Source organism: Doryrhamphus excisus, chromosome 10 (assembly GCF_030265055.1).
Source record: "Doryrhamphus excisus isolate RoL2022-K1 chromosome 10, RoL_Dexc_1.0, whole genome shotgun sequence".
Taxonomy (NCBI): Eukaryota; Metazoa; Chordata; class Actinopteri; order Syngnathiformes; family Syngnathidae; genus Doryrhamphus; species Doryrhamphus excisus.
The window spans coordinates 960,001-1,016,886 of NC_080475.1; the positions used below are offsets into that span (position 1 = coordinate 960,001).

General features: G+C 39.5%; 1 protein-coding gene across 1 annotated transcript; it reads left to right on the plus strand.

Moving 5' to 3' along the window:
* The first annotated feature begins 44,815 nt into the window (after positions 1–44,815).
* Positions 44,816–52,760, plus strand: oprd1b (opioid receptor, delta 1b). The gene is made up of 4 exons (XM_058084806.1): positions 44,816–44,888; positions 44,966–45,197; positions 47,376–47,731; positions 51,246–52,760. Exons 2-4 carry the CDS (start codon positions 44,968–44,970, stop codon positions 51,773–51,775), a joined length of 1,116 nt encoding a protein of 371 aa, XP_057940789.1. The 5' UTR covers positions 44,816–44,888; positions 44,966–44,967; the 3' UTR covers positions 51,776–52,760.
* Positions 52,761–56,886: the final 4,126 nt, after the last annotated feature.

The following is a 56,886-nucleotide window of genomic DNA, read 5'->3' on the forward strand; positions in this document are numbered from 1 at the left end:
TTCATATATGTATTTGTTTATTCATTATATATTATTTATTATATTTTATACATAAAAATATATATTATATATATTATTATTAATATATATATTATATTGTATATAATATATATTTTTTTTGCGGAAAATCAGTTCAGTGTCAGGATTTTATTATATTCATAAGATTTTATACATATTTATATTATATATAGTTTTTTGTGGGAAAATCAGTTCAGTCTCAGGATTTTATTTTGAGCAATTGTGAACGATAAATCGTGTTCAGCGAAGAAAGAGCAAGCATGTTTCTTCAAATCACAAACACGATCGGTCTGAACCACAAAATACTAAAATATCATAGTGAACATGAGCCCCCCCACACTTAACCCCCCCACTAACTTAAAGGTCCCAAATACCACCCAGAAGTCCATCCAATTCTACACAAGTTCCCAAGCCTTACTTACTTCACCATTTAAAGCCAATGTGAACGTTACACTGTCAACAGCCTTAACGTTAGCGAGCTAATGCTAACAGAGGCAACAGGAGAATGCAGAATAATCAAATAATTACTGATAGTTGAAAACAGCATATGAAACCCAGTTAAGGTGAAAGGTCGTATGTTTACAAAGCAAAATACGGATGCAACTAAGTTCAGCCTCCTCCTCCGCTGCAGTGACTTGTGAGGGGCGGGCAGACTGCTCTGGCTCCACCCCCGACTGCTGAACACCAGTCACTCATTGGCTGATCCGGGCATGACGAAGAAACGCAGCTTTCCGATACGTTTTAAAAGTTCCCGGATACAAAGTATTTGTTTGAATTATTCGGAAAAAAGTCATTATTCGTGCCGTTCCGAATACTGAATTTGAACACAGCACACAAAAACATACACCCTTCACTTGTCTTGAACGCAGCATAATCTCTCAAAAGCCTCTCTCTGCACTGTTCTCCAAAAACCAAAATCATGGAATTGATCAACTGGTCTCTGCACGAAATTGACACAATCTTCTGGATGAGAAGCTCATGTTCGGGGGAATCTGCCTGCCCTTATGAAACGTACTTCGCCGGGTACGTGATGGCCAGTTGGGGAAAGTGGAAGGTCATGTGCCTTCATGTGGAGGACATCGAAGACGTCTAGCTATTTCGGATCCATGATAACAAGTCTGTTGCTGATTGGATTGGACACTTTCCTGGTGTATCGCAGAATTCGTATGATGAAGGCAGCGGAATCAAGTTGGCCCACAGCTGCCCATCGTGAATGATTGGTGGGCAAAAACGTCCACACTCTGACTGTGACTGCCAATCACAACAAGGATGCCATCTTGGTGAAGCAGTTGGATCAATGGGGAGACCAGAACGGACATTCTATTGGAATGTGGCTATCCCGAACTAACCCAAACAATATTCTTAATCTGGATTTCGCCCCCCCCCCCCACCACGGCTAACCAAGGTCGTGTTGTGAAAACAACTTCTCCCAGGAGATTACTGCAGCGGGACGCTCTGACCCTCCGTTATTTCTTCACGAACACCAGTTGTTTCTCTTCTCTGGGCCCACCATGGACTTCTCCATGGCAACTGCTGTGTATCGCAATAACAGCCTGCGAACTGAGCTCCAGGTTTGGGCGCCTGACGGGGGAAGCGTCACAGGCCACGCACTCATGCATCCAAAGACACACATACGTATTGCACTCACCCCATCCTCCTCATTAGATTTTAGACCGGGGGTTCTCAAACACGCGGCCCGCGGGCCAAATGTGGCCTGCAGGACACTAGTTTGAGGCCCCCGCCTTGATATGAAAGTTTAATGTTAGTGCGGCCCGTGCAAGTTTGATATGGATGCTGTATGGTATCATGTACCCAGAAAAAATTATTACGTTTGATTAATGTTCATGTTAAAGGTTAAATAACTGTTAATAGTTATCCTCCCTATCCGTGTGGAAGTGGTAAGTTTTTGGCTATTTAAGTTTAAAGGAAATAACTTGAAGGCTACCGTTTAGGTCGCTAGCTCTCTAGTTTGCGAGTTAGCATGTGTCTCAAGACCCTGCAGTTGCGCAATATGTTGTAAATAAAAAGAGTATAAATGTGACTATAGTCGTGTTTTGTCATGTCTACAGGGCTCTAATAATGCTTTGTTCATTTTAATCTGAAAAAAATAATTTGTCTACCCACCAACTATATGTGGTTTCTTAAGTTTTTATTATTTGCTGTTTTATTGTTATTATTATTATATTTATTTATTACTGATTGATTGATTTTCTGAATCAATCAGATTTTCTATTCTTGATTTGTTTATTTGTTTTTCATCTTATTTTGTGTAGAAAAATAAGATATTTGAGAACAGTGGAATGTTTTATCAGAGCTTTTCTTGTAGAAAATCATAACCAAAGCAAAGTTTATTCATTTTTCCGTTTTTTGTTGTTTTTTTGGAAAACCTGATGCGGCCCAGTCTCACCCAGACCCTAGCTCCAATGGCCCACAGGTAAATTGAGTTTGAGACCCCTGGTCTAGAGACAGTGCCACTGAGGAAAAGACAGGAAGCAGAACTGGAGATAGCAGAGATGAAGATGCTGAGCTTCACATTGGGAGTGACCAGGATGGATAGGATCAGCTGTCAACACAGCCAATACACTGATGTGCGAGAGTCAATAAATCGCCTTATTGGCCACCAAAATCTACAGTAAATTGTGACGAGGAAATCATTGTTCCACAGTCACCACAGGGACAGACTGATTTATGAATGATTTATGTAAATTAAAATAATGACACTAAAATAAAATATAATCAAAGACCCACAGGACACATTCCATGCATGTTAATGTCTCAACTAGGAATGTCTTCAAATGGGAGTGACCAGGATGGATAGGATCAGGAATGAGTACATCAGAGGGACATTACATGTTCGAGGCCTTGGAGATAAAGTCCTTTAGGCCAGACTGAGATGGTTGGGACATGTCCAGAGGAGAGATAGTGAATATATTGGTAGAAGGATGCTGCGTTTAGAGCTGCCAGGTAGGAGGCGTAGATGATGCAGAAGACAGGGTTGGATGGAGGAGATTGATTTGCTGTGGCGACCCCTGAAGGGAAAAGCCCAAAGAGAAAGAAGAAGAAGTCATATCATATGGAAAAGTCACTTTGAAACATGAGGCAACAGTTTTTGGGAAAGAGGCAAGTAAACTATACTAGTGTTGGACTGAACTGTAAGACAAATTATTTTATTCATTCATGAATGCGGTGTACACCCCGGACTGGTCGCTAGCCAATAGCACATTCATTCATTCATTTTCTACCGCTTTTTCCTCACGAGGGTCGCGGGGGATGCTGGAGCCTATCCCAGCTGTCTTCGGGCAAGAGGTGGGGTACACCCTGGACTGGTCGCCAGCCAATCACAGGGCACATATAGACAAACAACCATTCACACTCACATTCATACCTATGGACAATTTGGAGTCGCCAATTAACCTAGCATGTTTTTGGAATGTGGGAGGAAACCGGAGTACCTGGAGAAAACCCACGCATGCACGGGGAGAACATGCAAACTCCACACAGAGATGGCCGAGGGTGGAACTGAACCCTGGTCTCCTAGCAGTGAGGTCTGCACGCTAACCACTCGACCGCCGTGCCGCCCAAATGATTTTAAAGTTTTCAAAATATAATTTGTGTTTCAAGAAATAAAAAATCTGTAATAAAGACAATACTCAAAAGACATTATTTGTCCTGTCATTGTACACGCAAAACAGATTTTTTTTTTTTTATTTAAAAACTGCACTCTGAATAATAAATAACTGTGTTCTTATGTAGCAGCAACAGTAATATGGTTTCTATGAAAAGGCCATGTTACACTGCTACACCCTTACAGCAGATGGCAACAAAGCATCACGCTTCTTGCACAAAGGCAGCAGCTATTCCCATTCTGGAATATTTTTCACCACCACAAGAAAACAAATTAGGTGCCGGCTTGTTAGTGCTGGTCAGAAAAGCTGCTAAAGCTGTTGATGCTGGAATGACAAGATAAAACCCGTTCGTTTAGACAAGACAAACTACTAGGTACATGTGCACAATTTAAATAGGAAATCTTGACGTGTGTCAAAAATGGTATCTTGTTGAAGCGTTTATACCAGGGGTCTCAAACTCAAGGGTCTGGGCGAGACTGGGCCGCATCAAGTTTTCAAAAAAACCCCCCAAAAAAACGCATTTATTAAAAACAGAAAAATGAATAAACTTTGCTTTGATTCCGATTTTCTACAAGAAAAGCTCTGATAAAACATTAAACTGTTCTCAAATATCTTACTTTTTATTTTTATGCACAAAATAAGATGAAAAGTAAATAAACAAATCAAGAATAAAGAAAATCAATCAATCAGTAATAAATAAATATAATAATAATAATAATAATAAAACGGCAAATAATAAAAACTTAAGAAACCACATACAGTTGGTGGGTAGACAAATTATTTTTTCAGATTAAAATGAACAAAGCATTATTAGAGCCCTGTAGACATGACAAAACACGACTATAGTCACATTTATACTCTTTTTATTTACAACATATTGCGCAACTGCAGGGTCTTGTGACACATGCTAACTCGCAAACTAGAGAGCTAGCGACCTAAACGGTAGCCTTCAAGTTATTTCCTTTAAACTTAAATAGCCAAAAACTTACCACTTCCACACGGATAGTGAGGATGACTATTAACAGTTATTTAACCTTTAACATGAACATGAATCAAACGTAATAATTTTTTCTGGGTACATGATACCATACAGCATCCATATCAAACTTGCGCGGGCCGCACTAACATTAAACTTTCATATCAAGGCGGGGGGCCTCAAACTAGCGTCCTGCGGGCCACATTTGGCCCTGCGGGCTGTGTGTTTGAGACCCCTGGTTTATACACACTCTCACAAACACACACAGGATGTTTGAAGGATTGAGTGTACATTTTTGCTGAAACCGACGCAGTGCAGATTAATTTTACATCTGCCAAAAAAAAGACATCAAATTTGTATCTAATTATTTTAAACAGTGCATGCTCAAATGAATAAACCGCTGCAGTTTGTTGTTGCATGTCTTTTGATTAAGAGCTACTTTTCCTATGTATTATTTACACTTTCATCAGCATATTCAGCACAGTTGGCCAATTATTTTTCCTTGCCAAAAGAGGCCCATTTTTCTCTACTGCCGTGGTTTATTTTTATCTTCATATTTCAGCATCCATTTTTGACTTTAAAATTTAAACAACTACACGTATAATTGAATTTTTATAAGTGGTCATTTGAATAGAATAGGATATGTTGGCATTAGTGCTGTCTTCAAATGAGGATTTTCATAGTCGCATCTGTTACGATGACCAACAGCGGCACAGTTTAGCCCCCCCCCAACACACACACAGAGTCTGGCGCTCTTTTATAATTTGATTCTGCCTCTGATTCCAATGTTGACTCCAAAACGGGAGTGCTCACCTGTTGCTCTTTTATTCTAAAGCTCTGATTGCCAAGTGTAAAACTAATGTGTGCACAGGAGTGAAATTAAGTTTAGAATTTGGACCGACAGTGTTGTCCTTGTGGAGAAAAAGCTTTTTTTTTTCATAAAGAGTGTGTGCCGAATGGAAAAAAATTGTGTGTTTTAGATCAAAAAAATTGACTGTAAAGCAGGAATTGTGCTTGTAGTCCAGCAGATTTGGTTCACGGGGTTGCATGTTCATTCACAATGTGATCATTGTGTCTCAAGTATCAGTTTTTGTGTGTAGACAATTCAGAAAAACTGTAACAACTACTATTTTTACTCAAATATAAAGTAACTCCTATACATCAAAGTAATAAGAAAATGTTTATTGTGACATACTGTAATGTAAACAGTCCAAAAGCTAAGGAAATGATGTTACCTACAGTACTGAAAAAGACTGCAAATATGACAAAACAATGGGTTTTGCCGTGTGTACCCGTGTGTACCCGGCCCTTCCTGCTTCCTGTTAAAGAGACACTCCAAATTCAATGTTGTAATAACACAAATTAGACTGAATTTGTATAAAAATAGACTATTTCTGACAAAAAATAGACATTTTATAGAAAAATGTAAGCTCAGCTGCACCCACTCCCTTGCAGTCAGGATGGTACAATCTTGATCTTGTTATATTTTCATAAGATTCCATGATAATAGTTGAACCAGACACTTCCAAATCGAATCATTGAACAGTCGACAGACATCCCTTCTTCTTCTTCTTTTTCTTCTTTCTCTTTGGGCTTTCAATCAATTTCCTCCATCCAACCCTGTCTTCTGCATCTGTCTCTGTGACACCAACTGCCTTCCTTCACTACATCCATAAACCTCCTCATTGGTCTTCCTCTAATGCCTCCTATCTGGCAGCTCTAAACGCAGCATCCTTCTACCAATATATTCACTATCTCTTCTCTGGACATGTCCCAACCATCTCAGTCTGGCCTATTTAACTTTATCTCCAAGGCCTCTAACATGTAATGTTCCTCTGATGTACTCATTCCTGATCCTATCCATCCTGGTCACTCCCAATGACCAGGATGCCTCCTACCTGGAGGCTCTGAACGCAGCATCCTTCTACCAATATATTCACTATCTCTCCTCTGGACATGTCCGAACCATCTCAGTCTGGCCTATCTGACTGTATCTCCAAAGCCTCTAACATCTAATGTCCCTCTGATGTAATCATTCCTGATCCTATCCATCCTGGTCACTCCGATTTGAAGACATCCCTAGTTGAGACATTAACATGCATGGAATGTGCCCTGTGGGTCTTTGATGATATTTTATTTTAGTGTCATTATTTTAAATCATACATAAATCATTGCGGAGTGTGTCCCTCTGGTGACTTTGGAGCAACGATTTCCTCTTCACAATTTACTGTAGATTCTGGTGGCCATTAAGGTCTATACATTTATGATCCTTATATATAGGTTTAGTATTATTTTGGCTTTAGGATATGGACCTTTTGAGCAATTGATTGCTATTTTTCTCCTTAGTCCACTTGTGCTAGCTCACCCCCTGTGGTTGCTTGCAGTTTGATTCTGTGTGGCTAAGTGATTGCACTCGGCTCGCTAATTGGTTGGCTCTCCTCCTCATTCATCCTGATAAAGGTCTCTCCATGAAGATGGTGCAGTCGCAAAAGACATTGATTTCCTGCATGGCATCAAGGCAGACCGAACCAAAGTCCAAATGTCCAAGTCTCCAGAGGAGTAGGAGGATCAATGCTGTCCTGATTAGATCGACGGATCATTAGCATGTCATGAAAACTGACATAGTAAGGTTAGCTCCGGATGAGCTTTATCACCTTCTCTCTTGCTACTGCAGCTGACGTAAGTCACAGCTTTGCAGTCTGGGATGGCGCCTGATGACGTCAAGAACAAGTCGTGGATGATGAAGTACCAGTGAGTCCAGTAAGTGCACCTTTCTTTGGTGTTTACATGAGATCAGATAAACCTGGATCATCTCCATGTTTATATGCAGAGGTTCAGACAAATGCTTGCACGCCATCAATTAAACACTCCAGTCACACAGTGGCAGCTCAAAAGTAAAAAAAAGGTGGTACAATTTGGAGTTTGACCTACTTTTCCTGTAAAACATACAAAACAACAAAACCCAAAACGTCAACATTTCTGGGATTTCAACTCAGTGCGAAACTTAAAAGTGTCTTGGACTAAAGATTTTCATAGTCAAAACTGATTCCCTAAATTTTCTCCATTGTCGACTAAACGTTGAAAGTTGGTGTTGTTTTTTAGCCATGTTTCAGTGAAAATCATGACGATATGGAGTCATAATATTATTGACCAAAGACTGAAGTCCCTCTGACAGCAGCCATTGGCCAATGAAGTGCTCTGCAGGGAATAATGAATTAAAATAGTTGATTTCTCATTGGTACTTGCCTTGCAAATGGAATTGTATATTTCTTTGCTACTGTTTTAGTGTTAAGCTGCTGTTTGATGATTTTAGGCCTCTATCTAACATGACACTGAGTCAGACTGTCCGATCGAATATGTAAAACAATTTTATTCAGTTGCACGGCGGTCTAGTGGTTAGCGCACAGACCTCACAGCTAGGAGGACCAGGGTTCGATTCCACCATCTGTGCGGAGTTTGTATGTTCTCCCCGTACATGCGTGGGTTTTCTCCGGGTACTCCGGTTTCCTCCCACATTCCAAAAAACATGCTAGGTTAATTGGCGACTCCAAATTGTCCATAGGTATGAATGTGAGTGTGAATGGTTGTTTGTCTATATGTGCCCTGTGTTTGGCTGGCCACCAGTCCAGGGTGTACCCCGCCTCTCGCCCGAAGACAGCTGGGATAGGCTAATTTCAGATTCAAATGTCCAGTATTAACAGTTATTTAACCTTTAATATGAACATTAATGAAACAATTAATTAATGAAATAATTTTACCCAATTAGCAAGTTAGCATCGTACTCAGTTCCATCTGGGAGCAGCGTCGTAACTTTAACATGTTTGATGAGATGCTTTATCTTGACGTGTATTTTCCGTTTTATTCCAAATCATTTCCTGCATTTATTTGTACCCAGCGTCATAAACCTTTAGCTTCATTGCTAATCCAAAGCAAAACAGGGCGGGGTAACAGGGTAGGGTAACAGTATGGAGAGGGGAAAAATCATGTTTATTGTGGTCCGGTCTGCACACAGCTTTAAGCTGTCATTTCAATATTAAACTTTGGTATCAAGGTGGGGGGGCCTCAAACTAGCGGCTCACGGGCCGCATTTGGCCCGCGGGCCGTGAGTTTGAGACCCCTGATCTAGAGACTTTTTTCTGTCTTTGAAAAGAAACATCTAAATTCACACAAATGTTGTGTTTTTCTGTGGGTCATTACATGTGTAGGACTATCGCGGCACCGCGAGTTTGAGACCCCTGCTTTAAGTCAATGTATGTAATACATACACCTGATCAATGTGGCAGCTGTACTGGCACATTGCTCCAGCAAACACCACAAACTCCATGGAGACTACTGCCTTTGAAATGTTGTCTATGTACAGTATGTCCTCCCATTATTGTGTTGTGATGTAGCAGGAGCACTGCCATCTTATTTCCGTGCTAATGTTTATCTGGAAAAGGCAGCCTCAGCAAAATGGTAATAGCTCCCACTCCTTTCTGCTTTTGCAGTCATTTCACTGGTTACCGATTCTACGGGCCCAATCCAGGAAACACCTTAGTGTGCACACGCCTTCTTATCTTTCCTCTAACAATTCCACACAGCCGGAGGGTTTGCACGAGGATGGGATTTCTGCTCTTTCTTTTCACTCATTATTCCTCAGGATATTCTCTTTGAAACACTTGCACCACTAAGCTGTGGTCACCCGTACGTCCTGGTCATGTCCCAAGTTAATAAACCTGCGGTCGATATTTGAAACTATAAACTGGCTTTACGATGTAGTCTGTTATTTATCATCGTTGGCTCTTCATGTGCTGTACGAGCTGTGGCCTTCATGACTTCATTCTACTGAGATGTAGCACAAATCCTCCCCCCCAGCCCCACCACACACACACACACATAATTTATATCATCCAACTTGAGAAATTTACATGATGTGCCGTCTTCTTCCATGGAACCTGGATGTTTAAAACTGCAATTGCCTCTACAAAGAATGACTAACAGTATACTCTCACTTTCCTGAGGTACACAATCAAATAAGGACCCGTACAGACCTGAACTTAAAAAAAATCTGCCTGCACAAAGATAATAGTTTTGGTTTCATTCATTCATTCATTTTCTACGGCTTTTCCTCACGAGGGCCGCCGCCCCCCAAACATCAGCCATCACATAAGCATGTGTCAAACTCCTGTCCCGCAGGCTAGAAAACTGCATAGAACTTTTGTATACAACAGAGTACTTACAACATCCATCACTTCCTTGTTTCTGTCACAACTACTCCTATGGGTTAGTAATATGAAGTGCGGCCACAGTATTTTATGTAGCAGTAATTTGCACAATCATTGATACTGAAGGTGGCAGATTCAGACCTAAAGCAACAACAATTTAACTATAAGAGGCTAGAAATGACCCCAACTTATTCATTCATTCATTCATTTTCTACTGCTTATCTTCACGAGGGTCGCGGGGGTGCTGGAGCCTATCCCAGCTGTCTTCGAACAAGAGGCGGGGTACACCCTGGACTGGTTGCCAGCCAATCGCAGGGCACATATAGACAAACAACCATTCACACTCACATTCATACCTATGGACAATTTGGAGTCGCCAATTAACCTAGCATGTTTTTGGAATGTGGGAGGAAACCGGAGTACCTGGAGAAAACCCACGCATGCACGGGGAGAACATGAATATTCCACACAGAGATGGCCGAGGGTGGAATTGAACTCTGAAAATCGGTGCAGAAAGTTATAATGATAACGTGAAAATCAACAAGAAGAAAGTTGAAACAGTTGGAAAATAAAACAGCAGCAAAAAAAAAAAGAATAAGAAAACCAAAAAAAATTTAAACATGAAAAAACAGCAACAATTTTATGAGAATAAAATATAAATATTTGAATAAAGTCATAATCTCAACATGAATAAAATTGAAACATGACAAATATGACAAAAAACGTATGAGCATAATATATTATTATTATTATTATTATTGTTGTTATTATTATTATTCTTATTATTATACTATGAGGGAAAAAATTTACTTTCACAAAATTCAGTCATTTTTTACCGCTTATCCTCACGAGGGTCATGGGGGTGCTGGAGCCTATCCCAGCAGTCTTCTACACCCTGGACTGGTGGCCAGCCAATCACAGGGCACATATAGACAAACAACCATTCACACTCACATTCATACCTATGGACAATTTGGAGTGGCCAATTAACCTAGCATGTTTTTGGAATGTGGGAGGAAACCGGAGTACCCGGAGAAAACCCACGCATGCACGGGGAGATTTATATAATATTTAATATAATATTTTAACAATACATTTTCTAATTGTGTGGCAGAAACATTGCACTTTTTTAAAATGCTTCCATTTTGAATCATTTTACACACTCCCTCCAGCTGTGATCATCTTTTGTTTCTTTCTCCAAGCTTGTTGCCATAGTGCAGCCTCCGCCTCACTGTTTTTTTAACGAGTTCCTCTCAGCACTCTCCCTAACACATGGAGCTCAAAGACACAAGGTTCCATGGGAGATTTATTACAGTTAGGCACCAAAAACACCTCCATGCGCTCGTGAACATCAGCATTTTGTTGCTTATTTCCTCGCACAAAACAAAGATAACTGTCATCTTGGCAATGAGACGATGTAGCTGTCACCGAACAGCCTTGGAATACCATTGGAATATCACGCAATCTCACAGCTTGGCTTGATCCTGGAAGTGGGAACTCCTAGGAATCACGTTCTATTATTACTATTATTATTGTCGTTTATATGTGCTATTGAGGGCGGCACGGCGGTCTAGTGGTTAGCGCACAGGCCACACAGCTAGGAGACAGGGGTTCGATTCCACTTTCAGTTTGCATGTTCTCCGTGTGCATGCATGGGTTTTCTCCGGGTACTCCGGTTTCCTCCCACATTCCAAAAACATGCTAGGTTAATTGGCGACTCCAAATTGTCCATAGGTATGAATGTGAGTGTGAATGGTTGTTTGTCTATATGTGCCCTGTGATTGGCTGGCCACGAGTCCAGGGTGTGCTCCGCCTCTCGCCCGGAGACAGCTGGGATAGGCTCCAGCACCCCCTGTGACCCTCGTGAGGAAAAAGCGGTAGAAAATGAATGAATGAATGTGCTATTGGCTAGCGACCAGTCCGGGGTGTACACCGCCTCTCGCCCAAAGTCAGCTGGGATAGGCTCCGGCATCCTCCCATGACTCTGATAAGGATAAGCGGCATAGAAAAAGCATGGATGATGGATGATTATTATCATTATAATCTTATTATTCTCCCAAAGACAAAAAGCCCCCTGTGATATCTGCATAATTATCTGGCGCTCATGCAGTTGAGACACAGTATTCCAAAAGAAAAGATAAAATAAATAATAATAATAATTGCTGGAAATGTGAATTTCTTATGGAGATGAATAAAATATCTATCCATCCAGCTATCGATCCATTCATCCATCTAAGCTGACATTTGGTCTGCACCTTCTCGACCCCCCAGAAGCCAGCATTCCTTTAAAATCTTTAGGATTGATGTTCTTATATTGGACAAAAACTCCCTGGGCGTTTTGAGGTCATTTGACCTTTTATTTCTGCTACCTCAGCCATCTTGTCTGGGATGTCCTTCTGATGGCTCCTTCCTCTTGCTAATACGCTCTCAAGATTTCAATCATTGCAGTACTGAACTCCACAGTCTCTACTTTGCTGCAGCCGTCTGAAAGGCATCAGCAAATAGGAAACAATTACAGTCGTCCCTTGCTGCATCACGGTTTGAATCCCTCCATCACTCTATCACTTTTTTTTTAAATCAACAAATGATTGCTGTTTATTTGTTGACTATGGCCCATTATTAGCCACAAAATACAGGTTGTATTCTTGCCAGTAGGTGTCAGTAAAGACACAAAACATTGATGATGACATAGCATGACAATAACATGATAGCTTAAAAAAAATGATCATATTCCATTCATTCATTCATTTTCTACCGCTTATCCTTATGAGGGTCACGGGGTTGCTGGAGCCTATCCCAGCTGTCTTCGGGCGAGAGGCGGGGTACACCCTGGACTGGTCGCCAGCCAATCACAGGGCACATATAGACAAACAACCATTCACACTCACATTCATACCTATGGACAATTTGGAGTCGCCAATTAACCTAGCATGTTTTTGGAATGTGGGAGGAAACCGGAGTACCCGGAGAAAACCCACACATGCACATGGAGAACATGCAAACTCCACACAGAGATGCCCGAGGGTGGAATCGAACTAACCACTAACTGCGCTAACTACTCAACCGCCATGCAGCTTGGTATATATATAATATTAATTAATTCATTCATTCATTTTCTACCGCTTTTCCTCACAAGGGTTGCGGGGGTGCTGGAGCCCATCCCAGCTGTCTTCCGGCGAGAGGCGGGGTACACCCTGGACTGGTGGCCAGCCAATCACAGGGCACATATAGACAAACAACCATTCACACTCACATTCATATTCCAAGTCGAATATATACATTGGAGGCTAACCAGTTAGCTCACTACCGTACTCTAAAACCGAGGCTGAGGCCAACCCCAGGTCGTCTTGCGTCCTTGCAGTGATCAGTTGCAATGTGTTGTAACTTGTAAACAAAGAATAATATGATTATAAAGGTGACTATAGGGGTGTTATTTCATGTCTAATTGGCTCTAATAATGATAGGAAACATATTTAGAAAGCCATTAACCTCTAACTATGAAAATATTCCATTTTTGTCTACTTAGTGGAAACTGACTATGCCGTTTCCGCCACTTTAAAGGAATGATCATTTCATCACAATGGCAACGAATGCAATTTTACTTCTTTTCTATTGTGAATTCATTCCCTGGGACATTTTTTTTTTGTTTTAAAGCATCTGCAGCATTTAGCTTGTTCAAACCAAACTCTAAAATTCCAGCAAGCTGTGGGAATTTTTCCACTTGAAAAAAATAGATCTCATTCTCTGAAAAAGATTCCCCATCTTGTAAGGCTGCAGCGGTCTCATTGACATGATTGTCTGCTCAGATAGTGGCTGAACACTCCAAAACTGAATGGTATCGCATCACTAATGCTCTCTCACTGGCGGGTAAAAATACCTCCATTACATGTATTGTAGTGATTGCTGTGAAATCTTTTCCATTTCATTTTTTTGATAATCCTTGCCGGAAAAATACACAATGAAGAAGAAAAAAAAACATATACAATTTGCACTGGACTACAAGTCATATTTTTAGGTGCAATATTATTTTATAAAATGAGAGACTGCACTGCCGAGGGGTTAGCGCGCACGCTACACAGCTAGGAGACCTGAGTTAAATTCCACCCTCGGCCATCTCTGTATGGAGTTTGCATGTTTTCTACTGTTTACTCCGGTTTCCTCCCACATTCCAAAAACATGCTAGGTTAATTGGCGACTCCAAATTGTCCATAGGTATGAATGTGAGTGTGAATGGTTGTTTGTCTACATGTGCCCTGTCCACCAGTCCAGGGTGTACCCCGCCTCTCGCCCGAAGACAGCTGGGATAGGCACCAGCACCCCCCACGACCCTTGTGAATATTGAACAAAGCAAAATTTGTTCTCAATCAGAAATCACTCCACACTCTTTATTGCTCTCTGGTTCTACCATATCTTACTTATTGTGTGGAAATATGGGCTAATAACTATAAAAGAAATCTTCACTCGCTAAATGTACTGCAAAAAAGGTCAGTAAGGATAATTCATAATGCCGCCTACAGAGAACATACTAACTCCTTATTTCTAAAATCACAAATACTTCAACTTGCTGATATAGTTCATCTTCAAACAGCTAAAATAATGCATAAGGCTAAAAATAACCAATTAGCTAAAAATGTCATCCAATACTTCTCTACAAGAGAGGAGAAATATGATCTCAGGGAAGAAGTACATTTGAAACACTTCTATGCTAGGACTACGTTAAAAAGCCATAGCATTTCAGTATGTGGAATCAAACTATGGAATGGATTGAGTAAGACCCTCAAACAATGCACAACGATGAGCCAATTCAAGAAACAATACAAGCAGTTGATGTTTGCTAAATACAAGGATGGAGAGTCTTTAACCAGTCATGATGTGCTATACATATCACTATATTGACACTTACTATGGTACCCATTATGTCATTGGATGGTCATATCACCTTGTACTTCAGTATGAGACAAAAATAAAATAAAATAAAAAACTATATTAGGAAAGCAGGAAGTGAACAAATGTAACAGTTACTGATTGTAAAAGTACCACATGGAGGGGTAGGATTTAATAAGCTTTGCTTCTTCCTACTCCTTTTGGACATGTGGAACTGTGAACTGATTATGGGATGCATTCAATTGTAATCTGATGCATGTTCAAATGAAATAAAACCATTACCATTACCATTACCATATTCCATGTAATGTATTGGTAAGGTGAAGTTTCAGAGGACATAATAATATCAACATAAAATAATAAAAACATAGAATCTGGACAACTTGGGAGGGAATTGTCAACCAAAACATCAGTTAGTCAGAACAGTGGAAGATTCCACAGGCTTCTTAGCTTCTTCATCCATGCCACCTATTGACAGACTTCCCTGTTCATGTTATGCCCACCGGTGGTTCAGAAAGGAGGAAGGAAGGCTGTTACCTCTGCAAAAAGCCACAATACAAGCCTGGAACACACACTGTCAAGCTGTAAAGATGGCGCCATGACCAGGTCCTGAGAAAGTTAGCCAATATGCTGGAGAAATGTTGGCAGGACAACAAAAAGTCGCCACCGGTAGGGAACCACAACATTATTTTCTTGTATGTTGACATGGAAGAACTGGAAAACCGAATGTCCGAATACTTTTGTTTATATACCATTGACGGGGTTTTACTTCTTATGTTAAGGTTCCAGCCTGGAGACGGAAGGGTAAAAGGCATTAAAGCTTGTATATTGAGACTAATGTCTAAGTGTTAATGGCCGACTGGCTCACTCCAAGGTTTAAGCTTTGTTGAACAGGCCATCGCATATTTGGACCAAGTGTTCTTTGTCAAGACAGAGAAGCGGGGGGGTTGAATTTGAAAAAAGCATGCAGATATAATATGCATGGCTGACTAATGCTGGGTGAAATGACGTAGACCAGACAGGAACACAGTAGTCTGGGTAAGAGCTTCAAAGACGAACTGCAGGACTCCATTTGAGACAGCGTGGTGTTAACCTTGGCCGGGCTGTGTAAATGTCAACGCATTTCATTCCAAAGAGGACAAAAATATCGGCGCTAAATTTCCTTTATCTGATAGCAGCAGAGACATTTCATCAAGAATCACATCCGCAGAGGTTTGATTCCAATTGCAGGTGAAAATATCACTGATAGATTTACAGTTGAACCTGACCTGAAGTAAGCATTGGTTGACTTCCACTTTGTTCTATCAATTCAGTTATAGTGTTTTTCCAGTTTTTCCAACACTTTTCCCACCACAAAAAGTATAACACCACAACTGGCAAGATAATTTCATTGATACAAAAAAATGTCTACTGGTATATTCTTCACAATTTTGAGTAACACTGAATTCCATGCATTAGATATCATGTCAACTGTTAATTTGAGTAGCTCCCCTACGACACCGTAAGGAGTTATTAGAAAAAAAAAATTCATTCATTCATTTTCTACCGCTTATCCTCACAAGGGTCGCAGAAGGTGCTGGAGCCTATCCCAGCTGTCTTCCGGTGAGAGGCGGGCTACACCCTGGACTGGTGGCCAGCCAATCACAGGGCACATTTAGACAAACAACCATTCACACTCACATTTATACCTATGGACAATTTGGAGTGGCCAATTAACCTAGCATGTTTTTGGAATGTGGGAGGAAACCGGAGTACCCGGAGAAAACCCACGCATGCATGGGGAGAACATGCAAACTCCACACAGAGATGGCCGAGGGTGGAATTGAACCCGGGTCTTGTAGCTGTGAGGTCTGCGCGCTAACCACACGACCGCCGTGCAGCTGAGAAAAAGATTATAGGTAGTATTTCATAATACAATTCTCTATCCATACCCAGTCCATACAGTGAGTCCAAGTTAGTGGTGGGCAAAACCAGATCATTGCGGTTCATTCAGTAAAAAGATCCGTTCATTTTGGTCAATTGGTCATTAGCATGTGATCTCCACCTGTGCATAGACCCGGTCAGCTGTGTCGAGCCAGTCCGTTCACTCATGTTCACATTCGTTCCGACTAAACAACACAACAACACGTGCTGATGGATCCAAGGGTCTCAGCTACCCGGTCCGGTATTGTGACCACTGCAGTATCCTAGCCCTCCATCTGGTACTTTTACAATCAGTAATTTGTTCACTTCCTGCTTTCCTAATATAGTTTACATTTTTTTTTTTGTTTTTTTGTCCCATACCAAAGTAGGAGGTGATATGAGCATCCAATGACATAATGGGTACCATAGTAAGTGTCAATATAGTGATATGTATAGCACATCATGACTGGTTCAAGACTCTTCATCCTTGTATTTAGCAAACATCAACTGCTTGTATTGTTTCTTGAATTGGCTCATCGTTGTGCATTGTTTGAGGGTCTTACTCAATCCATTCCATAGTTTGATTCCACATACTGAAATGCTATGGCTAGCATAACGTAGTCCTAGCATAGAAGTGTTTCAAATGTACTTCTTCCCTGAGATCATATTTCTCCTCTCTTGTAGAGAAGAATTGGATGACATTTTTAAGTAATTGGTTATTTTTGGTTATATAAGGTTTTTAATGGTTTTTACTATCTTGAGGTGCAATTAAAAACAATAATAAAAAGTACAAAATGTCAACAGACAGTGCAAATGCGTATTAATACAGTTCATACAGTGAGTCCGAGTTAGTGGTGGGCAAAACCAGATCATTGCGGTTCATTCAGGAAAAAGATCCGTTCATTTAAGTCATTTCGATCAATTGGTCGTTAGCCTGTGATCTCCACCTGTGCATAGACGAGGTGCAACGATAGGATAAGACAGTGAAGCATTCAGATAGTCCCGCCCTGCACAAGGAACGGTGAACTGACTTTCCAGCCAATCAAAGAAAAGCATTTGCAACTGAACGGACTGAACGGACACTTTAGGGGTGGTGACCTCGTTCATTCCGTTCACAAAAAAAACAAATTATTATTATTGACCCATTCGTTCATGACCGACACACTAGTCCAAGTGCCATTTGACCATCTCATTGCCGGGCTACCGTCCATTTTCCGTTGCATGCTCACCATCTGACATAAATATTTAGATGCAACTACACAGAACCTAAAATGACAAACCAAGCAATACTTTTATGAACGGATAATCATATCAATGGCTTTATCATGTATAATGAGGCCTGCCGCCATTGTTATGGAAATGCGGCACCACGCTCTTCCTGCTTTGGAAATCATTGAGATCCTTGAGAGGCTGCTTTGGTACCAACATGGACAAAGACGCGGGATATGACATCAGTAGAAGATGTATTATGATGGTAATAATGTTCCAAAGTACAGGTATTGAAGTTTTGGAATGGAAATAACAGATGGAGGTCCTCTTTTCATTGAATTATTGGTACATGGAGAAACATCAAGAACATTAAAAGCAGCTTCATAATAATAAGAGTCATCCCAAAGCAGATACCTTTGTGTATGTGATAAATCATACATCCATTTCCTATACCGCTTAATGTTGCACTGAGCTGGAGCCTAACCCACACAGCTGGAGCCTAACCCACCTAGCTGGGGGTGCAATGCTTAAACATTGATGTAGCCACTATTTCAGTCGCCGGACACTTGTGATACAATCTTGTTTACGCCTCCATCCATGCAATCAGTTGCACATGTCGCCTGTATCGATCCAAGAAAGCTTTGATCCATTCCGAGTAGAACATTTAGAACCTTGTAACACGAGGACAAACAATCACTGGCAGGCAACCAGGAGAAACCACAGGAATTGTAACTTCTATTTTCTAGGCGCACCTAATTGTATTGCCACATCATTGTTCACACCAGTGAATTGACACTGTAATGGCGCCTTTGGTTTGTTTGTTTGGACCCGGGACTCGGACAGTGTGTGAATGCAAACACAAAGCTGTTGTTGCCATGTTTTTCTCTCTGGTTGGAATAAAAAATGCACGTCTTTGATGCAGTCTGTGCAGTCCATATGTTATTTCTTTATCATTGATGTGTTTGTTTCATCACAGGCATCATTTAAAATTCAATGAAATCAAATTCAATAATGTATTTTATATAACATAGCAACATATATAACATAGCACAACAGCAAAATAAATTACATTTGATTGTTTATCCTTAGGGGCAGCACGGCAGTCGAGTGGTTAGCGTGCAGACCTCACAGGTAGGAGACCAGGGTTCAATTCCACCCTCGGCCATCTCTGTGTGGAGTTTGTATGTTCTCCCCGTGCATGCGTGGGTTTTCTCCGGGTACTCCGGTTTCCTCCCACATTCCAAAAACATGCTAGGTTAATTGGCCACTCCAAATTGTCCATAGGTATGAATGTGAGTGTGAATGGTTGTTTGTCTATATGTGCCCTGTGATTGGCTGGCGACCAGTTCAGGGTGTACCCCACCTCTCGCCCAAAGACAGCTGGGATAGGCTCCAGCACCCCCCGCGACCCTCGTGAGGAAAAAGCGGTAGAAAATGAATGAATGAATGAATGTTTATCCTTAGCTGGAAGAAGGCTGTCATATCCAAATTTTACTAGTGTTTGGTAAACAAGCACTAGTGTGCAGTTTGGGCCAGCAAGGCCTTCTGTGCTGGCCTAACAACCGACATTTCAAACTTAAACTGTAGCATTTGTTCCATTAAATTACATTCATTTATTCCCTACAATCTATCATCTTGATTGTGTAGCGAGTTTCTTGGCTGCAGTGCTTCTAGTAGTGTTTTTTTTAGTGTTTTTTTGTCCAATCAAATTTCAGATTCTACAATATGTGTTGCCATATAAATGTAATCTGTCCAGAACCTTTAGAACAGGGGTCTCAAACACGCGGCCCGCGGGCCAAATGTTTACATGAGGGGTTTTTCTCTTTCCGAATGGAATCTTTCTGAATGACCTTTCCGAAAGCAATGGTATACATGGAAAGGAATATTCCAATGGCGTGTCTACATGCGCCGCTATAATCAACCAGAATAGTCAATGGGGCATGCGCAGAAAAACGTAAACACCAACATCACGTGATACCGACTTCCTCCAGTTTTTCATTCACTTGTTGGAATAACTCCGTATTGCCAGTTTTTTCCTTCGTCCAGTCTTGAAATTTAGTTTGAATCAAAAACAAACTTTCCACAGCAGTCCAGTGCCGATTGCTCGCCTCCATTTTTAAAACTGAAGAACATCTGGAGCTGCGTGTTACGTCATATCTCAGCATTCGCTGAAAGAAGGCACCCGGGAACAGGAAAAGATAAAGTTCAATCTTGCTAATATTTTATAATTAAGCTCGGCACATGTTTTATATAGATATGTATTTTCTTTTTTAATAAAACTGGACTTGTGAATGGCGTATAGAAGGGTTTAGATTCTGTTCCACAGATGGCGCTAATGCACACGAAAGCTGCTTGCCAACCGCCAATAAACAACAGAAGAAGAAAGAACGCAGTCTGACAACTTTCCGTTTGAGCGGGTACAAGATACCTCAATCGGATTGGGGAAAGGAATATTCCACCTCTGTGAATCCCATTATATATTCATTCGGATTGGCACTTTTCTTTCGGAATGAGGTGTATACAAAGGTTACATTCTTTCCGTTTGAGCAAATAAACCGAATGCAATTGGAATATTTGGGTCCATGTATACGTGGCTAGTATTACATATATTCCCAAACACATCAGAAACAGAACCAATGTTGTAATAACCGTAAAGTGTAAGCTGTTCAGCCAGCATTAATACTGCTTGATGAGTTCATCGTAAACGGCAATAAAGTGTAAGTGTAACACGCAAGGACATTTTAACACGCATGCAGAGTTCGATAAAGATATAAACATAAAACACGAAAAATAGATCAGGATGTTACAACCACAGCTGTTAATGGAAATTGTTTTTGACCTGGCATTAATTAGAAACCTCTTTGGTTATTTGCTTCTGTCCAACATCCTCCCCATGACTACAGGAGACTCTGAGGTTAATTTGTACTTCCTTTCACCGGAAAAAAAACGTATTTTGACCTTACCTTACTTTCTCACGCATTGGCATACAACCTTTATGTGTTGTATGATCCATGCAATCCTTCCATCTATGAATTTATCTATGAATGATAATTGGCACTTTGCATAATACAAATAATGGAACATTTGTAAATAATGCAGAGTCTCAGCCAAGAGTACACTTGATCATGCACGAGCACGGACACCCATTGGCATACTTCGTCCAATTACCTTGCAGAATAGAAATACATAGAAGAGATGGAAATCGTACACAAAGTCCATGCTGATGATAGGCTTGCCCTTGCTCACAATGTAGATACGTATCACTTAATTAATGTGAATTATTATCATTATTACTCAATTATGATTCAATAAGCTGCACAGCGGACAAGTGGTTAGCGCGCAGACCTCACAGCTAGGACACCAGGGTTCAATTCCACCATTGACCATCTCTGTGTGGAGTTTGCATGTTCTCCCCGTGCATGCGTGGTTTTTCTCCGGGTACTCCGGTTTCCTCCCACATTCCAAAAACATGCTAGGTTAATTGGTGACTCCAAATTGTCCATAGGTATGAATGTGAGTGTGAATGGTTGTTTGTCTATATGTGCCCTGTGATTGGCTGGCCACCAGCCCGGGGTGTACCCCGCCTCTCGCTCGAAGACAGCTGGGATAGGCTCCAGCACTCACCGTGACCCTCGTGAGGATAAGCGGTAGCAAATTAATGAATTTTATGATAGTAAATTTTTTCCCTCATAGTATTATAATATTATGCTCATACGTTTTTTGTCATAATGTTCCAATTTTATTCATGTCGAGATTATGACTTTATTCAAATATTTATATTTTATTCTCATAAAATTGTTGCTGTTTTTTCATTTAAAAATTTTTTGGGGGATTTCTTAATTTTTTTTTTGCTGCTGCTGTTTTATTTTCCAACTGTTTCAACTTTCTTCTTGTCGATTTTCATGTCATCATTATAACCAATTTTGCACTGATTTTCAGAGTTCAATTCCACCCTCGGCCATCTCTGTGTGGAGTTTGCATGTTCTCCCCGTGCATGTGAGTGTGAATGGTTGTTTGTCTATATGTGCCCTGTGATTGGCTGGCCACCAGTCCAGGGTGTACCCCGCCTCTCGCCTGAAGATAGGGCTAGGCTGGATAGGCTCCAGCACCCCCGCGACTCTCATGAGGATAAGCGGTAAAAAATGAATGAATGAATGCATGAATTATTCAATTATTCAACAAATATCACCTTATACAGTATATACTGTAAAAATCAAACAAATGCTAATAAGCCAAACATCAGTCAAGTGTAGTAATGCATTGTTAAAGTGATGACGTTTGATACTAGTACTACTTCACTTTGATACATTTAACCAAGAATCATTTGACATGCTGACCACTTTGTAGGAGGTAGTGACTTGTTTTTCTAGTCATGCAGTGATTTTGCTGTATTTCAGTTGGGAGTACTTCCTTCTTATAGGCATTCCCTGCTGGACTGCTTTGTAAAAAGTTCTATTTAAATTTGTCATTCCCTGTAGTATTAGTCGTCGCCCTGTGTATATAAATAGCCCTAAAAATAACCATAAATTACACTATGTACAATGTCAATGTAAGAAATAAAACCCCACATTACTGACCTATTTGACAGCTGCAGCCCCAGATGGGAGCGACAAGTGAAGGAGTAACAGTCAGGAGACACAAGAGGATTATTTGACTCCTGCAATATCCCCGTCCCAGCCCCCATTGCTGCTGCTCTGGGATCTATACATGATATCAGAGTATGATGGGCTTAGAGAAAGCGGCTTGGTGAGACTTGAGACTGTGGCAATGACGCGTTCAGGGGTGCTTCAGCTACTCCAAAGGACGTTATTCTTTATTGGACAAGAAATAGTCAGGATAGAGCTTGCAATGAGCTTGGCTCTCCACGGCCATAGTGGGCCAAGATAAAAGAGACTTCAAACGCGCTACATGGAATTTGACTGCATGCCGAAAACACAGTTATGGAGGGAGTGTAACTGTTGAAATAAAATAGTATATATGGGGGCTGCATGGTGGTTGAGTGGTTAGCGTGCAGACCTCACAGCTAGGAGACCACGGTTCAATTCCACACTCTCTGTGTGGAGTTTGCATGCTGCAAACTCTTCTCCGTCTCTTTGTTTTTGTTTTTTTTATCCAGTTTTTTTACCTCAACTCATTATTAACAACAGCACGTCTTGGTTGTCTTAGTTTTACTTGATTTTAGTTTTATTATATTATGTTAACATGTGGCTGCACGGTGACCGAGTGGTTAGCACGTAGGCCACACAGGTAGGAGACCCGAGTTCGATTCCATCCTTGGCCATCTCTGTGTAGAGTTTGCATGTTCTCCCCGTGCATGCGTGGGTTTTCTCCGGGTACTCCGGTTTCCTCCCACATTCCAAAAACATGCTAGGTTAATTGGTGACTCCAAATTGTCCATAGGTATGAATGTGAGTGTGAATGGTTGTTTGTCTATATGTGCCCTGTGATTGGCTGCCTTTTTATTTTTATTTTTATTTTTATTTTTATTTTTATTTTTATTTTTATTTTTATTTTTATTTTTATTTTTATTTTTATTTTTATTTTTATTTTTATTTTTATTTTTATTTTTATTTTTATTTTTATTTTTATTTTTATTTTTATTTTTAGGAATTGGGTAAGTGGGACAAAAAACAACAATATAACATTTTTTTTAAAGGAAACAAAATAATACTTTAACCTTTAACCTTGGGTCTTGTTGGTTAGCTCAGTTCAGGTGTTTGCAACCATTAAAGATTCAATAAAAAGAAACAAATCTTTTAAAAAAACATAGCCGAAACCGAGGTAACACAACAAAAACTTCAACTAATGACACCACTAGTCACTTAGTCACATAAAAACAAATTAACAAGCAAGTAAATGAAAAATACCTCATTTTCACTATGGAGTTCATGGCTTTTCCACGCAACCTACACAACATAGCGGTTTCATATACAATGACTGGTGTGCATCATCCATTGTCAGCCACCCTGAGCAGGTTTTTCACACTGGGATTTCATTGTTGCAGCCAAGCGGTAACGGTGATACGGTGATATGACGGTGCCGCGGACATAACATATACACGTGACGGCGTTGAACTTCTTAATTAGCCACATTTTATGTCTTTTTTTCCTTCTCTTTCATTGCTTTGTAGTTTTTTTCTAGCCTCTTCAATCTTCAAACACCCGCTTCTTCCTCCTCCTCTGCATGGAGGATGTGCGCGCGTTTGATTCCTCAAAGCAGAAAAAAAAATAATCGATAATTTTTTTTGTACTGGAGGTACTCAAATTATTATAATAGTCGTTGCAGCACTACTCTACTCCCGTCTTCCAACCTCATCGAGCATCATCACTGCAATCTTAAAGTGAGTCAACAATGGTAGAATGGGAGCACTTCAGAAAAGTGGGCCTGAACGTGTGCAACAACACATTTACTCTTTGGTGGGTTGACATGGAGCCAAGTGCTTTGAGCTCTTATCCGTTCAGATTGGAGTCATGGCCTTCGGAATACTTGAAATGTCAGCGTACTTCCACAACATAGTCCAACAGCAGCCATGATGGTCGCAATAAGGCCTGGATTAGTCTATACCAGGGGTCTCAAACTCAATTTACCTGGGGGGGCCACTGGAGCTAGGGTCTGAGCACGGCTGGGCCGTATCAGGATTTCCAAAAAAAAAAAAAAAAGCATTTATTAAAAACAGAAAAATATACAAACTTTTTCAGTGCTTTGATTCCGATTTTCTACAAGAAAAGCTCTGATAAAACATTCCACTGTTCTCAAATATCTTAATTTTTTTTTTCTACACAAAATAAGATGAAAAATAAATAAACAAATCAAGAATAAAGAAAATCAATCAATCAGTAATAAATAAATATAATAATAATAATAATAAAACGGCAAATAGTTGGTGGGTAGAAAAATTATTTTTTTCAGATTAAAATGAACAAAGCATTATTAGAGCCCTGTAGACATGACAAAACACGACTATAGTCACATTTATACTCTTTTTATTTACAACATATTGCGCAACTGCAGGGTCTTGAGACACATGCTAACTCGCAAACTAGAGAGCTAGCCACCTAAACGGTAGCCTTCAAGTTATTTCCTTTAAACTTAAATATCCAAAAACTTACCACTTCCACACGGATAGGGAGGATAACTATTAACAGTTATTTAACCTTTAACATGAACATTAATCAAATGTAATAATTTTTTCTGGGTACATGATACCATACAGCATCCATATCAAACTTGCGCGGGCCGCACTAACATTAAACTTTCATATCAAGGCGGGGGCCTCAAACTAGTGTCCTGCGGGCCACGTTTGGCCCGCGGGCCGCGTGTTTGAGACACCTGGTCTATACTTTTTCTCCTTGTTATGCCTCAACTTCCGGCGTACTCCTGGCTGGGAGGTTGACTTTAGCTCATTAGCTTGAAAAAAAACATTTCCCACATGGGAATTGCAGGTCTGCTTCAGTCGTGATCAACACCTCAGACGGTCTCCAGCATCGTTAATGAGTACCTGCAGTTACTCTTGGCTAATTTATATAAAAGTGAAATACTTGCATTGCACACTTTTTCCACACATAGACGATATATATATATGTATATATGTATTTATGTATATTGTGCCTACATTTCTAAAGCACTTGTGGTCGATACCCCCCCCCCCCCCCCCCGAACTTAGCTGCTAGGATCATTGGGACACGCTCAGGAAGGAGTATATCTCATTATGTTTTTGCCAATGAACTAATCAAGGAGCTGCTAGGTTGGTTTGGGCGGAACAGCGGGCTCCATCCCACATAGTGAGTTGATCAGATGCTGATGCTGAACATTTCAGCGAGCGCAGCAGCCCTCCCAAAGGGTGAGCACACTCCACCACCGTTCCCTTTCAATAGGAATTCTACTGGAGAGACTGTTTCCTTGACAACGCCAGTTCCATGTCAGACGTATCATTGAGCTCCTTTAACTCCCGCCTTCTTCTTTTGTATGGTTAGAACTTCCTCTTCAAATTTCATATAAACAAAACTTATACAAAAATGTTTTTCATATATTTCATATCAGGCTTCTATGATTTACTACTGATAGTGGCCACTTTTTTTCATACACAAGATCATCCGTTCATCTTTTTTCTATGCCGCTTCAATCGAATCGCAGGGGTATGCTGGAGCCTATCCCAGCTGACTCATACAAAGATATTTATTTATCACATATTGTTCTGATAAGGGGTGGTGGCACGGCGATCGAGTGGGTAGCGCGCAGACCTCACAGCTAGGAGGACCAGGGTTCGATTCCACCCTCGGCCATCTCTGTGTGGAGTTTGCATGTTCTCCCCGTGCATGCGTGGGTTTTCTCCGGGTACTCCGGTTTCCTCCCACATTCCAAAAACATGCTAGGTTAATTGGCCACTCCAAATTGTCCATAGGTATGAATGTGAGTGTGAATGGTTGTTTGTCTATATGTGCCCTGTGATTGGCTGGCGACCAGTCCAGGGTGTACCCTGCCTCTCGCCCGAAGACAGCTGGGATAGGCTCCAGCACCCCCGTGAAATACCTGGGTTCACTGTCTGATGCATCACATGCAGGATTTAAATACAGGGTCAGACAAAAGGATCTGACACATTTGTAGGTTAAATAAAAGGCATATAAAATTAAGAAACAAAAAAGTGTTTTTATTTTCAAAAGGTTTATATAATGCCATTTTTTTAATTTTTACAAATGTATTTTTTGACTAAATTATGCATTTTCAAAGACAAAATAGCCAAATGACCTAGAATCCAAATATAAGGCATTCAGAAGACACATTCAAAGATGTTGTGATGATATGTAGTATTCGACACTGGTCACTAGGTGTCAGTAATGTTACTATATAATATATAATATTCAGTGAGACATATAGAAGCACCAGACTTGATTGCCGGAACCCGGTTATAGGTTTGAATTATCTCACAATAATCACAATAATACTTTGGTTACTGTTACTACCGTACCCCACGCAGAGCTAAAACTCCACTCTGAACCCCCAACCTCTCCCCCTACTCAGGTCCCCTCACCCTAGAACACATTTACAGCAACAGATACAAACACAATTATTTTATTTTATTTTATTTGTTTCTTTATAATGCCATTCTTTTCATTTTCTTTTTCAGTTGTTGCCATGAATTAGACTGGTGAGCATGGTGCTTTCATTGTAGAAACGTTTATCAAAACAAACCAATCTGTAACTGCAACACAACGAGCGTTCCATTTGCACTTCAATCTTGGTAGACATGATCCCGTACCAGCTTCAAACACCATCTTGTTTATGGGTTACCAACTTCAGAGCTTCTGGATTTTCTGCATTGAAACGAAAATCAACCGGCCGACCTCGCACAGCCAGAACTGATTTAATTTTTAAAACAGAATGACATTATATGTACTTTTCGAAAATAAAAACACTTTTTTTGTTTCTTTACTTTATTCATTCATTCATTCATTTTCTACCGCTTTTTCCTCACGAGGGTCGCGGGGGGTGCTGGAGCCTATCCCAGCTGTCTTCAGGCAAGAGGCGGGGTACACCCTGGACTGGTGGCCAGCCAATCACAGGGCACATATAGACAAACAACCATTCACACTCACATTCATACCTATGGACAATTTGGAGTCGCCAATTAACCTAGCATGTTTTTGGAATGTGGGAGGAAACCGGAGTACCCGGAGAGAACATGCAAACTCCACACAGAGATGGTCGAGGGTGGAATTGAACCCGAGTCTCTTGGCTGTGAGGTGTGTGTGCTAACCACTAGACCGCCGTGCAGTCTGGTATTTATATAATATTCATTCATTCATTAATTTTCTACCGCTTTTCCTCACGAGGGTTGCGGGGGTGCTGGAGCCTATCCCAGCTGTCTTCAGGCGAGAGGCGGGGTACACCCTGGACTGGTGGCCAGCCAATCACAGGGCACATATAGACAAACAGCCATTCACACTCACATTCATATTCCAAGTCAAATATATACATTGGAGGCGAACCAGTTAGCTCGCTATCATACTCTGAAACCGAGGCTGAGGCCAACTCGAGACCGTCTTGCGTCCTTGCAGTGATCAGTTGCAATTTGTTGTAACTTGTAAACAAAGAATAATATGATTATAAAGGTGACTATAGGGGTGTTATTTCATGTATAAGTGGCTCTAATAATGGTCTAATGATGATGCAATAGACTTTTAATTAGGATACAGTATGTCTATAAATGTCAAATTTGGACGCTTTTGTTTTTAAAAAAAAACGTATTTTCTTGACCAGCAACTGAAAGCTTTATGACTTAGTCGTGGTCTTCGCAAGAATCTAACACTTGATATCACCGAAGGTGTCTAGGGTTGTGAGTGTTGGGGTTCTAGATATGAGTTGCTCTCAGTTCATGCAGAAACAAGCCTGATGGACGGGGCGCTAAAGGTAGTTATGGTAATGGTTTTATTTTATTTGAACATGCATCAGATTACAATTGAGTGCATCCCATAATCAGTTCACAGTTCCACATGTCCAAAAGGAGTAGGAAGAAGCAAAGCTTATTAAATCCTACCCCTCCATCTGGTACTTTTACAATCAGTAACTGTTACATTTGTTCACTTCCTGCTTTCATAATGTAGTTTAAGTTTTTTTTGTTTTTGTCCCGTACTGAAGTAGGAGGTGATATGAGCATCCAATGACATAATGGGTACCATAGTAAGTGTCAATATAGTGATATGTATAGCACATCATGACTGGTTCAAGACTCTTCATCCTTGTATTTAGCAAACATCAACTGCTTGTATTGTTTCTTGAATTGGCTCATCGTTGTGCATTGTTTGAGGGTCTTACTCAATCCATTCCATAGTTTGATTCCACATACTGAAATGCTATGGCTTTTTAACGTAGTCCTAGCATAGAAGTGTTTCAAATGTACTTCTTCCCTGAGATCATATTTCTCCTCTCTTGTAGAGAAGTATTGGATGACATTTTTAGCTAATTGGTTATTTTTAGCCTTATGATATTGCATTAATTTTTCATTTGAAACACAACATTCATGAATAGCACCCTTGCATTTTTTAGAAAAAATGGAGTGAAAAGCAAGAAAGTAGGAGAGGCTGTAATTGTTTTAAGATGCTGGGCCTACTAAAATACAAAAAAATCTGAATTTGTAATAACAATAACAGAGGAACTGCTTGTTTCTTTTTTTTATTTATTAAATACGACCTATGAAATATGACTTTTGACATCAAGGTCACCCCATGATTTTAAATTGACTATTATATGATTGCCGACCCTTTGCTCTCAGTCACGTGGTTGTGATGTATGAATGATGACCTATGACCTATAACGTATGGGGTCATAAATCGAATTCTCACTCAAAGTATCCTTCACCTTTGGATGACCCATCTTCCTTTTCCCCTGTTTTTAGTCTGGCAGGGCCTTGGATGGATGCTTAAATTGATCTGACCTGCACACGTTCACCTTAAAGTGAATACTATTTGACACAAATGTTTGTCTCTGGCAACCATGGGCACAATCGACATTATCCTTTCCTCTGTGCAGCGTTACATAAACTCCTTTATACCACCTTGTCTCTTCATGCAAGAGACATTAGAGTATGTCCAAGAAATGGCTGTTTACACATGTTAGCTCCTTCCGATTCATTTCACACCGTTCTGACGTCCATTCCCACCTCGCAGTGTCATGATGGATTAGTGCAAGCGTTCAGTGACCCTACAGAACAAGCAACGGTCATGTTGCATAACAGAGATGCAAAGTGACATAAGATATTCGGTAAAAACTCAGGATGATGAATGATATCGGCAGATATTGGCATAAAAATGAGACATCAGTGAATATCGGTTTTGGTTTTTTTGCCCATAACGATAAGGTGATGACATCGTGCTAGACACAGCAACATGTTTGTCCATGGTCTGGAATTATTGCCATATTTCCTAAATTGACTGTAAATACAGTAGAACCTTGGTTAGTGTCAATCGGTTACACAAGGTCCAACTCAAATCAAATCAAGTTTTCCCATGAGAAATACAGTAATCCCTCGTTTATCACGGTTAGTTATTTCGAGATCACAGAAAGTAAGAAAACCTAGACCTTCTAAATATGGATTTTAACATTATTAGAGCCCTCTAGACATTAAAGGATAGACGCACGCCATATTGTACAATAACTGTGAAATGTATGTGAACCGAGGCAACATTTTTGAGTAAATGTTTCAAAATATTGTTTTTTTTTTTTGGATCAGTGTTTTTCATTTTGTAGAACCTGTTGGAAATTCCTACATCCAGATGATGATCTGGATCACCTCCAAAATGTAATCGGTTCCGACCTGTATCGGTATCGGTTGAAGTGCTAAACAATATCCGGAAAAAAAGCTAATATCAAGCGTCCATCCATCCATGTTCTATGCCGCTTATCCTCACTCGGGTCGTGGGTAAGAAAATATCGTTTCAGCGATATATCGCAATACTTCGTTCCACGATACTGTATCGATATTAAAAAGTATGATATGGATATTTTTAGGCATTTATCAATTTATCATAGACTGTATATGGTATTTATTCAAGTGCAGACACGGCAAAGGTTCATTTGTGATTTGAATTCAAACCTCCGATCGTTAGGTGGCAGCACTTACGTAGTCAATTAGGCAAGGACGTTGAAGGAGATTGACGAGTGAAACGTCCTCACACATAAACACAATTCAACATGGCAGAATGCCAGCACATAACAGCGGCCCCTGCGGCGTACAAGGCTGAAGTGTGGACACATTTTGGATTTCTACACAAAGTAGGGTGTGCACAAATTGACAAAACCCATGCCGTTTGGAAAATGTGTCGTGCCCCAATAAAGTATTCAGGGAAACACGACAAATCTGCGAGACACCATAAGGACCTGCCGCTAGCAAGCAATGCGAAGGTCCTTTTGTGTACTACAAAAGTAGTACTGTGATATTGCAGGTATTTTGTTTTTCAAATTGATATCACTATTTTGTTAAATAATGGTTATTTCAAGCATCCTGAAATGACTTTTTACTGATGTTAGTTACTTTGTTCCACAAAAATACTGTTCTGATGGTGGATAAGTCAGGGACTGTATACTCTGCATTTTTTCACAGCTAACAGAATGTGAACATTTGAGCTGGATCTTGAGACATAATTTCATTTATTTGTTTTTTATAGGTTTTTTTGTAAATTTAAACCTGGATGTTAAAGCTTTATTTATCCAAATGCTACACTTTAAGTTTGTGATACAGCATAACATACTGTTCTAATGGAATTAAAATGTGTTTAGTAAGTGTATATTGCTGGTGTAATTCAGTTTTTCCAGGAAATAATCTTTAACTACAAGAAAAAGAAAAAAAATATCGCCTTGTTAACAGTATCGCAATATATCGTGATTTATCACATACTACAGTATTAATTGGCCCTGTACCCTAGAAACCACCCATGAATGATACGGGAAAAGGCCGAAATGATACTGTGTCAAAGCCCAGGGCAGTGATACTGATAAAATATAGAGTTTAACCATGTCCAGCTGCTCTGGTATTGTGCCCGTGAAACAACCAATCAGAGAACAGCGCACGAGTGCTTAGTGCCTAGTGCTTCTCCAGTCACCAAAAAACCCAAACTTGATTAATGGAACTTTAATTGTCAGACATTGATAAGATAAGACTGTTGATAAAATATTATTGTTGAAATATTTTTTAAAAATTGTTGTGTTTACACTGTTTAGATATAATACATGTAATAAACTGAACATTTTCTGGAAACAAAATTGTCTTTTGATTAAATAGTACCTGATAATAAGCTCATGATTAAATAGTATGTGATAATAAGATCATCACATGGCTAGCCAGACCTTCGGTCTCGGGCTGATACTGACACTTGGGGGCATGATACCTGGCCTGATACCAGACAAACCATGTGATAACCTATAAATATCATATCGTGAGCCTAGTATCGTGATACGTATCGTATCGCCAGATTCTTGCCAATACACACCCCTACTCACAGGTCTCGTGTGAGATGACTGACGGCCATTTTTCCAATCAGAGCCTTTGGCGTGAAGAAAAAACCTGGAGCAACATTTCAAATCTTGAGTCCCCACTGGATGTTCTCGTCCAGCAGAAACCAAACAAAACAAATAGACAAGCATCTCCACGTCTTATTCACTGACTGCTTTTCACTTCTGCTTTTTTTTTTATAATGTTCTAATGCCGTCTCTTGTGACATTTTTTGCTGGCTTCTTCCAGCCGGGCGGAAAATCAGAGAACCTAATCAAGTCCCAGTCCCAGACGAATCACTCATGCGGAACTAATTGTCAGTTGAATCTGCTGAACCTGTGCCCGTTGAATGCTGGAGCGCTGCTGAGAATGAAAAAAAAAACACACACACACAAAAAAAAAAAAATAGAAGCAACATATTGTGAAAGTGCCATTTGGCCGCTATAATAAATAAAAAAGCTGTCAATCACAGTGTTGACGCCTTGAGGGGGGACGTTGTCTGTTTAACGTGCTACCTTGCTAATGACGGAGTTGGCAAGCATCTGTGACTTTGCAATCAGAGGTGCCACCATATTGTTTGGGTGATAAACTATTAGTGTGACTAATTGATTTTTGTACAAACCATTCAACCTTCCTACCAAAAAAAAAAATCAATATTTATTGAGCTATGATTGATTGAAGTCATGAGCTGTTTACGTTGCTATGTGAAAGATGAATTAGGTACATTAAGTTAGTGTGAATTAATTTGTAAAAAGTCAAAGAGAGTTTCTCTTAGGACTCGAATAACAACGTTCCACTCTGATTGGCCGTTGGTGCTGAGTTGTCAGAATGCCTGATCGCTATTGATCAATGGCTTTACACAAGACCCTCATTTGGGTGACTTTCTAATCATTTACTTACACGGAAGAGTCATTATTAGTCACAGTTCTCAATATGAGGCAGTACTTTTATATACAATATTAAACATTATATTAAATCAATCCCTCTCTGACAGGAGTGGAAGAATTCAGGAATTTCAGGAACATCAACTTCATTCAAAGTTTAGAATATGCATCCACTTATTTTCTCTACAGTCAATCACATAGAACAGGGGTATCAAACACGCGGCCCGCGGGCCAAATGTGGCCCGCAGGACACTAGTTTGAGGCCCCCGCCTTGATATGAAAGTTTAATGTTAGTGCGGCCCGCGCAAGTTTGATATGGATGCTGTATGGTATCATGTACCCAGAAAAAATTATTACGTTTGATTAATGTTCATGTTAAAGGTTAAATAACTGTTAATAGTTATCCTCTCTATCCGTGTGGAAGTGGTAAGTTTTTGGCTATTTAAGTTTAAAGGAAATAACTTGAAGGCTACCGTTTAGGTCGCTAGCTCTCTAGTTTGCCCTAGTTATTTATATATATATTATATATATATTTATATATATTCATTACAAGATGTATGTATATATATATATATATATTATATATAAATTGGTGAACATTGGAATATATCATATGTAATATATATACACATACTATATATATACAAAATATATTTAAAAATGTATTTGTATGTATACAAAGATGTATACATATTTGTTATATATTATATAAAAAATATATATATTAGAAAATGTATTTGTATGTATACAAAGATGTATGTATATATACATATATATATATATATATATATATATATATATATATATATATATATATATATATATATATATATATATATATAAGTATACATACTATAAATTTTGTAATTTTTTTGTAATGCATTTCCGTGGACACTTGTTGCTAGGCAGAGTACACAGGGTGCTATCATTCTTGCCCTGAAGAGTGAATTAAACAACAACATAAAATGTCTACAGGGCGGGGGTCCTGTTCAGTGCAAAGTAAGCTTCAAAATAAAGGTGTGGCAGTATTAACCTGAAGTCTACCACAGCAACTAACATTTATAATTTTTTTGACATACAATATAAGAAAATAATCCCAGTCACTCTGTTGTATAACAGTATAAAAGAGGATAGATAAATCATTCATTCATTTTCTACCGCTTTTTCCTCACGAGGGTCGCAGGGGGTGCTGGAGCCTATCCCAGCTGTCTTCGGGCGTGAGGCGGGGTTCACCCTGGACTGGTCGCCAGCCAATCACAGGGCACATATAGACAAACAACCATTCACACTCACATTCATACCTATGGACAATTTGGAGTCGCCAATTAACCTAGCATGTTTTTGGAATGTGGGAGGAAACCGGAGTACCCGGAGAAAACCCACGCATGCACGGGGAGAACATGCAAACTCCACACAGAGATGGCCGAGGGTGGAATTGAACCCTGGACTCCTCGCTGTGAGGTCTGCGCGCTAACCACTAAACCACCATAGATAAATAAAAACCAAAAAATATCCAAAACTGTAGGAAAACAAAATGCCTCTGCTAGAAACATCCTCTGAAATTTTCAATGAAAACCGAATCATAGAAAAACCGGGGCGAGTTTGACCGTCCGTCCGCTAGCAAGACACATTTGCAGGATGCCCATTTTTGTTGTGCATCACAGCTGCACACAGGAAGAATGAGACTTTCTGCACTGTCAAAAAACCATGTGTGCACATATATAGTGTGCACAGGTGTTGTGTGTCCTCCCCCCCCACCACCACTTACAAGAGCAAAAACTGAACAATGTGTTTTAAAGCACACAGCGGTGTTGCGGTGTTTATCTGTGTGAGCTTCTGACACCGCAATTGCAATTAATGGCCCTGCCTTGTTGACACTGCCCACTCCCACGCATGTACGGCGGCCCACACACACACACACACACACACTCACAGCAAAGCCATTCCCATCCAACACAATTCCGACTACCAAAATGAACCAGGTTCCTAGACACAGAAATATCCCACAGGAGCACCATAAACACAACACAACTGTTCTATTTGGTTAGGGCTTGCTCTTTCTTTTAAAGCAGCAGCAAATATTGATCAGGCATAAAGACACTTCTTGCATTCATGAGGAGCATGAATAAATGATACATGTAGTTGGTCCGTAGGGGGTTTCTACACTGCTAAATTGCCAATAAATTTGGTTTTGGTTTCACAGCAGCACATTTTTTTTTTTACCCTCATTCAAAGTGGACTACATTTGCATGAATCCACTCCAGCCTCCATACTGTACATGTCTATCTCACCATCAGGCCATCATCATGGCTCATCATCCATCCACTTGGACTAAACCAATGGGGGTCCTGACAGATGGGTCCGCGGTAAAGTAAATTGAGCGTCCGCCAGAGGAGCATCAGTAACAACAGTAGAGGATCAACACCCCCCAAGCCAATCAAGAAACAATATGTCAGTCAGTGTGATAGTACAGCATCTACTGTCGCTGTGTTTCACAACAGCCTCACACACACAAAAGGTTGAACAAGCCGTTTTTCATACCCATTTTTCACTTTCTCCAATCTTACTCGGCAACATGGAGGACGAAAATGTCAAGAAACGCGTGGCTTTTCTCTGACCTTTGAAAAGTTCTGAATGTTTAAAAGCCCATTCATAAAGTATGGACATATATCCACTGTACCCATTTATCTTAGGCATGGGACACTGAAAGCTGATGGAAAACAGTAATGGTAATGGAAATGGTAATTAATTTCATTTGAACATGCATCAGATTACAATTGAGTGCATCCCATAATCAGTTCACAGTTCCACATGTCCAAAAGGAGTAGGAAGAAGCAAAGCTTATTAAATCCTACCCCTCCATCTGGTACTTTTACAATCAGTAACTGTTACATTTGTTCACTTCCTGCTTCCCTATTATAGTTTAATTTAAAAAATAATTGTTTTTGTTTTTTTGGACCTTTGAAACCAGCAGCCTCAAGCAAGAGACCCAATCTGTTAACTGTTACATTTGTTCACTTCCTGCTTTCCTAATATAGTTTCAGTTTTTTTTTTCATTTTTTATGTATAGCACATCATGACTGGTTCAAGACTCTTCATCCTTGTATTTAGCAAACATCAACTGCTTGTATTGTTTCTTGAATTGGCTCATCGTTGTGCATTGTTTGAGGGTCTTACTCAATCCATTCCATAGTTTGATTCCACATACTGAAATGCTATGGCTTTTTAACGTAGTCCTAGCATAGAAGTGTTTCAAATGTACTTCTTCCCTGAGATCATATTTCTCCTCTCTTGTAGAGAAGTATTAGATGACATATTTAGCTAATTGGTTATTTTCAGCCTTATGCATTATTTTAGCTGTTTGAAGATGAACTATATCAGATTGTAGAAATAAGAAGTTAATATGTTCTCTGTAGGCAGCATTATGAATTATCCTTACTGACCTTTTTTGCAGTACATTTAGCGAGTGAAGATTGCTTTTATAGTTATTAGCCCATATTTCCACACAATAAGTAAGATATGGTAGAACCAGAGAGCAATAAAGAGTGTGGAGTGATTTCTGATTGAGAACAAATTTAGCTTTGTTCAATATTGAAATATTTCTGGCCACCTTATGTTGTATATTTGTAATATAAGGTTTCCAGCTCATATTTTCATCTATTGTGATCCCCAGAAATGTATTTTCCTTCACCCTTTCAATGTCTACACCGTCTATTTGTATTTGTTAGTACGTGTCCTTTCTGCTGTTACCAAACAGCATGATTTTAGTTTTACTTAGTTTTACTGAGGTAAACATCCTCATAAAGTTAATGGCACCAGCATGAGAACCGATCGAGAATAAATTGTTAATGATGATCCATTAAGACTGGAGAACGATGAGTAAAATAAAACTAAGGAATAGCGTTCACACGTTTTAATGCGGTTTAACGAGACAGGGGACGGCATGTGTCAAACAGTGTCAAAGCACTTTGAGTGCCTTGGCGCGAGTGGAAGACCATTTACCAATAGGATTGGGAAACATAACCATATAGTATATTCTATTTTACCGTCAAAAAGTTGCACTTTTTTTTGTAGTTGGTTGGTCTTGCAAGTTATAGTCATGTGCTACTTACATATTGAAATATGTATAGAATTTAACATGTTTTAAATGTTAATTCCAACTGACGGACATGAAATGAGATCGGGAGCTTGGTGAACTTGCTTATCTTACTTAACTTTTATTTTTTCATTTATTGTCTTGTTATGTTAATTTAATTAATTCATTAATTTTCTACTGCTTATCCTCACGAGGGTTGCTGGAGCCTATCCCAGCTGTCTTCGGGCAAGAAGCGGGGTACACCCTGGACTGGTGGCCAGCCAATCACAGGGCACATATAGACAAACAACCATTCACACTCACATTCATACCTATGGACAATTTGGAGTCGCCAATTAACCTAGCATGTTTTTGGAATGTGGGAGGAAACCGGAGTACCCGGAGAAAACCCACGCATGCAAACTGTGCGCTAACCACTTGTTCACCGTGCAGCAGTTACATTAATTTAGCGTATTCTATTCTAGCCTCCCAGATTCTATATGTTCACTAGAAGTCCCACAGCCCAGCCATTTGGCTTTTCTAACTTTCAAGCCCAAAGGACAGCCGACATATCCTAATATATTCAGGGAATCAGTCATCATCTGTGAACCGCTAATCCGGCAGCTAATGGCTGAGTTGACAGAACAAAAGGTGGTTAATTATGGCTTATTGAGTTATTAATTTTAAACCAAACAGCCTTTCGGCTGTCCTCTGGGCAAGGGAGCATGAGTAAGAAAACCCTAGGACTAGACCACTCCGAAGTCTGCATGTTGTTATGACAAACATGCAAAATAAGAAATCAAGTGTTCATGCTGAACATAGAAGATAGCAATAGAATCTGACTTGATGCAAATAGCATCCCCATCTTTAACAGTTGTGTATTTCCTGCCCTTGGTGGAGTCGGCGTAATGCTTCCCAAGCTTTCCTTTGGGCTGATGAGAAATGTGTGTAATCATGCTGCCTGTACAGACTAATCATGAGTGATTTTCCCCAAGGGGAGACGAGCAGTCATAACACAACAACAGCATTTTTGCTTGCATGGTATCCTGTTCCTTCAAGCCTATTTTGGTCACCCAAAAAGGCAACACAGGTTTGAGAAGCCTTTATCAGGGAGCGCTGCATGCCGCACACACATACTGTAGCTCAGGGGTCTCAAACTCAATTTACTTGGGGGCCACTTGAGCTTGGGTCTGGGCGAGACGGGGCCGCATCGGGTTTTCCAAAAAAACAACAACAAAAAAAAAAACGCATTATTAAAAACAGAAAAATGAATAAAATTTGCTTTGGTTTCGATTTTCTACAAGAAAAGCTCTGATAAAACATTCCACTGTTCTCAAATATCTTAATTTTTATTTTTCTACACAAAATAAGATGAAAAATAAATGAACAAATCAGGAATAAAGAAAATCAATCAATCAGTAATGAATAAATAAATATAATAATAATCATAAAACGGCAAATAATAAAAACTTAAGAAACCACATATAGTTGGTAGGTAGACAAATTATTTTTTTCAGATTAAAATTAACAAAGCATTATTAGAGCCCTGTAGACATGACAAAACACGACTATACTCACATTTTATTTACAACATATTGCGCAACTGCAGGGTCTTGAGACACATGCTAACTCGGAAACTAGAGAGCTAGCAACCTAAACGGTAGCCTTCAAGTTATTTCCTTTAAACTTAAATAGCCAAAAAACTTACCACTTCCACACAGATAGGGAGGATAACTATTAACAGTTATTTAACCTTTAACATGAACATTAATCAAACGTAATATTTTTTTCTGGGTACATGATACCATACAGCATCCATATCAAACTTGCGCGTGCCGCACTAACATTAAACTTTCATATCAAGGCGGGGGCCTCAAACTAGTGTCCTGCGGGCCACATTTGGCCCGCGGCCCGCGTGTTTGAGACCCCTGCTGTAGCTCTTTATCATTTCCAGTACTTCATTTGGGGCGTATACAAACAAATATGACCCTGTACCAAGTACGTACTGGCCTCCATGTGACGGAAATTAAAGTTTTATCAGAGCTGCCGTGTAGCTCGTTTCATGCGTGCGGTCCCATTTGGACTATTGTGGCTGAGATTGAGTGTTGTGATCAGTCCTGTGTCAGCGTGTGGGTTTAACTGTCAGCACTATAATGTACCGCCAAGCACTCTGGGAGATGTTGGAGGCTGAATTCAATGAGACACATGTGACGGGAGGCGTCTGTTTGATAACCTCGTTGACCCACCCACCCCCACAACAAGCTGCCTTCTCCCTCATCTAGCCCTATATACGATAAAAGGCTCTCACACCAGGAAATATTGCCTTTTGGTGTCTAGTCCGTGTGGCTACATCTCACGCAGACAAGCCGGCGGTTTTTGGCTGTTGCAGCCGCACACCTGTGGCGGCCTTAGGAATCTGAGGCATTATTCTTATTATTAAAAAGGCACACACAGAGAAAGGCTGGCAAGCTAGCAAGAACCGAACAGAAAGGCTGGCAGAACACACCAGGAGAGACTAAAAACAGAAATGAACACAACAATGGCTGTGACGAAGACAGGGAGAAATTAATCACAGGGCACGACAAAGGTGGGAGAAGACAAGGACAGGTGGGGTGCCAATTACAGTGTTGCAGCAGGGGGAACAAGGAAGGTTTAAATAGCACACCAAACTGCACAATAAGGACTGATATAGTTCATCTTCAAACAGCTAAAATAATGCATAAGGCTAAAAATAAACAATTACCGAAAAATGTCATCCAATACTTCTTCTACAAGAGAGAAGAAATATGATCTCAGGGAAGAAGTACATTTGAAACACTTCTTTGCTAGGACTACGTTAAAAAGCCATAGCATTTCAGTATGTGGAATCAAACTATGGAATGGATTGAGTAAGACCCTCAAACAATGCACAACGATGAGCCAATTCAAGAAACTATACAAGCAGTTGATGTTTGCTAAATACAAGGATGAAGAGTCTTGAACCAGTCATGATGTGCTATACATAAAAAAATGAAAAAAAATGAAACTATATTAGGAAAGCAGGAAGTGAACAAATGTAACAGATTGGGTCTCTTGCTTGAGGCTGCTGGGTTCAAAGGTCCAAAAAAACAAAAACAAAATTTTTTAAATTAAATCAAATTAAACTATATTAGGAAAGCAGGAAGTGAACAAATGTAACAGTTACTGATTATAAAAGTACCAGATGGAGGGGTAGGATTTAATAAGCTTTGCTTCTTCCTACTCCTTTTGGACATGTGGAACTGTGAACTGATTATGGGATGCACTCAATTGTAATCTGATGCATGTTCAAATGAAATTAATTAATTACCACACAAGTGAAGATTGCTTTTATAGTTATTACTCCATATTTCCAAACAATAAGTAAGATATGGTAGAACCAGAGAGCTTTTAGAAAACATTTCTGAAGCTGAAATTAAAACTATACTCTTAAGAAAAGGGCCGAAACAATGCCTTCCAACGATTTCTCTCCATTGTAGGCAGCCATAAAGGAACCATCTTTCACTGGAACAATGAAAACAAGACATGATGCTCTGCCTTCTGTAGGCTGGCCCATTCTTGCCTGTTTTCTGTGTGTGTGTTGTTTTGCTGAAATGTGGATTTATTAAAAGGTCATGTTGCATAGTGACAATACCACGCACATAGATGCACACCTACATTTGGAAATTTATGTTTTTTTTCTGCTCAAAGAAGCAATTACTCATGTGAAAACTTAACCCATAGTTTATCGCAGTATTCTCTCAATAGATAATCTCAGACGGGTGCTGGACCATGCTTGTTTGCTAGTCCCGTTACTTCTCTGTTTCTGTATTGACCTACTAGATTATGTCCAGTCTTATTAATAGAGGACCTATTATGCTCATTTTCAGCCATTGGTGTAGAATTGGTGACTTTTATAGAGCAGCTACACACAGAAAGCTTTCTAGATCTTCCAGAATCTGCACCTATTCCAGTTGTATTTCCTTGGATTTCCAAAACAGTCTGTTTTACTTTATTGCACCCCGAGGCCCGCCTTTGGGCATGGCCTTTTTTCGCTGTGATTGGTCCCACTCAGCTTGTACCCAGGCACGCCCATATAAGGATGTCCGCCGGTGTTAGAGCGTTCAGAGTTATCTTAAACTCACCTTCAATCTGAAACTTTGGCATAGCTTAACACCATCATGCAACATTTATCGGTCAGAAAAGTGGAAAAAGCAAAATATGTCCCCTTTCAGAATGTATTTTACTTCAATTAAGAAATATGTTGGTTGCCCTGAAGAAGTTGCATGGAGGGACTGGAGTGCTGTCATGCATGCAATCAAGAAGGGGAAATGTGTGCATGAATCAGAGCGCACACACTAGCAAAATTTGGGTGTGCATTTGTCAGTACCCTTCAACAGGTTACATTTATTGATGAATTACACTTTGAAGGAAGGTTTCATGTAGCTGAACAGCTGTGGAGCATTGATTAAATATTGACTAATATAGACCATTAAGTGTGTCACAGTTTTCTTTGTCTACTCAAATGTAATCAACACGACACATTTACTATACATATTGGGAGGAAAAAAAAAACACAACAAAATAATTCATAAGCTTCAAATCATAATGAGCTATGATGATTGCTGGTCTATTACCGGCATCGGGAACCTTGTTAAATATTGCAACAGCCTCGCTTGTGACATGTAATTTAATTACTGCTGTGAGTTAGTCAGGTAATTTCATGGAGGTGACTGCCAAGTGACAGTGCATACACTAATGACTCCACTAACATAAGGCCACAGGCCATGGTCAGGCGCCCACGGCTGTTAAAGGCAGCGGGAAGAGGAATGGCTCAATAAAGAAGTGCGAATTGAGCTGGAACAACATTGAGGGATTAGCGAAGTGATACTAACGCACGCATAAATGCTAGATGTTGGCTGTCAGGTGCAAACAAGCATGAGACTGGACCCTTTCAGTAAGTGGGATATATGATATTACAAATGAGCGAGAGATATTTAACCTGTTTTGCTTCCAATGCCGATGGAGGACGGGGTTAGTCAAGCACAGACAAAGATTATACAGTAAAGATTGTAGTTATTCAAGCGCCATATTTGTTTTGTTTTTGTCCAGGCTTCACTGAGAATGGTGTAAGCCATAAAGATTGGGCTGGATTTACATCGCCGCATCCAATTTTAGGGCGACGTGCATCCATTTCCAAGTGACTCATAGTCAATATCACAGTGTTTTCACTTTGTTACTCAACACCCGAGACAACATGCAAAAAACATATAGACTACTACACGACTGACATTAGCTAGCCACAACACAGAAATACAACTACATATTACTGACCAGATTGAAGTATTATGCATATTTTATAATGGTAATGGTTTTATTTCATTTGAACATGCATCAGATTACAATTGAGTGCATCCCATAATCAGTTCACAGTTCCACATGTCCAAAAGGAGTAGGAAGAAGCAAAGCTTGTTAAATCCTACCCCTCCATCTGGTACTTTTACAATCAGTAACTGTTACATTTGTTCACTTCCTGCTTTCCTAATATAGTTTAAGTTTTTTTTGTTTTGTTTTTTCTTTAAGTTTTTTATTTTTTTTGTCACGTACCGAAGTACGAGGTGATATGACTACAATCAGTAACTGTTACATTTGTTCACTTCCTGCTTTCCTAATATAGTTTAAGTTTTTTTTGTTTTGTTTTTTCTTTAATTTTTTTATTTTTTTTGTCACGTACCGAAGTACGAGGTGATATGACTACAATCAGTAACTGTTACATTTGTTCACTTCCTGCTTTCCTAATATGGTTCAAGGTTTTTTTTTTGTTGTTTTTTTAATCACGTACCGAAGTACAAGGTGATATGACCATCCAATGACATAATGGGTACCATAGTAAGTGTCAATATAGTGATATGAATAGCACATCATGACTGGTTCAAGACTCTTCATCCTTGTATTTAGCAAACATCAACTGCTTGTATTGTTTCTTGAATTGGCTCATCGTTGTGCATGTTTAAGGGTCTTACTCATTTCCATTAAATCCATATGCTTTTCTGTAATTTTGGTTTCACTTAATTCACCGTGTGCCATCCGATTTTTTCCACTTTTGTATAAGGCCCAAGTGTAAATCCAGCCTTAGACAGATTGGACCATATCATTTGCAATGTGGGGCCTGGGTCTGTGGTTCCTTTGTGAGTCAGACAATGGAAGAGATTTAAATTTGCAGTAAAAACTGTAAAATGCCCATCTCTAAAAAGTTTTCCAAGGTACCGATAATAAGAATAATACAAATTTTAATCATGAAAGTACACATATAGTATGTACTGTATACTTTATAGATCAGGTTTCTCCAGCAGGTACTGTACACGAAAGGGAGTTGTCATATCAAAATATTAATTAAATTATCGGCTTGCCATTGTTTGGTTGGAATAGTTTTTTCCCGATTAAGTTGAAAACAAACAGCAAAACATGAGCGGCTCCCTGCTGTTTTTATTTTGGGTAAGTCACAGTGAACACGCTTGGAGACAACTCCTCTTGGATCAGTGGATCTCAACTTTTTTCAGCCAAGTACCTCCTGTGGATTATATTGTTTTTCCAGCCAACTACCCCCAACCACACACACTGAAGAATCAAATGATTTGGCCGGGGGGGGCACCCTGGGATTTTTATGTATTTTTTAAATTCGGACTGAAAGGCTAAAGGCTAAAAAAAAAAAGTTATAGTTAGAGTCCAGGAAAGTATCCCTGGTGCAATATATTTTCCAGCAAAGTACCCCCTAACTCACATACTGAAACATCAAAAGGTGGGTGCCTGGGGCAACCTTAGTATTTATTTTTATAGGACCATCAATCAATGAAGAGTTTAATACACAAGACTGGATAAAAGTTTTGCTTTACCAATTTTTTTGTATATTAAGTGTTATCCATCCATTTTCTATACAGCTTATCCTCATTTGGGCAAGCTGGAGCCTATCCCAGCTGTCTTCGCGCGAGAGGTGGGGTACACACTGGACTGGTCAATGTTTAATAATATATCGGTCTCGGGCTGATACTGGCACGCGGGGGCATGATACTGGACCTGATACCAGACAAACCATGTGATGATCTTATTATCACATACTATTTAATCATGAGCTTATTATCACGTACTATTTAATCAAAAGAGCATTTTGTTTCCAGAAAATGTTCAGTTTATTACATGTATTATATCTAAACAGTGTAAACACAATAATTGCAAAAATATTTCAACAATAATATTTAATCAACAGTCTTATCTTATCAATGTCTGACAATTAAAGTTCCATTAATCAAGTTTGGGTTTTTTGGTGACTGGAGAAGCACTAGGCACTAAGCACTTGTGTGCTGTTCTCTGATTGGTTGTTTCACGGGCACGATACCAGAGCAGCGCGCTCTGAGTGGACAGCTACGGGGGCTGATACTGGACATGGTTAAACTCTGTATTTTATCAGTATCACTTCCCTGGGCTTTGACACAGTATCATTTCGGCCTTTTCCCGTATCATTCATGGGTGGTTTCTAGGGTACAGGGCCAATTAATACTGTAGTATGTGATCATTTTTAATATTGATACAGTATCATGGAACGAAGTATTGCGATATATCTCTGAAACGATATTTTTTACACCCCTAGTGTGAATGGTTGTTTGTCTATATGTGCCCTGTGATTGGCTGGCGACCAGTCCAGGGTGTACCCCGCCTCTTGTTCGAAGACAGCTGGGATAGGCTCCAGCACTCCCTGTGAGGATAAGCAGTATCAAATGGATGGATTAGGTCCAAATGGCCAATCTATGGCAGGGTAGTATCAGAAAGTTAACTGATGTAAAGACAAAGGCAAATATATATATATTTTTTTTACATTTAAAAATTTATGTGAAGTGCCTTCAAGTACTCCCATGAGAACTATGGAACCCCCATTTGAGAACCAGGATTAAGAGATTTTCTTCAGAGAGAAAGCTATGGAGAGAGTGTGGGTGAGCAAGGGTAGTGAGTGAGTAAAGGAGTGGGGGAGTGGGGGGGGGGGGGGTGGGGTGGGGGAGAGAAAGAAACAACGAGAGAAGAGCTTTTCCACGCTCTGTGATTATTTAGTCGTGCAGTCTCCGTACGCCACCTCGCAGGTGCCGTGGGAAAATAAAACCTCTTCTTGTTTTTTTTTTTGCCGTTTTCTCACCTTCATTTTTTCCCACCCACCCAGAAATGGAGTTCCCCACTTTTCCCCCGGGTGACATGTACGTGTCGTTACCTCCTTTAAACGCCACCTTCGCCGATGCGCTCCTGGTGGGGCCCAACGGAACCAACGCCTCGGTGGGTCGGGAGTCTCGGGACACGGCGAGGGTCGTCATCGCGGTGTGCATCACCGCCCTCTACTCGCTCATCTGCGTGGTGGGACTACTGGGGAACGTCCTCGTCATGTACGGCGTGGTCAGGTGAGGAGAGTGGGACTCGAGTGAACCATCACTTCCTGTCAATCGGGATAAAGTTGTGTTGAAGCACATTTACAACATATTGTTTCATTTCTAGACAGTATATTTCTAAATATATAATAATAATAATAATTATTATTATTATAATTATTACAATTATTATTATTATTATTATTATTATTATTGTTTTTATTATTAATAGTAATAATAATTATTATTATTATTGTTAGTAGTAGTAGTAGTAGTAGTAGTAATATTCTATTAGTATAGAATAATAATAATAATTATTATTATTATTATTAATATTATTATTATTATATACATCATACCTCATAATATAATAATAATAATAATTATTATTATTATTAAATATAAATAAATATTTATAAATATTTAATATTTAATTTAAATATTTAATATTCATTGTTCGTGATTATTACAAGTAGTAAAAGTACTGCACGGAAAGAAAAGTGAATATGTTTGATTTACAGTCAAGTAATGATTTTTGTAAAGTCAATGTATTTATTTGCAGGGCTATTACACATGATCCATGGCTGTAATGGTTGGGGTTCCATTGATTTGTTTGCTCAAGTGTTGCAGCTCAAATGAACAGGAAGCCCGTTGATTAAACGTCAGCTATCCAATGTCACCATGCATGCAGCTCAGATGGTCCGAAAAAGAAGAAAAAAATACTCACTAAATGGGACGTAGCGTGAGCATGAGTAAGCGGAGTTTAATGGCGGTCATAACGGCAGAGCACAGAGGCTCTCATTTCCATCCAAGCGTTTATTATTCTCATTGCTTTGAGAGAGGAAATGAGACTTAAATCAATAGTTTGGTTTCTAACTATGTTACATTTTGACAGCAATCAAGACTCACAGCACACAATAGACACGTTTACATGAGTTTTTCTCTTTCTGAAAGCAATGGTATACATGGAAAGGAATATTCCAATGGCGTGTCTACATGCGCCGCTATAATCAACCAGAATAGTCAATGGGGCATTCGCAGTAAAGCGTAAACACCAACATCACGTGATACCGACTTCCTCCAGTTTTTCTTTCACTTGTTGGAATAACTCCGTATTGCCAGTTTTTCCTTCGTCCAGTCTTGAAATTTAGTTTGAATCAAAAACAAACTTTCCGCAGCAGTCCAGTGCCGATTGCTCGCCTCCATTTTTTTTAAATCGAACAACGTCTGGAGCTGCGTGTTACGTCATATCTCAGCATTCGCTGAAAGAACGCACCCGGGAACAGGAAAAGATAAAGTTCAATCTTGCTAATATTTTATAATTAAGCTCGGCACATGTTTTATATAGATATGTACAGTAAACCTCGGATATATCGGATTCAATTGTTCCCACTGGTTTTGTCCGATATAAGCGAAATCCGTATTTCGGAAAATGTCCCTTTTACGCATATATCGGATTTATATCCGGTATATGCGTAAATCGGATTTTATCCGTTATAAAAAGGCACTTCCTTGACTATGTTTCCAATGTACCTGGACGCGCAGGCAACGCTGCAAACGCTGCAAATGACGTTGTATAGCGGCCTGTCATGATTCGGCGAATCGGAGCACCATGATGCGGCCATACGATATATGCGAGGGAAATTTAATGGAAATGCATTGGAACGGGACTGGAGATTTTGTCCGAAATAGGCGAAATCCGTTATAAAAAATCCGATATATGCAATGAATTTTTATTGGAAATGCATTACAGAAAAATTGGTTCTTTTTCATCTGTCCGTTGTGAGCGAATTTCCGATATATCCGAGTCCGATATATCCGAGGTTTACTGTATTTTCTTTTTTAATAAAACTGGACTTGTGAATGGCGTATAGAAGGGTTTAGATTCTCTTCCACAGATGGCGCTAATGCACACGAAAGCTGCTTACCAACTGCCAATAAACAACAGAAGAAGAAGAACACGGTCTGATAACTTTCCGTTTGAGCGGGTACAAGATACCTCAATCGGATTGGGGAAAGGAATATTCCACCTCTGTGAATCCCATTATATATTCATTCGGATTGTCACTTTTCTTTCGGAATGAGGTGTATACAAAGGTTACATTCTTTCCGTTTGAGCAAATAACCCAAATGGAATTGGAATATTTGGGTCCATGTATACGTGGCTACTGTCTAACCCCAAAGTGCTCACATGTGCCCCCCCCAAACCAGGTACACCAAGATGAAAACGGCCACCAACATCTACATCTTCAACCTGGCTCTAGCAGACGCCCTTGCCACCAGCACCTTACCCTTCCAGAGCGCCAATTACCTCATGAGCATGTGGCCTTTCGGGCAGCTGCTGTGTAAAGTGGTCATCGCCATCGATTACTACAACATGTTCACCAGCATCTTCACGCTCACCATGATGAGCGTGGACCGCTACGTGGCCGTGTGTCACCCCGTGAGGGCCCTGGACTTCCGCACGCCAGCCAAGGCCAAGATCATCAACATCTGCATCTGGATCCTCTCCTCCGTTGTTGCCGTCCCTGTGATGGTCATGGCTGTTACCAAGGTGACAGACAAAGGTGAGTTAAATAATAGCATCCCATCAGATATGCGCCACAGTAAAAGACTGTAAATGACATTTGTGGCTCCCTCTGGGTTGTGTTCAAAATGCTTTAGAGGGCATGCTAGCATATGTACATGCATACAATACACATACCCTTATGTAATACATTTTAACGTAAAAATTTGGAGTTTAATACGAGTATGATGTATTTTGTCAGCAATGCAAGAATATAACAAGTCGATGCCAACACTCAAAAACTACATCGATACCTGTTTTTTCTTTCTTTTTTTCTTTTTTAAGTACTGTCCATACCCAATATAGAACTTTTCTTGGCTTAACTGAACTGACGTGATTGGAGTTCGATTATCACTCCTTCACTATATCGCATTTCTTGCGAAATTGTGATCGCTGTTTCTTAGTAGACTGTGATCTATTAATCAAAACATATTGCAATACCTGTGATAAATACATGTTATATGTAGTAGTCTGGTCACTAGGCAGCTGTAATGATGACACATTACCTTGCATGACATTACCTTAATACTGCATCAAGTCATGAAGTCAGCTATCATGGTCAACATGATAAAAATGAAAAAAGGTATCCTCCCATTTTGTGTGGAAGTGGTAAGTTTTTGGCTTCTTAAGTTTAGAACAAATAAATTCCAACTTAAATGAATAACTGGGCCTAAATTTAAAAAAAACATATTTAGGAAGTCAGAAAGAGGTCTATTTTATAATAACAAAAATATTCAATTTACTGTGGAAATTCAATTATCGTGATCGTGTCTGGAACCAACTAACCGCTATAAACTATTTTTGGCATTGGTATTGAATGCAAAAATTTTGTGTCCAGTTATTTAAAAAATGGGATATGGGGTATATTATGTAAATGTACCATTAAGCTTGTCAGAGGCTGAATCTGGTTCCAATTAGGCAAGGTTTATACTGCTCCAAAATTAGGTATACAATTAGGTAGTGACAGGACCACACCACTGAAGTAGACAATAATAGATGCTGAATTGGAAATGTTACATACAGAAACAGGTTGCCCTCCCATTCCGTGTGGAAGTGGTCCTTTGTCCCCACTCCGTTTGAAACAGTTTTAAGTTAGAACAAATAAATTGGAGGATAACGAGTTAGCTTGGTAGCTTGCTATGTTATGAGTCGCTGCAGTGATCCTGTATTTGTGTTACGCAATGTGATATAAACAAAGAATTATTAATATCGAATCATACTCCATGGAAATTCACTACAATAAATGACAAAAAAATCATCCCCATTGCTAATAGTGTATAGGAGTTCTGGATAGATTAGCTTAACATGGCAACGCATTGAAGCAGCAATCTGATTGGACAAACATATCTGACAGACACATACACAATTGGAAGCAGTACAGCCAAGAAACAAGCTACTAAATGGAAAATAAGTAAAAACTGAATACAATTTCAGGGAACAAACACTAGAACTTAAGTTGTACTTGTATGTTGGTAATTCTGATAGTGTTTAGGCCAGCAGAGAAGGCCTTCCCACCACTGGTTTCTAATAATAGCAAAACACAAAAGGCTAGTTGCCAATGTTTGTGTATCAAGATATATCATTTAATGTCTTAAGAATTGAAGGATTTTTGTAGAAAAAGCACATTATGCAAAATTTCTGTTCAGCAAACCGTACACTAAAAGATCCTTCATATTGCATATTTGTCATTTATAGTTCTTTTGTGTACTGTTACTCAATTTAGAAAGTTACCATGTTGCTAAAACCTAAACCTAAAAACCTAAATTTACCCTAAACCTGATTATTCATATTTCCTACATGTAGACTGTGTCAAAATGTGGAATAAAATGGCGGTCCAAGTCTACAACAATGGATTGTGTTTGGCACAGGAGGTTCAACTGTATGTTTTCTTCTAATAATAATGGCTTCCAATAAAGAACGGGTAGTTACAAGCCACTCAAGCGTGTTTCGAAAAGCCCTGTTGAATTACACGTAAATAAAAAATGAAGCCAATAATCATGTAAAAACATGAGCTAAGACTGTTGGTGACACTGGTTAGCTTTCGTGTGGATAAACAGTAAACAGAGTACACCGCACACCTCTTCTCACGGGACAATACCACAGAAATCAAACTTGGATATAACTTACAGCGTACTTAGTCAGCATGCAGCTTGCATAGCAGTATAGATTTACTGTCCACTTTAATGTATTAATGTATAAACAGCTGGCAACCCAAGTGAATACCAAGTGTGTCTTGCCTACAGTCAAGTCATGGTTGTGGTCGGGTTATGAGCTGTGGCTGCATGAGTGATGCAGACACTGGGGAGCTGTGGTTGATTAAGGGAAATATAAATTCCGACATGTACTCCGATATGCTGAAGCAGATCACAATCCCCTCCCTTGAGAAATTGGGCAGTTTGGAAGTTTTAAAACCTGTTGTGGGTTTTTTGTTTACATTCAAACAGTAGTTAGCTAGCATACTTCACACTTCTCCACAGTTCAATGGAAAGACATCTAGATGGGAATGCAAATAGTCTATCTTCAGTGACATACTGCAGTCAAGGGTTTTGTAGGTTTGTCACCAGCTGCTTATAAGTATCTACCTTGTAGTTTCTAAGAAACTCTGATGCAAAAGTCAAAACACTAGACATATTAAAATGAAATTTTGGAATATGCTTGTAGACACATTGTGATAAACAACAGTTTTTGCCTTATTTTGCATAAATTTCCTCTTTTGACCCAATATTGTTTTTTTGTTGAACCACATTCCAACAGTAGTTAGCTAGCATAGATGGATTCCACTTTCCCTGATATCTTTCCTCCATAGCTACAATGTCCTGGTGGAATCCTTCCCCATGCTAATCACTTACTTCTCCACAGTTCAATGAAAAGACATCCAGATGGGAAATACTGTACTTCAGTGACATACTGCAGTCAGGGGTTTTGTAGGTTTGTCACGAGCTGCTTATAAGTATCTGCCTTGTAGTTTCTAAGAAACTCTGATGCAAAAGTCAAAACTAGAAAAACTAGACATATTAAAATGAAATTATTGGAATATGCAGACAGGCTTTCGGATAGAAGTGGTTGGGAACTGGTTGACACATTCTGATAAACTACAGTTTTTGCCTTATTTTGCATTAATTTCCTCTTTTGAACCAATATTGGAAACTATTGCCAATCTGCATTAGTGACCTAAACCCCCCAAGAAATCACTACTTTTGCTCCAGAAGCATTTTGCTTATACAGCAATGTTATAATTGCCTTAGAGTACAGCTACAAAGAGTTTAACACATGACAAATAAAAGTATAATCCAAGCAACTGACAGGGCGACTGTGAATCCAGTGTATCCAACAGTCAGGAGACAATTAGCTTAATTGCAGAAAGTGTTTTTTATAGTGGTTTTGGTGGCAGGTGCTTCTGTTGAATTGAGGGAGTAATGAGGCAGTAGAAGAGAAGACATTGGAGCTGGGTTATTAAACTTAAATTATCCTCTCCACATGACTCTCCATTCAATTGCAGTCGTTTTACTCCCCAGGCAATGTGGATTGCAGAATCATATTTCCCAAACCGGAGTGGTACTGGGACACCATGACAAAAATCTGCGTGTTCATCTTCGCCTTTCTGGTGCCCGTCTTGGTCATCACCATCTGCTACGGTCTGATGATCCTGCGCCTCAAGAGCGTCCGTCTCCTCTCCGGATCCAAAGAGAAGGATAGGAATCTGAGACGGATCACCCGGATGGTCCTGGTGGTTGTGGCGGCTTTTATCATCTGCTGGACTCCCATACATATCTTCATCATCGTGAGGACCATGGTGAAAATTGACAACAAGAATCTCCTGGTGATGGCGAGCTGGCATCTGTGCATCGCTCTCGGCTACACCAACAGCAGCCTCAACCCGGTTCTGTACGCCTTCCTGGATGAGAACTTCAAGAGATGCTTCAGGGATTTCTGCCTGCCCTACCGCACCGGCAAGGAGCAGAACAGCTTCTCCAGGGGTCGCAACAGCACCAGGGAGCCTGTGTCCGTTTGTGCCCCCACTGCCACGGACAGACCGCCCGCATGACTAGGCGTGGATCGCTTGGGGATCCAAGAGGACCTCCAAACGGAAGTCACGCAGTTCTCCACCACAGGAGTGTAAGCGTACATGTTGGCATTTGTAGATAGTAGAGAGACGTGTCTTGCAGAGTTGTGAAAAATGCCAATGTGTGCCTGTAGATCCTTAAATAATGGATACACGGTAAATGTACATACGTATAGAAAAGTGACAAATTCAACGTAGCTGCTCTTACAACAGTCGAGCATGAAAGACTCTTAGAAATCAAAAGGTACCATATATACACACATCAAAATTAGCTTATATACTCTACTTTCAAGCTAGATATTCACCAGTGTGTGACACTTAATAGCACTGGAGCCTAGCATGTTAGCTTTAAGCTAGCTTACTTTCAGTAACAGGTAAAACAAATCATTATTTAACATCATAACTTATGTTACTACTTCGCTACCGAAGACATCAGCAGTGATAAAGTAATTAATATTGTGAAAACTACTGGAATATTCACTAAAATCCTGTGAACGGTAAATAAACAATATTGCTACTTCATTTTGTGTTTTGACAAAATGCAAAATGCTAAATAATTGATAGCTAACGCTATCAATTATTTATGGGGTACCATTCAACAATGTATTAAATATCACAAACAGAGTTTAAGAGATTCGGCATAAAAATTAACAACTGAAATAAACATTTAGCTAGCTAGCTAGCTCGCAGGTATATTTTCCCACAGTTTCTACAACCGGCAGATTTTTTTACGCCACCAAAACAAATGTGAAAACACACCTAGAAGATTATGAGACAAGCTAAAAAAAAGACATTCTCACCTGAACCATTGTTCTGTCGGAAAAATAAGAAGCTTCTGGTTACACATATTGGGTCGTTGCTTTCAATTGTCACCTATCTGTACATTGTTACACCTCACCAGTGCATTCTGCCTAGCAACAACTGTCAACAGTGAACTCTACATCACTGAAAACAGCTGAAGAGACTTGTAATATACGTATTTGTTGGTATTAGTTACTAGAATCAAAACTTGAGCCTTTTATTCTTACATTTTGCCTTTTTGCTCTATTCTTCCCATTTCGCTGGGAGTTTTTTTTTTTAATTTTATTTATACAATGTGATGTGAGCCAATAAAAAACAACACAAGCCGCAAACCTCCCCCGGGCTGCAGTTTGGACACCACTGATTTACTGTTACATTCAAAATGCACCACACACACACACAACATAGACACAGTACAGGCTGTGATTTTCCTCCACAATTCCACTTTGACTTCAGCGCCGGGAAGTTAAAGCCACCATGGTGATAATATTACTCCGTGTCAACTTTAGAGGCGTTTGGAGACATCCATGCCATATGTGGAGAACAGTGCAGGACTCGCACTGCAGTGTATAAACACACTCCTGATGTTCGAATTGTGTTGCACCGAAACACGCTCTCTCTCACACACACACACATACAGTGAACATGATGGAGACCAGACGTGAAGATGACAACAGCTATCACTGTTCATCTAAATCACCTTCTTATTCAGCTTGTACGCACTTGTAAATAGCTGGCACTATGTGGACAAAAGTATTGGGACACCTGACTTTTGCAACTGGTAATACTTTCTGCATGATGATGGAGTGTATTTTTTATCGTCTCTTCATCCAGGAATGATTGAGGTTACTGTAGTTGGATTTGTTTAGTGTAGGGCTGGGCGATATATCGATATTTCATTTAAGCTTTATTTAAAAAACAATATCATTCATATCGATTTGATGCGGAGGTGCTGCCCGAGTACAAGCTAGTATTACATTCTTATTATTACGTTTTTATTGTTTTTTGTGCCACACCGACCCCTTAACCAAGCCACTATGGATGTTGATGTTACATTTGTAGCTTGCCTCTTGCTCTATTGTTTACACTCGGGAGCAGCTGTTAGCTGTTCGCAACGCCGAGATCCCCGCGGAGGAGGAGAGGCTGCATAGCGGAAGTGAACAGCAAAAAACAGTATCAACCATGTTTACCGTCTGTCGTCATGGCGCTAACAGCGAGACTACCGCTAACAGCGAGTCTCCTCAGTGAGACGACCGCGAGACTACCTTTTTTCTATATTTATTTGGTAATGGTAATGGTTTTATTTCATTTGAACATGCATCAGATTACAATTGAATGCATCCCATAATCAGTTCTCAGTTCCACATGTCCAAAAGGAGTAGGAAGAAGCAAAGCTTAATAAATCCTACCCCTCCATCTGGTACTTTTACAATCAGTAACTGTTACATTTGTTCACTTCCTGCTCTCCTAATATAGTTTAAGAGGTGATATGACTATCCAATGACATAATGGTTACCATAGTAACTGTCAATATAGTGATATGTATAGCACATCATGATTTGTATTTAGCAAACATCAATTTCTTGTATTGTTTCTTGAATTGGCTCATCGTTGTGCATTGTTTGAGGGTCTTACTCAATCCATTCCATAGTTTGATTCCACATACTGAAATGATATGGCTTTTTAACGTAGTCCTAGCATAGAAGTGTTGTTTAAAAACTGAATATAATATTTTACTTCATTGCTATTTTTCTCTAAGATATTAGGCTTTGTGGAATAAATATCGGTATATGTATATATATCGTATCTCGATATTGAACCTAAATATATCCATATCGCCCAGACCTTGTTTAGAATGGACTCTTCCACACTAAACTCATTCCAATACGTCTTAATTGTGCATTGAGCACAGAACAATTCTTAATGGTGTCCAGTAAGTTTTGTCCAAATGTGTGTTTGTGTGCCAGAGAAGCAAGACCGAAAAGTGTTTGCGTCTTAATCAGTATCCAATAACACGGATGTGCTAATGTGTTTCAGGGAAAATTGTATTCAATTTGCTGGAAGTCCCTTCTTGTGACGGTAAATGGGAGACATAATGACATAATGATGACATAATGATAAAGGGCACATTAAATACTCAATGTCAATGAAGTGGAAGTTCTATACGTATATCTGTGCAGCTTCTTGAAAGACAATGGCGACAGAAGCCATAAAACACTGCTTTAAAGTACCCCATCACGGCCATCAGCTGACTCATTGTTTCCACTCGTCTTGTGATCGACCCGCTCCTCTTTTTTTCTGCACGACTCAAACATTGAAGCAGGAAGCTTGAAAGAGGGAAGGCGGCACGGCGAGCTGACTCAATGACCTCAAAACGGCCATGCAGGAAAGTCATTAGCAAATGATGGAGCAATTTTCCATGAATGACTACGGGACATTTGTACAAGGAGATTTGCATCATCATCATCATCATCCCGGGTGTAAATAATGTATTGTTCTGTTTGAGCAATAAGTGATTATGTGATTTATTTGGCTGCGACGTGCTATGTGTTACTGTGTTGTGTAGCCGCCACCACAAACAAAACTACATGTTATATACATAACTGTGTATTTTCACTATGCTCAGTATGAAGGAGTATTACAGCCAAACTCAAATAGAACAATAAAGAAAAAGAAGAAAATCGGAGAAAAGGGTGTATTTTTACCATAATTAAATTCTAACAAAATTATTTTAAAAAAATGTGAAAAGACAAAAGTAGTATTTATTTTTTTATACCAGAATTAAGTTGTAATACTACTAGGAAAATGTGTGATTTTATAAAAAAAAAATGTGTTTTTGCCAGGAAAAAGTTGTAATATTATGTGGATCAGTATATCACTTATAGTTGATGGAGCCTTCCAGCTAACTCTTGCAGTTCAGCTTCATTTCCGGAAGTGACGCCACTGGGGGGGGGGGGGGGGGGGGGGGGGGGCAACGCTCAGCTAAATCAGAGTAAACAAACACGTTTCGAGGTAGCACATTGACATGTATATTTTTCATTGAAATATAGGAGTCATGCCAGTCATGTGTTGCTGCTGGATGTTCACAGTATCCGAGTGATACTCTGAAGTTTTCTTTTCCAAAAGAGGAAGGTTTAAGACAACAATGAAGCAAGGGCAGAGAATGAGTTCTCTTTTTTTGCAGCGATCATTTCGAACGAATACTTTTACAAGAAACACTAATATAGTATAAACATGTTATTGTTTATACCAGCTACTCCGCTGGTTAAAAAAAAAAAAACCACTACGTCAAAGTTGGCACAAGAGACACATTATATTGTGTTTACATGTTTTCTAAACAGTTATATAAACATCTTTTTACATGAGTGATAGCGTCACAAATGAGGCTGAACTGCAAGAACTAGTTCTTCCATGGTGGCGCTATGAACTATGAATATCATTTTTTTTAAATCAAATTTACTGTTTGCGTTAAAAAATCAAACAATGTAGAACATAATTGCCAACAATATATAACATATTTAAATATGTTATATTGCTGATGAATCATGTCAGGGACCCTTTAAGGCTGAACAGAAATGTCAAAATAGTACATTTCGAATTTACAAGACACGAGTTGCATTTTCCCGCAAGAACAATTAAGTGTAAGTATTACAAAATAAAGTTGTGTGTGTTTTTTTTTTTAATCAGTAGTATTCAAGCGCACAATTCCAGGAAAAATTCTGATTGATAAAGAAAACGTTTATGCAAAAGTGCACTGAAAAGTATAAAAGTAAGATTATGATTTAAAAAGGCCACTTTTTACTAAATACAATAAAGGAATTTTTTTTTTAACTAAAATATTTTAAAAAGTACTAACTTTCCGACAATACGAGAATAAAAAGTTGTTAAACACATTATTGCAAAGAATTACTAGGTACAGTAATAGTACAGTGTTAGTAATATAAAATAAGCTTAAATAATTGGTACAAAAATAAACTGAAATAATAAAAATAAAGTTGCAATTCCTGTTACCGGTACTCAAACACAGTCTCTCCTATATACAGTATTTATCAGGTAATATGCAACATTTTTTGACTGCTGTTTGATGATGTAATAAACCCCTTCCTCCTAAAATAATGAGCAAATTTACGAATATTTTGGTCAAATGACAACTGTTATTCTTGTAAACTATGACTTGTATAGTAATTTGACCATTTCCCCCGACATCACCAATACTCCTTCATATTTTATGACTGTAAAAGGTAATTTTAAATGTATTTTATAACCCTTTTAGGCTACTGACAATGTGTACC

Bases quoted from the DNA above. Each gene is read 5' to 3' on its own strand.
- oprd1b (XM_058084806.1), top strand. From the start codon at position 44,968: ATGGAGTTCCCCACTTTTCCCCCGGGTGACATGTACGTGTCGTTACCT. The intron at 45,198-47,375 runs GTGAGGAGAGTG...CCCCCAAACCAG, and splicing joins GTCATGTACGGCGTGGTCAG to GTACACCAAGATGAAAACGG. The intron at 47,732-51,245 runs GTGAGTTAAATA...TTTACTCCCCAG, and splicing joins TACCAAGGTGACAGACAAAG to GCAATGTGGATTGCAGAATC.